This window comes from Hyla sarda, chromosome 10 (assembly GCF_029499605.1).
Source record: "Hyla sarda isolate aHylSar1 chromosome 10, aHylSar1.hap1, whole genome shotgun sequence".
Lineage (NCBI taxonomy): Eukaryota > Metazoa > Chordata > Amphibia > Anura > Hylidae > Hyla > Hyla sarda.
Genome location: NC_079198.1, coordinates 7,096,859 through 7,157,806, shown reverse-complemented (window position 1 = coordinate 7,157,806; position 60,948 = coordinate 7,096,859). Strand labels below are relative to the sequence as shown.

The window sequence follows — 60,948 nt, the reverse complement described above, 5'->3', positions numbered from 1 at the left end:
ATCAGTGCAGGCTACAATGTATCAGTGCCGGCTACAATGTATCAGTGCAGGCTACAATGTATCAGTGCAGGCTACAATGTATCAGTGCAGGCTACAATGTGTCAGTGCAGGCTACAATGTATCAGTGCAGGCTACAATGTATCAGTGCAGGCTACAATGTATCAGTGCAGGCTACAATGTATCAGTGCCGGCTACAATGTATCAGTGCCGGCTACAATGTATCAGTGCCGGCTACAATATATCAGTGCCGGCTACAATGTATCAGTGCAGGCTACAATGTATCAGGGCAGGCTACAATGTATCAGGGCAGGCTACAATGTATCAGGGCAGGCTACAATGTGTCAGTGCAGGCTACAATGTATCAGTGCAGGCTACAATGTATCAGGGCAGGCTACAATGTGTCAGTGCAGGCTACAATGTATCAGTGCAGGCTACAATGTGTCAGTGCAGGCTACAATGTATCAGTGCAGGCTACAATGTATCAGTGCAGGATACAATGTGTCAGTGCAGGCTACAATGTATCAGTGCAGGCTACAATGTATCAGTGCAGGCTACAATGTGTCAGGGCAGGCTACAATGTATCAGTGCAGGCTACAATGTATCAGTGCAGGCTACAATGTATCAGTGCAGGCTACAATGTGTCAGTGCAGGCTACAATGTATCAGTGCAGGCTACAATGTATCAGTGCAGGCTACAATGTATCAGTGCAGGCTACAATGTATCAGTGCCGGCTACAATGTATCAGTGCAGGCTACAATGTATCAGTGCAGGCTACAATGTGTCAGTGCAGGCTACAATGTATCAGTGCAGGCTACAATGTGTCAGTGCAGGCTACAATGTGTCAGTGCAGGCTACAATGTATCAGTGCAGGCTACAATGTATCAGTGTAGGCTACAATGTATCAGGGCAGGCTACAATGTATCAGTGCAGGCTACAATGTATCAGTGCAGGCTACAATGTGTCAGTGCAGGCTACAATGTATCAGTGCAGGCTACAATGTATCAGTGCAGGCTACAATGTGTCAGTGCAGGCTACAATGTATCAGTGCAGGCTACAATGTATCAGTGCAGGCTACAATGTATCAGTGCAGGCTACAATGTATCAGTGCAGGCTACAATGTATCAGTGCAGGCTACAATGTATCAGTGCAGGCTACAATGTATCAGTGCAGACTACAATGTATCAGTGCAGGCTACAATGTATCTGTGCAGGCTACAATGTATCAGTGCAGGCTACAATGTATCAGTGCAGGCTACAATGTATCAGTGCAGGCTACAATGTGTCAGTGCAGGCTACAATGTATCAGTGCAGGCTACAATGTATCAGGGCAGGCTACAATGTATCAGTGCAGGCTACAATGTGTCAGTGCAGGCTACAATGTATCAGTGCAGGCTACAATGTGTCAGTGCAGGCTACAATGTATCAGTGCAGGCTACAATGTGTCAGTGCAGGCTACAATGTATCAGTGCAGGCTACAATGTATCAGTGCAGGCTACAATGTGTCAGTGCAGGCTACAATGTATCAGTGCAGGCTACAATGTATCAGTGCAGGCTACAATGTATCAGTGCAGGCTACAATGTGTCAGTGCAGGCTACAATGTATCAGTGCAGGCTACAATGTGTCAGTGCAGGCTACAATGTATCAGTGCAGGCTACAATGTATCAGTGCAGGCTACAATGTATCAGTGCAGGCTACAATGTATCAGTGCAGGCTACAATGTATCAGTGCAGGCTACAATGTATCAGTGCAGGCTACAATGTATCAGTGCAGGCTACAATGTATCAGTGCAGGCTACAATGTATCAGTGCAGGCTACAATGTGTCAGTGCAGGCTACAATGTGTCAGTGCAGGCTACAATGTATCAGTGCAGGCTACAATGTATCAGTGCAGGCTACAATGTGTCAGTGCAGGCTACAATGTATCGGTGCAGGCTACAATGTATCAGTGCAGGCTACAATGTGTCAGTGCAGGCTACAATGTATCAGTGCAGGCTACAATGTATCAGTGCAGGCTACAATGTATCAGTGCAGGCTACAATGTGTCAATGCAGGCTACAATGTGTCAGTGCAGGCTACAATGTGTCAGTGCAGGCTACAATGTATCAGTGCAGGCTACAATGTATCAGTGCAGGCTACAATGTATCAGTGCAGGCTACAATGTATCAGTGCAGGCTACAATGTATCAGTGCAGGCTACAATGTATCAGTGCAGGCTACAATGTATCAGTGCAGGCTACAATGTATCAGTGCAGGCTACAATGTGTCAGTGCAGGCTACAATGTATCAGTGCAGGCTACAATGTGTCAGTGCAGGCTACAATGTATCAGTGCAGGCTACAATGTATCAGTGCAGGCTACAATGTGTCAGTGCAGGCTACAATGTGTCAGTGCAGGCTACAATGTATCAGTGCAGGCTACAATGTATCAGTGCAGGCGATCCTCTGACGGGTAATCACAGCAGCGGCACCGGTCTCTCTCCTGTCCTGAACTCCTTTACACCATTTCGTTTCAGAGAAGGTTTTCCTTAGATCCGTTTCCCAACTTCTCAATCCTGAATTCTTCCGCAACCATTTGTCTTCGTTATAATAAGTATAAAAGTTTTTTTTAGTCCTTTCTCTTTTTCTTTTACGGGTTCCTGGAGCCAAGCTTGTAGAACTTTGGGCATGGAACAATGTGAGACTGGATGTTTTGACAGATGTTTATATAATATTTCATATGATTTTGAAACTAAATGGTTGAACTCTTTTACAGCTAAAAAGTCAACAGTGTGTGCAAATTTGTGGGAACACCAGTGTAAAATGGTTAAAGGGGGGTTATCCAGGAATTTTTATATATATATATATATATATCAACTGGCTCCAGAAAGTTAAACAGATTTGTAAATTACTTCTATTAAAAAATCTTAATCCTTTCAGTACTATTGAACTTCTGAAGTTAAGGTTGTTCTTTTCTGTCTAAGTGCTCTCTGATGACACCTGTCTCGGGAACCGCCCAGTTTTGATGCAAATCCCCATAGCAAACCTCTTCTAAACTGGGCGTTTCCCGAGACACGTGTCATCAGAGAGCACTTAGACAGAAAAGAACAACCTTAACTTCAGAAGCTCATAAGTACTTAAAGGATTAAGATTTTTTAATAGAAGTAATTTACAAATCTGTTTAACTTTCTGGAGCCAGTTGATATATAAAAAAAAGTTTTTTCCTGGAATACCCCTTTAATAGGTGGTATTTCACACCAAAAAAATGTATCAGTAATATTTCCCCATTTATCCTCTATGTGTTGGGGAGATTGCGGTGGCCAGGGATCCTTAAAACACATCTTCCTCACATGCCCTATTATTTTCCAATTTATTACAGAAATTAAAAATATGATATCAAGATTAGCCCCCCAAGGCTTTCACATTAAAGACGAATTATTACTTCTATTGCTGGGGATAGAAGATCTTCCAAAAATAATTCAAACTCCGGTAACCCCCATATGCTTAACGTATAGAATCATATTAGCATCCAAATGGAAATCCAAAGATTCTCCTCATGTTAGAGAACTAATAATTACTTTATTAACCCCTTAACGACCAAGGACGTATATTTATGTCCTTGGCCGGCTCCCGCGATATAACGCGGGGTCACGCGGTGACCCCGCATCATATCGGGTCTGTCCCGGCATGTATCTGAAGCCGGGACCCGGGGCTAATAGCACGCAGCAGCGATTGTGGTGCCGCATGCTATTAACCCTTTAGACGCGGCGTTCAAAGTTGACTGCCGCTTCTAAAAGGAAAGTGAAAGCTGCCAGCTGCTCAGTGGGGCTGATCGGGACCACCACAGTGAAAATGCGGTGTCCCGATCAGCTGGGACACGAGCGGAGATCCCCTTACCTGCCTCCCCTTCTCCTCTTACTTCTTACCCCCCTTTTCCCATAAAAACAAAAACACCATGTAAATAAAAATAAATATAAACATATGTGGTATCACCGCGTGCGTAAATGTCCGAACTATAAAAATATATCATTAATTAAACCGCACGGTCAATGGCGTACGCACAAAAAATTCCAAAGTCCAAAATAACATATTTTTGGTCGCTTTTTATATCATGAAAAAATGAATAAAAAGCGATCAAAAAGTCCAATGAATACAAAAATGGTATCGGCTTAAAAAATGAGCCCTCATACCGCCCCATACGCAGAGGGAAAAAAAAGTTATAGGGGTCAGAAGATGACATTTTTAAACGTATACATTTCCGTGCATGTAGTTGTGATTTTTTTCCAGAAGTGCGACAAAATCAAACCTATATAAGTAGGGGATCATTTTAATCGTATGGACCTACAGAATAAAGAGAAGGTGTCATTTTTACCGAAATATGCACTGCATAGAAACGGAAGCCCCCAAAAGTTACAAAATGGCGTTTTTTCTTCAATTTCGTCACACAAAGATTTTTTTTCTGTTTCGCTGTATATTTTTGGGTAAAATGACTGATGTCACTGCAAAGTAGAATTGGTGGCGCAAAAAATAAGCCATAATATGGATTTTTAGGTGCAAAATTGAAAGGGTTATGATTTTTTAAAGGTGAGGAGAAAAAAAACGAAAGTGTGAAAACCAAAAAACCCTCAGTCCTTAAGGGGTTAATCCACTATACCCATGAACTGGTTTTAGCGGGTAAGAGAGGATAAAGGGAAGAATATGCCTCATCTTGGGAACCATGGTTAACTCTCTACAAACCTCCATGACACGGTGAAATGCTGTTCAACAGATAGGTACAATTAAACAACAAACAGTATAGATGACGAAAGCCACACATCCCTATAAGGAGAAGATGAAGTCCGAATACTCCGGCGTACCCACGAGAATGAGATCTACACAGTGATTAAACCTGAAGTAACAGTGCTAGTTGCACACAAATCCTTTATTTTATCTTTACTTGTTTTGATTACTATGTTTCCATCGTTACTCTAGTCCTACCTTGGTGGACTCAATAGTTCCTTGTTGTTCTACATAACTTACTATTGAAGGGTTAATTGTTGCATACGCGTAATCTTTCAATAATATCCTTGTAATATGCAGGTATATTGTATTATGTGACGGGGAACGCTATGTTATAAATGGCTGCTATGTTTATGTTTTGAAAATCCAATAAAAAAAGATTGTAAAACTGAACTCCCTTACACCAGAGCCAGAAGGACTGGGAGCTGTCCGCTCCTTGTGGTGCTGAACTACTTTGGTAATCAGAAAAAGCAGCAGAACAGGAACAAAGTTTAGCTGATCCTCATCAGGATCAGCTAAACTTTGTTCCTGTTCTGCTGCTTTTTCTGATTCCCAAAGTAGTTCAGCACCACAAGGAGCGGACAGCTCCCAGTCCTTCTGGCTCTGGTGTAAGGGAGTTCAGTTTTACAATCTTTTTTTATACATTTTTTTTTATACATTAAAAAAAAAAAGTCATAAAACCAATTTTTTCCAATCATTGTATTTTTATTTTGACAATTCTTCATGTGACATAAAGGTTCCTGTCTAAGGGAAGGTAATTTTGGGGCAGTCCTCTGTGAGGACACATCTGTCACCCAGGTGTAGGTATCCGGGTTTACAGAAGCAGCCAAGGTAAAGCTCCTTTGTGCAGACAATTCCGATCTTAAAGCGTGACGGGCAGACGCGGCCGCAGTCGTTACCCATTGTGTACGTGGTGTTCCCTGTGCAGCATTCTTTCATTTTTATGCATTCACCAGAACCATTATCTACAGTGCCTTTCGGGCAGTAACATCCTGGTGCACACATAGCGGCACAAACCATTCCCTTCACCATGTAATCGCAGCTCTGCGTGCAGTCGCTCCCACATTCGTTATATTCTTTGCCTGGTGGACACGGTTTAGCGCCATAACCAACTGCAAAAACTAAATAGAAAATAAATATAGAAATAAATAAAAATAAGAATTATAAGAATTTAAAATAAAATGGTGGGTTCATATAATGTGATGGCGGTCGGGGAGATGTTCCCTCCAGAGAAGTGCACAATACACACTACACAATACACACTACACAATACACACTATACACTACACAATACACACTATACACTACACAATACACACCACACAATACACACTACACAATACACACTATACACTACACAATACACACTATACACTACCCAATGCACACTACACAATACACACTATACACTACCTAATACCCAATACACACTATACACTACCTAATACACACTACACAATACACACTATACACTACCCAATACACACTACACAATACACACTATACACTACCTAATACCCAATACACACTATACACTACCTAATACACACTACACAATACACACTATCTAATACACACTATACACTACCTAATACACACTACACAATACACACTATACACTACCTAATACACACTACACAATACACACTATACACTACCTAATACCCAATACACACTATACACTACCTAATACACACTACACAATACACACTATCTAATACACACTATACACTACCTAATACACACTACACAATACACACTATGCACTACCCAATACACACTATACACTACCCAATACACACTACACAATACACACTATACACTATCTAATACACAATACACACTATGCACTACCCAATACACACTACACAATACACACTATCTAATACACACTATACACTACCTAATACACACTACACAATACACACTATGCACTACCCAATACACACTATACACTACCCAATACACACTACACAATACACACTATACACTATCTAATACACAATTCACACTATGCACTACCCAATACACACTATACACTACCTAATACACACTACACAATACACACTATACACTACACAATACACACTATACACTACCTAATACACAATACACACTATACACTACCCAATACACAATACACACTATACAATACACACTATACACTACACAATACACACTATACACTACCCAATACACACTACACAATACACACTATACACTACCCAATACACACTATACACTACCCAATACACACTACACAGTATACACTACCCAATACACAATACACACTATACACTACACAATACACACTATACACTACCTAATACACACTACACAATACACACTACAGTATACACTACCCAATACACACTATACACTACCCAATACACAATACACACTATACACTACCCAATACACGATACACACTACCCAATACACACTATACACTACCCAATACACAATACACACTACCCAATACCCAATACACAATACACACTATACACTACCCAATACACACTATACACTACCCAATACACACTACACACTATACACTACCCAATACACAATACACACTATACACTACCTAATACACACTACCCAATACACACTATACACTACCCAATACACAATACAACCTATACACTACCCAATACACACTATACACTACCCAATACACACTACACAATACACACTATACACTACCCAATACACACTAAACACTACCTAATACACACTATACACGCTACCCAATACACAATACACACTATACACTACCCAATACACACTATACACTACCCAATACACACAACACAATACACACTATGCACTATGCAATACACACTAAACACTACCTAATACACACTAAACACACTACCCAATACACACTATACACTACCCAATACACAATACACACTATACACTACCCAATACACACTATACACTACCCAATACATACTATACACTACCCAATACACACTATACACTACCCAATACACACTACACAATACACACTATACACTACCCAATACACACTACACAATACACACTATACACTACCCAATACACAATACAACCTATACACTACCCAATACACTCTATACACTACCCAATACACACTATACACTACCCAATACACACTATACACTACCCAATACACACTACACAATACACACTATACACTACCCAATACACACTAAACACTACCCAATACACACTACACAATACACACTATACACTACCCAATACACACTATACACTACCCAATACACACTACACAGTATACACTACCCAATACACAATACACACTATACACTACACAATACACACTATACACTACCTAATACACACTACACAATACACACTACAGTATACACTACCCAATACACACTATACACTACCCAATACACAATACACACTATACACTACCCAATACACGATACACACTACCCAATACACAATACACACTATACACTACCCAATACACAATACACACTACCCAATACCCAATACACAATACACACTATACACTACCCAATACACACTATACACTACCCAATACACACTACACACTATACACTACCCAATACACAATACACACTATACACTACCTAATACACACTACCCAATACACACTATACACTACCCAATACACAATACAACCTATACACTACCCAATACACACTATACACTACCCAATACACACTACACAATACACACTATACACTACCCAATACACACTAAACACTACCTAATACACACTATACACGCTACCCAATACACAATACACACTATACACTACCCAATACACACTATACACTACCCAATACACACAACACAATACACACTATGCACTATGCAATACACACTAAACACTACCTAATACACACTAAACACACTACCCAATACACACTATACACTACCCAATACACAATACACACTATACACTACCCAATACACACTATACACTACCCAATACATACTATACACTACCCAATACACACTATACACTACCCAATACACACTACACAATACACACTATACACTACCCAATACACACTACACAATACACACTATACACTACCCAATACACAATACAACCTATACACTACCCAATACACTCTATACACTACCCAATACACACTATACACTACCCAATACACACTATACACTACCCAATACACACTACACAATACACACTATACACTACCCAATACACACTAAACACTACCCAATACACACTACACAATACACACTATACACTACCCAATACACACTACACAATACACACTATACACTACCCAATACACACTATACACTACCCAATACACACTATACACTACCCAATACACACTACACAATACACACTATACACTACCCAATACACACTACACAATACACACTATACACTACCCAATACACAATACACACTATACACTACCCAATACACTCTATACACTACCCAATACACACTATACACTACCCAATACACACTACACAATACACACTATACACTACCCAATACACACTAAACACTACCTAATACACACTATACACACTACCCAATACACACTATACACTACCCAATACACAATACAACCTATACACTACCCAATACACACTATACACTACCCAATACACACTACACAATACACACTATACACTACCCAATACACACTAAACACTACCTAATACACACTATACATGCTACCCAATACACAATACACACTATACACTACACAATACACACTATACACTACCCAATACACACTATACACTACCCAATACACAATACACACTATACAATACACACTATACACTACACAATACACACTACACAATACACACTATACACTACCTAATACACACTATACACGCTACCCAATACACAATATACACTATACACTACCCAATACACACTATACACTATACACTACCCAATACACAATACACACTATACACTACCCAATACACAATACACACTATACACTACCTAATACACACTGTACACACTACCCAGTATACACTACACAATACACACTATACACACTACCCAGTATACACTACCCAATACACACTATACACGCTACCCAATACACAATATACAAATAACACTCTTTATGGACACTGTTGCTTACCAGGGTGTATTCGCTTACCATGCCCGACCATCAATAAGAGCCACCAGTGAATATAAAGGAGAATACACGATATAGAACATTCTAGACCATTTCTAAAAGTGTAAAGATAATAAACAGGAGCGTTATACTGTATAATACTCACCGGGATCTGCACGGAGCGGTATAAAGGCTGCACCTGAGGAACAAATCATCCAGTGTCTGGTTTAGTCCCCGGACATGTTATAAAATGGCATTATCTTCCAAAAACATCAGTGTAAGAAGTGTTGTGGCAGTATTATATACCATGTGGCAGTATTATATACCATGTGACAGTATTATATACCATGTGGCAGTATTATATACCAAGTGACAGTATTATATACCATGTGGCAGTATTATTGACCATGTGGCAATATTATATACCATGTGACAGTATTATATACCATGTGGCAGTATTATATACCATGTGGCAGTATTATTTACCATGTGGCAGTATTATACACCTTGTGGCAGTATTATATACCATGTGGCAGTATTATTTACCATGTGGCAGTATTATATACCATTTGGCAGTATTATATACCATTTGGCAGTATTATATACCATGTGGCAGTATTATATACCATGTGACAGTATTATATACCATGTGGCAGTATTATTGACCATGTGGCAATATTATATACCATGTGACAGTATTATATACCATGTGACAGTATTATATACCATGTGGCAGTATTATTGACCATGTGGCAATATTATATACCATGTGACAGTATTATATACCATGTGGCAGTATTATATACCATGTGGCAGTATTATATACCATGTGGCCGTATTATATACTATGTGGCAGTATTATATACCATGTGGCAGTATTATATACCATGTGGCAGTATTATATACCATGCGGCAGTATTATTTACCATGTGGCAGTATTATATACCATGTGGCAGTATTATATACCATGTGGCAGTATTATATACCATGTAGCAGTATTATATACCATGTTGCAGTATTATATACCTTTTGGCAGTATTATATACCATGTGGTAGTATTATAAACCATGTGGCAGTATTATAAACCATGTGGCAGTATTATAAACCTTGTGGCAGTATTATATACCATGTGGCAGTATTATAAACCATGTGGCAGTATTATATACCATGTGGCAGTATTATATACCATGTGGCAGTATTCTATACCATGTGGCAGTATTATATACTATGTAGCAGTATTATATACCATGTGGCAGTATTATATACCATATGGCAGTATTATATACCATGTGGCAGTATTATATACTATGTAGCAGTATTATATACCATGTGGCAGTATTATATACCATGTGGCAGTATTATATACCATGTGGCAGTATTATAAACCTTGTGGCAGTATTATATACCATGTGGCAGTATTATATACCATGTGGCAGTATTATATACCATTTGGCAGTATTATATACCATGTCGCAGTATTATATACCATTTGGCAGTATTATATACCATGTGGCAGTATTATAAACCATGGGGCAATGAAGAAAATAATTTAAAGTAGAATAAAACAGAAGTAGAAGATATATATATATATATATATATATATACACTAACCCAGCGATGCCAGCAGCAGAAGAACAGAGACCGACCTCATGTCTGGTTACGGAGTTTCTCCTTTTTCCTGTGAAAGATAAAATCAGAAGATCAGTTGTCAGTACTTGGAGATCTATGCAGGTTTGTTACAATGTATCAGAGATCTCATCTATAATTATAAGTGAGAGGGGCAAATGATGAGTAAGGGGCACATGTCAGGGGGGCATTATATGTGAGGGGCACATGTCAGGGGGGCATTATATGTGAGGGGCACCTGTCAGGGGGCATTATATGTGAGGGGCACATGTCAGGGGGGCATTATATGTGGGGGCACATGACAGGACCTCCCCCCCCTGTCATGTGCCCCTCATATATAATACCCCATGTCCTGTGCCCCTCACATATAATGCCCCCATGACATGTGCCCTTCACATATAATGTGCGCTCGAAACGCATCTGATGGTATGGTCGGTTTTACTTGTGTCCAGTGATCTTCAATAAAGCTGTTTCGTTATTTCAAGTCCTGAAGTAGTCGCCTACCTGTGTGATCCACTGTGATCTGTTGTTATCTGTTCTGATCCGCTGTGATGCGTTGTGATCTGCTGTGATCTGCTCTGATCTGCTGTGATTTGTTGTGATCTGCTGTGATCTGCTCTGATCTGCTGTGATTTGTTGTGATCTGCTGTGATCTGTTGTGATCTGTTGTGATCTGCTGTGATCCGTTGTGATCCGCTGTGATCTGCTCTGATCTGCTGTGATCTGTTGTGATCTGCTGTGATCCGCTGTGATCTGCTGTGATCTGCTGTGATCTTCTCTGATCTGCTGTGATCTGTTGTGATCTTCTGCGAATGCTGTGGATGTGCAGGTTTATAAGTGTTCAGATGCAGATGGATCAGGTGACCAATCTCCCTTGGATCTGGTTTCTGGCCGTATATCCCGTCATTACAATGTATCACACATTCTATGAGAACATTCTTTCCAAATCTCTGCCAGGTAAATAATGGCTCCTGGATATCCTTAAAGGAAGATGGCAGAGGTCTGTGCCAATACCAACATCGCCCACGGCAGATAATATAGAACAATCTATCCCAGCTGCTGCTGTACAATGCTATGGATGGTGGTATGTGGGCACTGCTGATATTATACATGCAGATACTATTATATACTGTATGCAACGTTATCACTGGATCAACAGTATGAAAACTTTTAATATTGTGAGATTAAGATACATTTATGACTTTTTTGTGAAAACTGGTTATCCATAACAATTTGATGGGCTAACCAAATACTGTGATCCCTCAACTTACAATGGCCTCAACATACAATAGTTTCAACATACAATGGTCTTTTCTGGACCATTGTAACTTGAAACCAGACTCAACATACAATGTACAGACAGTCCAGATCTGTGAAACGTATCGATGGCCGGAAGAACCGACCAATCAGAATGGGCATTCACTGGTAAAGCCCCTGTATTACTGAAGTGTATGCACTGACTGGTGTCTGGTAGCGCCCCCTACAGTACAGGGAGGTATTACATGTTCTGTACTCTTTACCTGTATTACTGAAGTGTATGCACTGACTGGTCTCTGGTAGCGCCCCCTACAGTACAGGGAGGTATTACATGTTCTGTACTCTATACCTGTATTACTGAAGTGTATGCACTGACTGGTGTCTAATAGTGCCCCCTACAGTACAGGGAGGTATTACATGTTCTATACTCTTTACCTGTATTACTGAAGTGTATGTACTTACTGGTGTCTGGTAGCGCCCCCTACAGTACAGGGAGGTATTACATGTTCTGTACTTTTTACCTGTATTACTGAAGTGTATGCACTGACTGGTGTCTGGTAGCGCCCCCTACAGTACAGGGAGGTATTACATGTTCTGTACTCTTTACCTGTATTACTGAAGTGTATGAACTGACTGGTGTCTGGTAGCGCCCCCTACAGTACAGGGAGGTATTACATGTTCTGTACTCTTTACCTGTATTACTGAAGTGTATGCACTGACTGGTGTCTGGTAGCACCCCCTACAATACAGGGAGGTATTACATGTTCTGTACTCTTTACCTGTATTACTGAAGAGTATGCATTGACTGGTCTCTGGTAGCGCCCCCTACAGTACAGGGAGGTATTACATGTTCTGTACTCTTTTCTGTATTACTGAAGTGTATGCACTGACTGGTGTCTGGTAGCGCCCCCTACAGTACAGGGAGGTATTACATGTTCTGTACTCTTTACCTGTATTACTGAAGTGTATGTACTGACTGGTGTCTGGTATCGCCCCCTACAGTACAGGGAGGTATTATATGTTCTGTACTCTTTACCTGTATTACTGAAGTGTATGCACTGACTCATGCCTGGTAGCGCCCCCTACAGTACAGAGAGGTATTACATGTTCTGTACTCTTTACCAGTATTACTGAAGTGCATGCACTGACTGGTGTCTGGTAGCGCTCCCTACAGTACAGGGAGGTATTACATGTTCTGTACTCTTTACCGGCATTACTGAAGTGTATGCATTGACTGGTGTCTGGTAGCGCTCCCTACAGTACAGGGAGGTATCACATGTTCTGTACTCTTTACCTGTATTACTGAAGTGTATGCACTGACTCATGCCTGGTAGCGCCCCCTACAGTACAGAGAGGTATTACATGTTCTGTACTCTTTACCTGTATTACTGAAGCGTATGCACTGACTGGTGTCTGGTAGCGCCCCTGCAGTAAAGGGAGGTATTACATGTTCTGTACTCTTTACCTGTATTACTGAAGTGTATGCACTGACTGGTGTCTGGTAGCGCCATCTACAGTACAGGGAGGTATTACATGTTCTGTAGTCTTTACCTGTATTACTGAAGTGTATGCACTGACTGGTGTCTGGTAGCACTCCCTACAGTACAGGGAGGTATTACATGTTCTGTACTCTTTACCTGTATTACTGAAGTGTATGCACTGACTGGTGTCTGGTAGCGCCCCCTACAGTACAGGGAGGTATTACATGTTCTGTATTCTTTACCTGTATTACTGAAGTGTATGCACTGACTGGTTTCTGGTAGCGCCCCCTACAGTACAGGGAGGTATTACATGTTCTGTACTCTTTACCTGTATTACTGAAGTGTATGCACTGACTGGTGTCTGGTAGCGCCCCCTACAGTACAGGGAGGTATTACATGTTCTGTACTCTTTACCTGTATTACTGAAGTGTATGCACTGACTGGTGTCTGGTAGCACCCCATACAGTACAGGGAGGTATTACATGTTCTGTACTCTTTACCTGTATTACTGAAGTGTATGCACTGACTGGTGTCTAGTAGCGCCCCCTACAGTACAGGGAGGTATTACATGTTCTGTACTCTTTACCTGTACCAGGGTTACCTGCTCCATTGGACACCAGGTGAGGGCGGCTCCATGTTACTCTTTTAGGACATTGCGTGTACTGTAAAGGACCTCGAAGAAGCTCCTGTCCTCTACATAGACAGCCTTTGGCTGTCCGGGCATGCTGGGAGTTGTAGTTTTGCAACAGCTGGAGGCACCCTGGATAGGAAACACTGATATAGACAGTGATTTACAGCTCCCAGCAGATCTTTCTTACTATTATATGTAAGGATTTGCTTTATCTCTATCAGTTATCTACTTATTTTTCTTTAATTCTCCCTTTTTCCTATTTTTCGGATGACATTTTGGTGACTTCAGAACCAATTACTAGGTTTCCACAGAGTTATGGTCTCAACATACAATGGTTTCAACATACAATGGTCGTCCCAGAACCAATTAATATTGTAACTTGAGGGACCACTGTATGGAAAACTTCATGTAAATCACAGGGATGACTCCACCAATCTGGGAAACACTGTCATAGAATATAAAGATGGAGCAAACTGCCAAAATATACAAAGTAACAATTACAGAAATGTACCTAAATGTCAGTGAAGTCCCATAATAAAAATTAATGACCCCGATGATTCCCGCCCCATATATCCTGTTATGTATCTCAGGTTCTTCCGTCCTGGCACAGAGGCCTCCCAGTAATGACACCTTCTCTCCCAGTAATGACACCTTCTCTCCCAGTAATGACACCTTCTCTCCCAGTAATGACACCTTTCCTTCCTTGTTGCTCAATCTGGGGCTCTGTTTGTATAAAAAAAAAAAATATATATATATATATATATATATATATATATATATATATATATAAAATCACAGCAAATAAATGACTATTGTCTCTAATGTTCCTTACTTACATGTAATACATAAGCACAGGAGACTTAAAGGGGTACTCCGGTGAAAAACTTTTTTTTTTTAATTAACTGGTGCCAGAAAGTTAAACAGATTTGTAAATTACTTCTATTAAAAAAATCTTAATCCTTCCAGTACTTATTAGCTGCTGAATACTACAGCGGAAATTCTTTTCTTTTTGGAACACAGAGCTCTCTGCTGACACCACGAGCACAGTGCTCTCTGCTGACATCTCTATTCATTTTAGGAACTGTCCAGAGCAGCATATGTTTGCTATGGGGATTTCCTTTTACTCTGGACAGTTCCTAAAATGGACAGAGATGTCAGCAGAGAGCACTGTGCTCGTGATGTCAGCAGAGAGCTCTGTGTTTCAAACGGAAAAGAATTTCCACTGTAGTATTCAGCAGCTAATAAGTACAGGAAGGATTAAGAGTTTTTTAATAGAAGTCATTTACAAATCTGTATAACTTTCTGGCACCAGTTGATTTAAAAAAATATATATTTTCACCAGAGTACCCCTTTAAGTCAACGAGGAAACAGCCGAAGACCAGAAAGGAGCTGAAAAAAACCATATCCACCTATCTCAGCAATCCCTCTCCAGTCACCCTTGACAGGCTCGGCCCATGATACATGTACAGTGGGGGGAAAAAGTATTTAGTCAGCCACCAATTGTGTAAGTTCTCCCACTTAAAAAGAAAGAATATAGGAAATCACATTGTAGGATTTCTAATGAATTAATTGGTAAATTCCTCAGTAAAATAAGTATTTGGTCACCTACAAACAAGTAAGATTTCTGTCTCTCACAGACCTGTAATTTCCTCTTTAAGAGTCTCCTCTGTCATCCACTCATTACCTGTATTAATGGCTCCTGTTTGAACTTGTTATCAGTATAAAAGACACCTGTCCACAACCTCAAACCGTCACACTCCAAACTCCACTATGGCCAAGACCAAAGAGCTGTCGAAGGACACCAGAAACAAAATTGTAGACCTGCACCAGGCTGGGAAGACTGAATCTGCAATAGGCAAGCAGCTTGGTGTGAAGAAATCAACTGTGGGAGCAATTATTAGAAAATGGAAGACATACAAGATCACTGATAATCTCCCTCGATCTAAGGGCTTCACACAAGATCTCACCCCATGGTGTCAAAATGATTACAAGAAGGGTGAGCAATAATCCTAGAACCACACAGGGGGACCTAGTGAATGACCTGCAGAGAGCTGGAACCAAAGTAATAAAGGCTACCATCAGTAACACACTACGCTGCCAGGGACTCAAATCATGCTGTGCCAGACATAGCCCCCTGCTTAAGCCAGTACATGTCCGGGCCTGTCTGCAGTTTGCTGGAGAGCATTTGGATGATCCAGGAGGATTGTTTGGAGGAGGAAGAATGCTGAGTTGCATCCAAAGAACACCATATCTACTGTGAAGTATGGGTATGGAAACATCATGCTTTGGGGCTGTTTTTCAGCAAAGGGACCAGGACGACTGATTCGTGTAAAGGAAAGAATGAATGGGGCCATGTATTGTGAGATTTTGTGCTTTCATCAGCAAGGGCATTGAAGATGAAACATGGCTGGGTCTTTCAGCATGACAATGATCCCAAACACACAGCCTGGGCAATGAAGGAGTGGCTTCATAAGAAGCATTTCAAGGTCCTGGAGTGGCTTAGCCAGTCTCCAGATCTCAACACCATAGAAAACCTTTGAAGTCTGTGTTGCCCAGCAACAGCCCCTAAATATCACTGATCTGGAGGAGATCTGCATGGAGGAATGGGCCAAAATACCGGCAACAGTGTGTGAAAACCTTGTGAAGACTTACAGAAAATGTTTGACCTCTGTCATTGCCAACAAAGGGGATATAACAAAGTATTGAGATGAACTTTTGTTATTGACCAAATACTTATTTTCCACCATAATTTGCTAATAAATTATTTAAAAATCAGACAATTTTATGGATTTTTATGGATTTTATGGATTTTTTCCTCATTCTGTCTCTCATAGTTAGGGTTATAACCTATTATGAGAATTACAGAAGTGCACAATTGGTGCCTGACTAAATACTTTTTTTCCCTACTGTAAATGATGATAAAGGTACAGCAAAAAAAAAAAAAAATAGTAAGTGAATTGACCAAATGGAGTAAACATCCACAGTGTAGGGAGAAAAGATCAATGAAGCGTTTTGAATTCTGTGGATTCACATATCGATCGTTAATAAAACGTGACCTGATGTCACAATTATAGACGCACACATTGTGACTAAAGTGATAACATACTGAAAGTTCTAATGTTTTGTGTCTTTTTTTGAGCATGTAAATATCCACAGTGCAAATATATATATATATATATATATATATATATATATATATATATATATATATATATAAATAAAGCCTTTTGAATTCCTTGAATTTCTGTATTGATCATTAATGAAACGTGACCCGATTAGACAAACACAGTGTGATTAAAGTAATAACATACATAAAGTTCTAGTGTTTTGTGCCTTTTATTGAGAATATTGAGTAAACTTCCACAGTGCAGGGAAAAAAAGTAAGGGAACCATTTTGAATTCCATGGATTTCTGTATCGATTGCTAATAAAATGTGTCCTGATGTCATTGCTATAGATACATTCAATGTGACTAAAGTAATAACATACAGAAAGTTCAAGTGTTTTGTGTCTTTTATCGTGCAAGCTGAGTAAACATCCACAGTGCAAAAATATATATAAATAAATAAAAAAATAAAGCCTTTTGTTTTCCCTGGATTTCTGTATTGATCACTAAGGAAACGTGACCAGAGAAGACAAACACAGTGGGGGAGATTTATCAACACCTGTGTAGAGGAAGAGTGGTGCAGTTGCCCATAGCAACCAATCAGATTGCATCTTTCATTTTTCACAGGCCTCTTTACAAATAAAATAAGCTATCTCATTGGTTTCTATGGGCAACTGCACTACTCTTCCTCAACACAGGTTTTGATAAATCTCCCCCAGTGTGACTAAAGTAATACCATACCGTACATAAAGTTCTAATGTTTCACATCTTTTATTCATCACATTGAGTAAACATCAACAGTTCATGAGGAAAAAGTCAATGAAGACGTTTGAATTCCATGGATTTCTGTATCAATCGCTAATAAAATGTGACCTGATGTCACAATTATAGATACACACAATGTGACTAAAGCAATACCACACAGAAAGTTCTAGTGTTTTGTGTCTTTTATCGCACATGCTGAGTAAACATCCACAGTGCAAAAAAAAAAAAATATATATATATATATATATATATATATATATATATATATATAAATAAATACGGTAAATAAAGTCTTTTGAATTCCCTGGATTTCTGTATTGATCACTAATGAAACGTGACCAGATTAGACAAACACATTGGGGGAGATTTATCAAAACCTGTCCAGAGGAAAAGTTTCTGAGTTGCCCATAGCAACCAATCAGATCACTTCTTTCATTTTTTCAGAGGCCTTTAAAAAAATGAAAGAAGCAATCTAATTGGTTGCTATGGGCAACTTTTCCTCTGGACAGGTTTTGATAAATCTCCCCCAGTCTTACTAAAGTAATAACATACACAAAGTTCTAGTGTTTTGTGTCTTTTATTGAGCATATAGAGTAAACATCCACAGTGCAGGGGAAAAAAGTAAGTGAACCCTTTTGAATTTCCTGGCTTTCTGTATCCCTATTATAGAAAAACACAGTGTGACTAAAGTAATAACATACACAAAGTTCTAGTGTTTTGTGTCTTTTATTGAGCACAATGAGTAAACATCCACAGAACAGGGAGAAAAAAATAAGTGAAGTCTTTTGAATGTCCAGGACAGGAGCGCAACTGAACTCATGGTGCTGTAGGCAACTAAATGAATGCCGGGTGCAGTAGGGAGATAGGGGATAAGATGTCTAGGGGCGGAGTACCCCTTTAATTTTCTACTCTTGGATCCTCTAGAGAAAAGCTCATCAGATCCTATGGATAGTTTTCCAATATGGCGGTGGGGAACACCACTGTCGGACAATAAAATGGGCACCATGTAATTTGGTATTTCCCCATGTACTGATATTAGCTTTTGCAAAACCATAGTTCCCAACATGGCTATGCCAGGGCATGTTGGGTACTGCCAGTTCTGCAATAGCTGAGGAGCTACATCTTGGGGACCAGCAGGCCTGGTGCAAGGATTTTGCCACCCTAGGTGAAAGCTAATTTTGCCGCCCCTTGACCCGCCCTTTTTCTGTCCTCCAGATGTATGGAGGCACGCACAATGTCAGGATGTTGGACGGACCTGACCTTAGTGATCACACCTGTCTGCCTCAGAGGTGTTGCTGTTCTCCTCCAGCAAGCTGGAAAAAGCAGATTATTTATAGTGCGGGTGGGGTGGGCGTAGCGTGGCGTTGTTTTGCTTGATGGGCGGGTGCTTCGTATGCTGGCTAACTTTATTGCAGGGGGCAGAGTGGCACTGCCATCAAGAGGGCACTCTAGGCAGCTGCCTATTTAGCCTATAGGCAGAGCCGGCCCAGGGGACCAGTGCCCTAGAGAAATAGTACATAGTAATATTGGGTAGCCATGTGATGCGGTGAAGACAGTAGCTAAGGAGGATTCAGTCAACGACATGTTTTGGCCGAGTGACAGTCATACCTGAGAAGTTTTGCCTCAGGTACAGGAAAGTCTTGTTTTGCTGATGACACATTTGGTCTCATTTGCAATGTTAAGGAAGTTCACAATGTCCCGCACTGTAATAGAGGAAGCCGAGGTTACACATCCAATGTGGTATACAGACCGCAGGGCCCATCATACTTCTCTGCTGGCAAGTGGAGCACGTGGGTAAATGTGTACAGGGAGACGCAGGCGGAAACAAGTGTTTATCAGAGCCAAAAATCACAAAAACAGTAAGTTTAGAAGAAATACTATTTATAGATAAATGCCAACAGCCAATGGCTGTCGGCTCATGTAGGGAATTTTGGTTTTTGCAACATTCGGAGGACCACAGTTAGGAGACCACTGCACTAGACCTTGGTAGATACTTTTACTCAAGTAGTCATTCCCCACCATGACCAGTCTCAAGAACGAGGGTCTCTCATTATAAAACATGGCGGACACTCATGTGATTGAAGGTCCTTCTTAGACCTAAAATATCATCTTGATGATTTTCTTAGTGCCCTCTTCACAGTTTACGCCTCTTTACCATGCTCTCCTTATTGGTGGGATGCAAGAGCCACACCTGGGACCCAACTCTATAAGAATCTGCTATAGCCGAACCTGGAACCCAACTCTATAAGAATCTGCTATAGCTGAACCTGGAACCCTACTCTATAAGAATCTGCTATAGCCGAACCTGGAACCCAACTCTATAAGAATCTGCTATAGCTGAACCTGGAACCCAACTCTATAAGAATCTGCTATAGCCGAACCTGGGACCCAACTCTATAAGAATCTGGTTAAACCAGGGGGCAGCATTTGAGGAGCTTTGATACAACCTATATAGGGTTTTGTAGTTTTGCAACATCCAGAGAACCACTGTTCGGAGACCATGGCACTACACCTTGGCCAAGCATTCCCAGTCACTCCCCACCCTGATCAATCTCAAGAACAAGGGGCTCATTCTAAAACATGGTAGACACTCATATCATTGAAGGTCCTTCTCAGACCTGAAATATGGTCTTGAGGATTTTGTAAGTGCCCCCTTCCCATTTTACACCTCTCTGCCATGTTCTCCCTATCGGTGGGCACAATAGCCACACTTGGGACCCAACTTAACTAGTTAAACCAAAGGGGGCAGCATATGAGCAGCTTTGACACAACCCATGCAGGGAGTTGTAGATTTGCAACATCCAGAGAACCACAGTTTGTAGACCACGGAACTAGACCTTGGTAGATACTTTTACTCAAGAGTGATCAAGTTTCTCCAGTCACTCCCCACCCTGATCAATCTTAAGAATGATCGGCTCTCATTCTCGAACATGGTGGACACCAGGGACGTGCACACATAAACTATAAAGGGGGCTTGAGGTCCTGTCCTTGTGATACCTCCTCTTTAGGGCCCCTTTTGTCCTGCACAACGCTGCTGCTGATAGCAATAATTTCAAGGTAAGTGAACTGCCCATTCCTGGCGGACACTCACATCATTGAAGGTCTTTCTCAGACCTGAAATATTGTCTTGTCCTCTCTCCACCATGTTATCCTTATCGGTGGGATGCAAGAGCCACACCTGGGACCCAACTTTATAACAATCTAGTTAAAACAAGGGGGCAGCTTTGAGGAGCTTTGATACAACTTGTGCTGAGTGTTGTGTCTATACAACCTTACCTGATATAGCGACTCTATACAGTACGTAGCACGGGATTCATTGTTTCATTAGACCTACTCCTCTATGGAGATAACATTTTGTTAAGTTTGACACCGAATATTCTAGTTTTCTTTGACCTCTTTGACTCCAACAATTCCCTTATTTCCTACAGTACATGTAACACCTCAAGGTCTTTTACTGATTTCCTTTGGTGATGTCTACGAGATCATGAAGACCCTAAAACATAAATGTTATCATTGCTATATCCATTGACACGGCTTGTTACCGGTCCCATACTAGACGCCCCCATATGTTCTACCATAAACAAGTAACACACAAGCTAAGATTCAGATGTTTATTGGATACAGTTCTCACAGACATTTCCAAACATATGAAGAATTCATTTTTCTTATACAGAATAAAGAAGAGGTGCAGCAGAGGGGGATGTCCATGTTCTACTCTTGGGTTCACCAGCAAAAAGCTCATTAGATATTATGAACACAACTGTAGGACACTACAAATTCCGATGAGCACCAACCATGTAATTTAGTGTGGATAGTAGGGATAGGCATAAGGCTATCCTTCATATAAGATAGTGATAGGCATAAGGCTATCCTTCAAATAAGATAGAGATGGGATAGGCATTAGACTATTCTTCATATAAGATAGGGATAGGGATAGGGCTATCCTTCATATAAGATAGGTATAGGGCTATCCTTCATATAAGATAGGTGTAAGGCTATCCTTCATATAAGATAGGGATAGGTATAAGGCTATCCTTCATATAAGATAGGGATAGGTATAAGGCTATCCTTCATATAAGATAGGGATAGGTATAAGGCTATCCTTCATATAAGACAGAGATAGGTATAAGGCTATTCTTCATATAAGATAGAGATAAGCATAAGGCTATCCTTCATATAAGATAGAGATAGGTATAAGACTATCCTTCATATAAGATAGGGATAAGGGTATTCTTCATATAAGAGAGGGATAGACATAAGGTTATCCTTCATGTAAGATAGATATAAGCATAAGGCTATCCTTCATATAAGATAGAGATAGGTATAAGGCTATCCTTCATATAAGATAGAGATAGGCATAAGGCTCTCCTTCATATAAGATTAGAGATAGGCATAAGGCTCTCCTTCATATAAGATTAGAGATAGGCATAAGGCTATCCTTCATATAAGATAGAGATAGGCATAAGGCTAACCTTCATATAAGATAGAGATAGGCATAAGGCGATCCTTCATATAAGATTAGAGATAGGCATAAGGCTATCCTTCATATAAGATAGGGCAGGGACAATTGATAGTATGCAAAATATTTGGCAGACTAGATGGGGTGAATGGTTCTTATCTGCCGACACATTCTATGTTTCTATGTATTTCTCCTGAACTACAACTCCCACCATGTATATGTCAAACAAGCAGGACATGTTGGGAGTTGAAGTTCTGTTATAGCTGGAAAGCCACATGTTGGACAGAAGTGTCCTAGAGCAAAAGTCCAGGAGAAGGACCAAAGGACATGGTGCCCATCAAAAACCGTTACCAGAGCAGAAGGCCTCCTGTCCTGGATAGTAGGAGGAGGTTCTGATCTGTTCTACCTTAGGAGGACCTGTAAGTCGAGGGGTTCATACTGGGTAGCCCCATAAATAGCAGTGATACCATAAAGAGGAGGAACCAGTCAACTTCCGGTCATGTGACAGGACGATCAGGTACCGGAAAGCCTTGTTTTGGTGATGACGCAGTCTTATGTGCAATCTTGGGGAAGAACACAATGTCCCGCACTGTTATAGACATAGCCGGGGTTACACACGCATCGGGGTTTACAGACATGAATACACGCCGCACTTCTCCTCACACGAGGGAAACACGAGGGATAATTCGCACAGGCAGATGTACACGGGTTGTCAGTGCAGTTTCCATAGGCCCCAACTGGATGCGAAGAAAACAAAAGTGAAAGAAAGTTTAGAACAAATACTATGGGGGAGATTTATCAATGCCGGTTGCCCTTAGCAACCAATCAGATCTCTGCTTTCACTTTGCAGAGGCCTTGTTAAAAATGAAAGAAGCGATCTGATTGGTTGCTATGGGCAACTGGGCAACTTTTCCTCTACACAAGATTTGATAAATCTTCCCCCTATGTATATACATTACATTGGGTGGAATTTATTACTGATTTTACTCTTTTTTTTTTTCTGCAATGTTGATTTGTCGCACGATTTGCTGCAGTTGATATTCAGAGACTTTTCATAAAATGTTTTGCTTTTTCTGTTTAACTTTTTAGCCGTGGTCACGAACTTACCACTTGCGACCTGTCACACAATTTGTCGCAGATCTACACCAGCCCACCAAAAAAAAAAAAAAAAACAATGAGGGAGATTTATCAAAAAAAGTTGCTCAGTTGCCCATAGCAACCAATCAGATGGCTTCTTTCACTTTGCAGAGGCCTTGTTTAAAATGAAAGAAGCGATCTGATTGGTTGCTATGGGCAACTGGGCAACTTTTCCTCCGCGCAGGTTTTGATAAATCTCCCCCCCCCCCCCCCCACTGTCTCCTGGCACCATACATATCACATGCCATGTGACCATTTAATAAAATGGCGCACGTACACATTAGCACCACCCAAATTAAAGGTGTAGTATAATCTCTAATTTTATCAAGGAAAGTTCCCTCACAACATTTTAGTATTTTAAAGGACAGTGTTCTCCAAACAGTTTGCCTCCAGCTGTTGTAAAACTACAACTTCCAGCATGCCCGGACAGCCTTCGGCTGTCCGGGCATCCTGGGAGTTGTGGTTTTGCAACAGCTGGAGGGCCACTGTTTTGGAAAACACGAGCAGACCCACAGCATACTTTATGCAGCGGATCCGCCGCTGAAGGACCCCATGCATGGTGGCTTTACATGTGCCTGCTCGGAGCGGCAATACGCTGCTACGAGAAGACACACTGAAGCGATGTACGAGTCGCTGCGCATGCGCGGTGTACTCGCACGCATCTTGGCCGCTCCATGAGCTGGGCAGAGAGCAGCTGCGATGTGCGAGTATAATGTGCATGCGCACTGCGACTCGCACATGGCAGTGTGTCTGCTCGTAGCGGCGTATTGCCGCACTGAGCAGGCACATGTAAAGCCACCATGCAGGGGTCCTTCAGTGGCGGATCCGCTGCGTAAAATACGCCGTGGGTCCGCTCGTGTGAACGTACCCTTATAGAAGTTGTCTACAGTAGTCAGCATTGGACCCCCATAGTTCAATCTTCCCGCCGGTTGTCCATACTACACAACTCTTTTAGACTTTAGGTGGCAGAGAGATTGTAAGACAAGGAAAAAAATGGTTTCTTTACGCCCCTACCGTCCATGCTGTATGAACAGTGCCCAATGGGCACCACAATGGGCAATAACTGGTCAATACTTAATCCCAATCCGGCCAAAGAGATCAGTTCTTGACCATCTTTGGTGGTGAAACAAAGATGGCCCCTGACAATGAAAGTATAGGACAAACCCTAAGACTTTTAGGGGAGATTTATCAAGATCTTTGCTGAGGAAAAGATGCCCAGTTGCCCATAGCGACCAATCAGATTGTTTCTTTCCTTTTTCAGAGGCCTTTTTGAAAATGAAAGAAGCGATCTGATTGGTTGCTATGGGCAATTGGTTGACTTTTCCTCTGTACAGGTTTTGAGTGTAAAGTTTTACTTTGTCTTTGGGAGTGAGGCTATTGTGGGGTGCACTGTTAGCCATTGCAGGGGGTCCAAGTGTAGATTTTGCATTGGGACCCAGAAGCTTCAGCTTACGGCTCTGCTCCCAAGTGATGGATGGGACAACAATAGTGACAACCCCTCTAGATGCTATATTGTAGTGACTAGATTGGTAGTTTTTACCCCTCAACCCCACCAACACTGCAACCACCACACTACCACCATCCCCCCCCCACCACTACCACCTCTATCACCACAACACCACCACCATCCCCACACCTATACCACCTCCATCACCACAACACCACCATCCTTCCCACCACTACCACCTCCATCACCACAACACCACCACCATCCCCCCCACCACTACCACCTCCATCACCACAACACCACCACCATCCCCCCACCACTACCAACTCTATCACCACCACCATCCTCCCCACCACTACCACCTCCATCACCACAACACCACCACCTTCCCCCCCACCACTACCACCTCCATCACCACAACACCACCACCATCCCCCCCACCACTACCACCTCCATCACTACAACACCACCACCATCCCCCCCACCACTAACACCTCCATCACCACAACACCACCACCATCCCCCCCACCACTACCACCTCCATCACCACAACACCACCACCTTCCCCCCCACCACTACCACCTCCATCACCACAACACCACCACCATCCCCCCCACCACTACCACCTCCATCACCACAACACCACCACCATCCCCCCCACCACTAACACCTCCATCACCACAACACCACCACCACCACCCCCACCACTACCACCACTACCACCACAATTACCCCTCCACCATCCCCTATATAAAACACATCTTGTAATATGATGTGTAGTTAGAACAATGAGTTACCTGTGGTGACACCGAAGTCAACGAAACATAAAAGACAGAAGACTGGGGAAGAAAGAGCAAAAATTACTGAAAGTAAAGATACAATATAATTATTAACCCCATAGAAATATTGTACGTGTAATTCTGACAGGATGTCTTATTTTTATGGATGAATAAGATGTAAGTTAACCAAAGCTCCACCTGGGGCACAGTTCTAAGGCCGCTATACCCCATAGATAACCGTCAGGGCCATCGGTGGATAGTCAGATCCCCTCCCCCTGTACACATTCATAGTCCTACTGAAATCAGGGTTTGGCCAACATTAAAATGATGATTTAATGATGTATTTTTTATTCTAAAAGCGGCCAGACTAGGTAAAGAAAATTTTTGTAAAACATGAAATCCCCTGAAATCCCCCATGGCTCCTATGAGGCCTGGTCCCCACTGGTCACCAGTCCCTGGACTCTTCTTGACATAGAGAAGTGCCCACTCAACCAATCACATGGCCGCAATGGTGACCGGCCCCAGCAGTTGCTTTTGAGTCATTTATACAATAAGTCAAAATTATATCTTACCCAAAGCCCCGGTGAATCGAAGACACATGGTTCCTCTTTCTTGTTCTTCTCCTCTGTCCTTACTGATCTTCTCCTCTGTCCTTACTGATCTTCTCCTCTGTCCTTACTGATCTTCTCCTCTGTCCTTACTGATCTTCTCCTCTGTCCTCACTGCTGATCTAAGTGTCTGTTGTGATTGAGGATGAATATATATGTCTTCTCCCAGTTGACCCAACCCCATAACTCCTTCCCATTGTTACTTCTACCATTACACAATAAAGACATTACACAATTTTTTGTTCTTTTTTCTCTCTCGTGATTACGCAATGAATGAGATTGCATCATTTAGGATGGAGACATATAAACTTTAGGATATTTTGTTCTTCTCTTAAATTCAGGTTGTTTGGGGAGTAAGGGGCGGGGGGAGGGAGGCTTGATAAGGTATAGAATAGTAAACTATGTTAAAATACATTGTTAACCCACGAAGGATGCGGCTTATTTCCTTTTATTTTATTATTATTATTTTTTTCCTTTTCGCCTTTTAAAAGCCATAACTCTTTATTTTTCCATCCACAGACCCACAGAGGCCGGTATTTTACGCAACCTATTGTACATTGTAATGACACCTTCCATTTTTCCAAGAAATGCACAGCAAAACAGGAAAAAATATTATTTGTGGGGGGAAATTAAAAAGAAAACTGCAATTTTGCAACTTTAGACTTTAGACTTACACTTTATGGTAAAACTAACAGGGTCTCTTTATTTTGTGGGTCAATGCCATTACACAGATCCCCATATTTACACCGTTTTCTATTATTGTACTACTGTTTAAAAAAAAATTTACTTTTTTTTTAACAAAATCAAAATGTTTAAAATTGCCCTAATCTGACTCCTATAACTTTCAAATTTTTCCGTATATACGCGGCTGTATGAGATTCATTTCTTTTAATGTGATCTGTAGTTTTTATTGTTACTTTTTGCCTATATGTGACTTTTTTATTACCCTTTAAAGGGGTACTCCGGCACTAAGACATCTTATCCACTATCCAAAGGATAGGGGATAAGATGCCTGATCGCGGGGGTCCCACCGCTGGGGACCCCCGTGATCTTGCACGCAGCACCCAGTCATAATCAGTCTCTGGAGCATATTCGCTCCGGGTCTGATTACTGGTGACCATGGGGGCCGGAGCATTGTGACGTCACGGCCCCACCCCCGTGGGACATCACGCTCCGCCCCCTCAATGCAAGCCTATGGGAGGGGGCGTGACAGCTGTCACGCCCCCTCCCGTAGGCTTGCACTGAGGGGGTGGAGCGTGACGTCACACGGGGCGGAGCCGTGACGTCACAATACTCCGGCCACGTTATCGGCAGTCATCAGACCCGGAACCGGAGTATTGTGAGGTCACGGCTCCGCCCTCGTGTGATGTCACGCTCCGCCCACTCAATGCAAGCCTATGAGAGGGGGCGTGACAGCTGCCACACCCCCTCCCATAGTCATGCATTGAGGGGGTGGAGCGTGACGTCACACTGGGGGCGGGGCCGTGACATCACAATGCTCCGGCCCCCGTGATCGCCAGAAATCAGACCCGGAGCGAACATGCTCCGGGGACTGATTATAACGGGGTGCAAGATCACGGGGGTCCACTGCGGCGGGACCCCCGCGATCAGGCATCTTTGGATAGAGGATAAGATGTCTTAGCGCCGGAGTACCCCTTTAATTATATTTATTTCTCGGATGTGATGTGACCATAAATAACTAATTTTGGACTGTGTTTTTTTTTATTTATTTTTATGTTATTTAAGTTTACAACGATCACCGTACAAGATCATTCATATTATATTTTAATAGTTCAGTACAAGTCTCCATAGTGGTTGTCCGGGCATGCTGGGAGTTGTAGTTTTCGAACAACTGGAGGTCCGCAGAGACCTGGACTATAGAAAATATTGGGAGCTGCGTAAACATTACACTGTTTGTACTTTGCATAGAAAATGATTGTTGCGCAACCAAAGGTGATTTTACCTTTCCTGGTTTCCATGTTGGTTTTTGCATAATATTTGCATAATAAAATACATAATAAATTAAATCCTACAATAAGAAGTTATTGTTAGAGCGATACAACCGGTTAGGCGAGCTCTTTCCATATGTTCTTCTACGGCTTATGAAGATAACAGAGGAGATTTGAAGTGTACTGTGTAAATAAAAAGTGATCATCCCCCCCCCCCCCTGCTTCCAGCTTGGGGACCAAAGTAGGCGAATATGCAAATATGCGAAAATTCGTGAATATCGGCACTTCCAGAGGACTCTGATCCCTCCCTTCTCTTAGCTTGTGGGCCAATGAGAAGGATGCGTATATACCGTATTTTTCGTCCTATAGGACGCACCGGCGTATAAGACGCACCCAATTTTTACTCACCCAAATCTAAAAAAATAAAGATTTTGAACCCAATAGTGGTCTTCAACCTGCGGACCTCCAGATGTTGCAAAACTACAACTCCCAGCATGCCCGGACAGCCGTTGGCTGTCCGGGCATGCTGGGAGTTGTAGTTTTGCATCATCTGAAGGTCCGCAGATTGAAGACCACTGTATAGGAGGTAATACTCACGTGTCCCCGCCGCTCCGGACCCGTCACCGCTGCCCTGGATGTCGCTCCATCGCTGTCGCCATGTCCCTGTCGCTCCGGAACGTCTCTGCTGCCGGCCGGGTATCCTCACTCTCCGTCGCCGCCATCACGTCGTTAAGCACACCGACGCACGTATGCAATGACGAGGAAGGAGAGCGCCGGCCATACAGGGGATCCCTGAACGGAGAAGACACCGAGGAGGCAGGTAAGGTCCCCCCCGGTGTCCTGTAAGCACTAACCAGGCTATTCAGTCGGGCTGTTCGGGACCGCCGCGGTGAAATCGCGGCGGTCCCGAACAGCCCGACTGAACAGCCGGGTTAGTGTCACTTTCCCTTCAGACGCGGCGGCCAGCTTTGATCGCCGCGTCTGAAGGGTTAATACAGGGCGTCACCGCGATCGGTGATGTCCTGTATTAGCCGCGGGTCCCTGCCGTTGATGGCCGCAGGGACCGCCGCCATAGGGGTGTATTCGCCGTATAAGACGCACCGACTTTTCCCCCCCAGTTTTGGGGAAGAAAAAGTGCGTCTTATATGGAGAAAAATACGGTAGTTGTCAGAGGTTAGCAACATCCCTAGCAACCAATTGGAAAGTAGTTAGTTGAAAGATATAATTGTGCATTTAGCGAATTTCATTGCGAATTTCGCCTGAAAAAAAGTGAATGAATATGCTAAATTTGAGAATATAGGACGAATATTCATCCATATATTTGCGAAATATCACAAATTTGAATATGGCCTATGCCGCTCATCACTAGTGATAAAGGGGGAATGAAATGGCACTATACTATATTAGGATATAGAGGTAGTCACGGGCAGTCATAGGTCGGCCGTGCATTTACTGTGAGGCCATTTTCTTTTGGGTGGTGATAGCAAAGGTCTATACAAATAAAACATGTCCACCTAGCAATCTCCTGGGTGAGGTGAATATATATATATATATATATATATATATATATATATATATATATCTCCGATCCCTATGTCTGCACTACAGCCTGTTCTACAATACAGTGGTCCCTCAACATACGATGGTAATCCGTTCCAAATGGACCATCGTTTGTTGAAACCATCGTATGTTGAGGGATCCGTGCTATGTAAAGTATAGGACAGTGGTCTACAACCTGCGGACCTCCAGATGTTACAAAACTACAACACCCAGCATGCCCGGACAGCCAACGGCTGTCCGGGCATGCTGGGAGTTGTAGTTTTGCAACATCTCTAGGCCCGCAGGTTGAAGACCACTGGTAGAGGAAGTTGTACTCACCGTCCCCGCTGCTCCGGACCGTCACCGCTGCCCGGGATGTCGCCCTCCATCGCTGTCGCCGCGTCCCCGGGGTGTCCCCGACGCTCCCACAAGGCCTCTGCTTCCCGGGCATCCTCGCTCTCCGTCACCGCCATCACGTCACTACGCACGCCGCTCCTATTGGACGACGAAGAGGACGTGCTGGAGCCCTGAAGACAGGTAAGTGATTGTCAGCGGACCACACGGGGCACCGTAAACGGCTATCCGGTGGCAGCTGAAGCAGTCTGCGCTGCCGGATAGCCGTTTATGCGATGGCCCCAACATAAAAAAGCATCGTATGTTGATGCTGCCTCTGAGAGACCATCGTATGTTGAAATGATCGTATGTCGGGGCCATCGTAGGTCGGGGGGTCACTGTATGCTGCATTTCTTGTCTTTAGCAGGATCCTCATGCACAGATTTCTATCTGCCTTGTTTTCCTTACAGTGGGGGTCCCAGTGTCTTGATTTCGGTGCGGACCCCCATCATCAGTTTCACGGTCGCCATGATAAGATATTCTGTTACTTGAGGAGATCATATCTACACATTGTGGGAGATTAAAGGGGTACTCTGGTGAAAACCTTTTTTCTTTTAAATTAACTGGTGGCAGAAAGTTAAACATATTTGTAAATTACTTCTATTAAAAAATCTTAATCCTTCCTGTACTTATTAGCTGCTGAATACTACAGAGGAAATTATTTTCTTTTTGGAATGCTCACTGATGACATCACAAAGCACAGTTCTCTCTGCTGACGTTATTATAATAATAATAACGCTTTATTTATTGTTGTCCTTAGTGAGATTTGAACCCAAGTCCCCAGCTCTGCAAGGCAGCAGTGCTAACCACTGAGCAACCATGCTGCCCTTAGCATGCATCTGCTATGCACGGTTGCTAAAATGGACAGAGATGTCAGCAGAGAGCACTGTGCTCGTGATGTCATCAGTGTTCCAAAAAGAAAGGAATTTCTTCTGTAGCATTCAGCAGCTAATAAGTACAGGAAGGATTAAGATGTTTTAATAGAAGTAATTTACCAATATGTTTAACTTTCTGCCACCAGTTGATTTAAAAGAAAAAAGGTTTTCACCGGAGTACCCCTTTAACTCTGTAGAGCTAATTACGGCAAATAGTACTCAGAGACAGGAGCATGAAAGTAAAGTTCAAAAAAGATTTCTCCTCTCTTTCAATAACTAAATTATACCCTCAGGCATAAAAGGACAAAATAAATCCTGCTTGTCCAGAGCTGACTATGCAGAAAACTTCCCTGGTGGCTTACTACCAGCCACCGAACACAACAGCCGACAAATGTGTTACACAGGTTACATTTTCCCCTTTTTAAGTTGCAAACCTTGGGATTCAAACTCTCATCAGTGGTGTCGGTTCCCCACAGCCTCACTTGTATACTGAGGCTGTGGGGAACCGACACCCCTGATGAGAGTTTTAAAGCCCAGTAATGATCTGTGTTCAGCACCTGTGCTGATCTGGACTAGTCTGAAAAGCCTAATATTACAAAATATGGGTCCAATAACAGGACTTACCATTATCCCTAGCAAGCTAAGTCTCACTAGGGATTTTAACTATTTCCCGGATCCACATATGACAGGTACCTTGGGTAAATATAGTGAACTTCAATTGATTGCCTTAGAACTCATCCCGATCTAACATTACTCACACCCAGGGGTTTGCTACAATGTATCAGTGTAGGTAATCTGTCAGTAGTTAAACACATGAGCAGCACAAACCTCTGACCTTTCCTGGATGCCTATATGCTAGAGCCGTTTTTCCAACCAGTGGGCCTCAAGCTGCCCAGGCATGCTGGTACTTGTGGTTTTTCAACAGCTGGAGGTTCCCTGGTTGGGAAACACTGAACTAGAGTATAGCCGGCAGGACTCGGTGCTGTTCCCCCCTTAGGTGCTGAATTATTTCACAGTGTAGGCTTTGAACCAGGAAATAGCAAAATCAGCTCTGCTACATATGTGCAAGACTGAGGGTCCAAGGAGCTCAACATGTATGTGGTGACCCAGTACAGGAGTTGTACCCCTGTACCCTTGCTGTCCTGTGTGGCGGACTCTATTGCAGTGTCACCTGAGGGGTACTCCGGTGGAAAACTTTTTTTCTTTTTTAAATCAACTGGTGCCAGAAAGTTAAACAGATTTGTAAATTTACCTCTAGTAAAAAAAATCTTAATCCTTCCAGTACTTATTAGCTGCTGAATACTACAGAGGAAATTCTTTTCTTTTTGGAACACAGAGCTCTCTGCTGACATCATGACCACAGTGCTCTCTGCTGACATCTCTGTCCATTTTAAGAACTGACCAGAGTTGGAGAAAATCCCCATAGAAAACATATGCTGCTCTGGACAGTTCCTAAAATGGACAGAGATGTCAGCAGAGAGCACTGTGCTCGTGATGTCAGCAGAGAGCCCTGTGTTCCAAAAAGAAAAAAATGTCCTCTGTAGTGTTCAGCAGCTAATAAGTACTGGAAGGATTAAGATTTTTTAATAGATGTAATTTACAAATCTGTTTAACTTTCTGACACCAGTTGATTAAAAAAAATAATAAAGTTTTCCACCGGAGTACCCCTTTAACCCCTTCCCGACCTATGACATACCTGTACGTCATGGGTGGCAAGGCGTTCCCGACCCATGACATACAGGTACGTCATGAACATTACTGCCGCTACTCGCGGCATCCCGCAGCGCCCGGTAAGATGGTGGCTATCACTGATAGCCAGCCATCTTACCGTGCGACCACGGGGGTTTTTATCCCCCCCCCCCCCCCAGCGATCGCTGCTATCAGCTAGTCAAATCTGACTAGCTGATAGCAGCGTTTCGCTATGAAAATACTTAGCAGCGCGGTGTGTGAGTCCCGATCACGGGGATCGGGACACACACCGCTCTGCTAAGTGTCCCTGACCCGTCCCCCGGCGTCACTTACCCGTCTGAGCGGTGTCCCGAGCGGTCCCGGCGTCCTCCATGCGGTCCGGCGGCGCTGCATCCCGGAGGTGAGTTTGCAGCACCAGTGCGGCATCTTCATTGGCAGCAGTGAGATCGCCGTAAAGCGATCTCACTGCTGCCTCTGAGAGTTTCAAAACTGCAACTCCCAGCATGCCCAGACAGCCTTTGGCTTTCTGGGCATGCTGGGAGTTGTAGTTTTGCAACATCTGGAGGCCCACAGTTTGGAGACCACTGTATAATGGTCTCCAATCTGTGCTCTTCCAGATGTTGCAAAACTACAAATCTCAGCATGCTCAGTCTGTCCAGGCATGCTGGGAGTTGTAGTTCTCTAGCATCTGGAAGAGCACAGATTGGAGACCATTATACAGTGGTCTCCAAACTGTGGACCTCCAGATGTTGCAAAACTACAACTCCCAGCATGCCCAGACTGCCCAAGCATGCTGGAAGTTGTAGTTCGGCAACATCTGATCCTTCAGATATTGCCGAACTACAACTTCCAGCATGCCTGGGCAGTCTGGGCATGCTGGGAGTTGTAGTTTTGCAACAACTGGAGGCACACTAGTTGGGAAACATTGTCCGTTTCCTACCTCAGTGCCTCCAGCTGTTGCAATTGTTGCAAAACTATAACTCCCAGCATGCACTGACAGACCATGCATGCTGGGAGTTGTAGTTTTGCAACAGCTGGAGGCACACTGGTTTGGAAACACTAAGTTTGGTTGCAAAACACTTGAAAGTTTATTACTTAACTTAGTGTTTCCAAACCAGTGTTCCTCCAGCTGTTGCAAAACTACAACTCCCAGCATGCACGGACAGCCAAAGGGCATGGTCGGAGTTTGCAACAGCTGGATGTTTGCCCCCTCCCCCCAATGTGAATGTACAGGGTACACTCACATGGGCGGAGGTTTACAGTGAGTGCTGCAAGTTTGAGATGGCGCAAATTTTGCGCTGCAGCTCAAACTTCCAGCGGCAAACTTGCTGTGAACCTCTGCCCATGTGACTGTACCCTAAAAACACTACACTACACTAACACTAACCTAAAATAAAAAGTAAAAAACACTACATATACACATACCCCTACACAGCCCCCCCTCCCCCCAAAAAATGAAAAACGTCTGGTACGCTACTGTTTCCAAAACGGAGCCTCCAGCTGTTGCAAAATAATAACTCCCAGTATTGCCGGACAGCCATTGACTGTCCAGGCATGCTGGGAGTTTTGAAACAGCTGGAGGCACCCTGTTTGGGAATCATTGGCATAGAATACCCCTATGTCCACCCCTATGCAAATCTCTCATTCAGGCCTCAAATGCGCATGGCGCTCTCTCACTTTGGAGCCCTGTCGTATTTCAGGGCAACAGTTTTGGGACACATATGGGGTATCGCCGTACTCGGGAGAAATTGCCTTACAAATTATGGGGGGCTTTTTCTTCTTTAACCCCTTATGAAAAGGTGAAGTTGGGGTCTACACCAGCATGTTAGTGTAAAAAAATAAATTTTTTACACTGACATGCTGGTGTTGCCCTATACTTTTCATTTTCACAAGAGGTAAAAGGGAAAAAAGACCCCCAAAATTTGTAATGCAATTTCTCCCGAGTACGGAGATACCCCATATGTGGGCGCAAAGTGCTCTGGGGCCGCACAACAAGGCCCAGAAGGGAGAGTGCGCCATGTACATTTGAGGCGATTTGCACAGGGGTGGCTGATTGTTACAGAAGTTCTGACAAATGCAAAACAATAAATATCCATATTTGACCCCATTTTGGAAACTACACCCCTCACGGAATTTAATAAGGGGTGCAGTGAGAAGTTTCACCCCACTGGTGTATGACATATTTTTGAAACAGTGGTCTGTGAAAATTAAAAATAAAATTTTTGATTTGCACAGTCCACTGTTTCAAATATCTGTCAAACGCCAGTGGGGTGTAAATGCTCACTGCACCCCTTATTAAATTCCATGAGGGGTATAGTTTCCAAAATGGGGTCACATGTGGGGGGGGGTCCACTGTTCTGGCACCATAGGGGCTTCCTAAATGGGACATGCCCCCCAAAAACCCTTTCAGAAAAACTCACTCTCCAAAATCCCATTGTCGCTCCTTCCCTTCTGAGCCCTCTACTGCGCCCGCCGAACACTTTACATACGCATATGAGGTATTTCCTTACTCGAGAGAAATTAGGTTACAAATTTTAGGGTGAATTTTCTCCTTTTACCCCTTGTAAAAATTCAAAAATTGGGTCTACAAGAAAATGCGAGTGTAAAAAATGAAGATTTAGAATTTTCTCCTTCACTTTGCCGCTATTCCTGTGAAACACCTAAAGGGTTAAAACACTTACTGAATGTCATTTTTAATACTTTGGGGGGTGCAGTTTTTATAATGGGGTAATTTATGGGGTATTTCTAATATGAAGACCCTTAAAATCCACTTCCAACCTGAACTGGGCCCTGAAAAATTACGATTTTGAAAATCTTGAGAAAAATTGGAAAATTGCTGCGGAACTTTGAAGCCCTCTGGTGCCCTCCAAAAGTAAAAACTTGTCAATTTTTTTATGCAAACACAAAGTAGACATATTGAATATGTGAATCAATATGTAATTTATTTGGAATATCCATTTTCCTTTCAAGCAGAGACTTTCAAAGTTAGAAAAATGCTAAATTTTCAAAATTTTCATGAAATTTTTAGATTTTTTACCAAGAAAGGATACAAATATCAGTGAAATTTTACCAATAACATAAAGTAGAATATGTCACGAAAAAACTATCTTGGAATCAGAATGATAAGTAAAAGCATTCCAAAGTTATTAATGTTTAAAGTGACAGTGGTCAGATTTTCAAAAAATGCCCAGGTCATGAAGGTGAAAATGGGCTGGGTCATGAAGGGGTTAAACTGTGTTTTATAAATGGTTAATTATACCTTGTGTTCTTTATAGCAATGTTGTTGCTAAATCTTGCTAAGACCCGAGAGAGTGTCTGGTGTCCTGAGGAGACCCGAGGCCGACCACGCAGCCACCCTTCTACCAATCCAGTGCCCCACAGGTGAACGTCAAAACCTGGTAAGCTACATACGGGGTGAAGTCTGTCTAGTCAGTCAAGATCAGTCTGTATAAAGTCAGCGTGAGCCTGCAGCAAATTGTCCAAATCCACTACAAGTCCCAGCGTGACTGGGGACGTGACATCACACCACGCCCTCTCCATTCATGTCTATGGGAGGGGGTGTAACCGCTGTGAGAAGAGACGACCAATATGACTATGTCCTAAGGGGGCAGTAGTGTTGGGCGTGAATATTCGCATTTTGAATTTTTATCGCGAATATCGCAAATTCACGAATATATATTCGAAATTACGAATATTCACTTTTTTCTACATATACGCATATTCCTTCTTTTCACTTGTGAGCCAATTAGAATGATGCAAATACACTTGTCAGAGGTCATCAACAACATCCCTAGCAACCAATAGTAAAGTTGCCCAACCCCCTCACTATTTTCTTCCTCGAATAGGCGAATATGCAAATACGCAAAATTTGCGAATATAAGATGAATATTCATCTATATATTCACGAAATATTGCGAATTCGAATATGGGCAAAAGCCAGTCATACAACTGACCCCCCTGCCTGCTTGGACACACATACTAGTCCTGCTGTGTCCATGCGTCATCACCTATGTCATGGACACACTTCCTTGATTGACAGCTGTGAGCGCAGGGCTCAGAGCTGGAGGAAAAATCCTCCCACTGTCATCTTGTGTCCCGCTACTGTCAGTGAGGACAAGCTGGGAGTTGTAGTTTTGCTAATGCTAGGGGAGATGTGAGCAGACAGCATACTGAGGGAGGGGGCGGAGACCTGCACAGTGAGGCCACGCCCCCTCCCTTTGAGAGGAATTCAGACTAGTGAGCAAAATTAAAAGTGTAATAAAAAAAATAAATAAAGGTGCTAGAGACATAAAAAATAAAATGTACATGGTCAGGATTAGGTACTGAGTGATATAGTAAAAAAAATTGGCATTTCCCAGAACCATCCTCTGCAGTGCCATTGGGGCAGAAACATCCTGATTTACACATGTCAATGCAAGAAGTTGGCTTCCCGATAGTATCGCAGCTCTGCTTGCAGCGGCTTCACTACTGTCCTATTCTTTGCCTGGTGGACACGGTTTAGCGCTATAACCGATTGCAAAAAATAAATATAGAAATAAATAAAAATAATAAATAGAAGAATTGAAAATAAGTTATGATTGTTTCACATAACGTGATGGCGATCTGGGAGAGTTTTTGTTTTTTTTTGGCAAATCTGGCACATGCCCCATCTGATCCTATAGAGTGCGGGAAGAGGACACCAACCAAATTGGCTACAGATCCCTGGACAAATGTGAAGAAGCCCCAAAGGGACTCACAGCAACTTCAGTATCAGGGTCTTTAATTATAGCAAGATTGATATCGTACTATTGGCTGTGGGGGATATCTGGGGACAACCAGTATGGCAATATTAGTGGACCCATGGGGGTTGTCACCAAGCCGAATCCTGCTCTCTGTGCTTTTCAATAGGGATTCCATCAGCTTTGGGAGTCAAAAGGAAGACATAGCAGAGCTGGGGACGGCTGTGGTTTTGCCTATAAAGTGGAATTCTGGCTTTATTCATCTTATCCTCTATCCAAAGGATAGGATATAAGATGTATGATCGCATGGGTCCCGCTGCTAGGGACCCCGGCGATCTCGGTGCAGCCCCCGGGTATTCTGTGCCAAGCGCTGCGTCCGAGACGGGGATGTGATGTCACGGCCACGCCCCTAGTGACCTCATGCCCCTCCATTCATGTCTATGGGAGGGGGCGTTATGGCTGTACAGAGGTCGTGGGGGTACCCAGCGGCTGGACCCCTGCCATCATACATCCATTGGATAGGGGATAAGATGTATAAAACACAAATAACCTAAACCATATCATGCCCACTGGCGCTTTGTCAGGCCGTTAGGCCTGATGAAGCACCAGTGGGCGTGATACGGTTCCGTGGCCGGCGTCTGAGACTCCCCCCGTACCATCTACCACCTCTCCGCTATGGAAAACGACGGCTGAAGTCGGCTCTTCCTGCCTTTGGATACAGGTCAATAATGTGAGTGTTCCGTTTATTCTCTTCTCTTTTTCTTGCTACAACACCTCAGAGGAATCTGCAGTCATATGAAAGCTCCCAGCATTGTTTCTATTTAGAGGCTACTGAAGTGATTTGTATTTTGCGAAGTACTAAATTATAGTAGGTCTACTAAGCTGTTAGGTGGTTGTCTACTTATGTATGTACACAGTGACCTCACCAGCAGAATAGTGAGTACAGCTCTGCAGTATAATACAGGATATAACTCAGGATCAGTACAGGATAAGTAATGTAATGTATGTACACAGTGACCTCACCAGCAGAATAGTGAGTACAGCTCTGGGGTATAATACAGGATATAACTCAGGATCAGTACAGAATAAATAATGTAATGTATGTACACAGTGACCTCACCAGCAGAATAGTGAGTACAGCTCTGGAGTATAATACAGGATATAACTCAGGATCAGTACAGGATAAGTAATGTAATGTATGTACACAGTGACCTCCCCAGCAGAATAGTGAGTACAGCTCTGGAGTATAATACAGGATATAACTCAGGATAAGTACAGGATAAGTAATGTAATGTATGTACACAGTGACCCCACCAGCAGAATAGTGAGTACAGCTCTGGAGTATAATACAGGATATAACTCAGGATAAGTACAGGATAAGTAATGTAATGTATGTTCACATTGACTTAAAGGGCCAGCACGGCACCTAAAAGTGTTCCCCAGTCTATAATCACAGGTCATCTCATATTTAGGGCAGTCACCCTTGACCAAAGTTGCCTGAGCAATCAGGTTCCTAGCCTACTAGTGTTTCCTGCAAATGTGTGTTCAGATTCCGTTACAGTGTTTGTTTGTTTTTTCCTTTTTTCTTTTGTTTGCAGTGGAAGGGCAAGGTGGTATCTGGTAACTATAAAAGCAAGTACACTAAGCGATTGTCTGAGCTATTGATTGTGTGTCTGTATACAATAATGTGAAGTATACAAGTGAGTGTAAGTGTAAAAGTGAGAAGGACTTTAAATTCAGGGATTCAGGGTTTAATTGAAATATTTGATTCTTTTTTTATTTTATGTTAATTTTTGCAATCCCCAAATCTTGCACAATGTATGCAATCCGTGAACCGCAGTTTGTGGGTGCATATTGTTGTGGGAGTTGTGTGCGAGTTGTTAATTTGGAAACCCAGATGCTGGATCTAGCGGAGCAACTGGCAACACTGAGATGCATTGACAACTTGGAGAGGAGTCTCCTGCTCACTGAGCAAGTACTCTCTGGGGTAGAGGTGGGGGAGGATAGTGGGACGGAGGTGCAGGACAGTCAGGCAGTTAGCTGGGTTACAGTTAGAAAACGGGGTAGAGGGAAAAGTGTCAGGGAGGCTAGTCCTGATCTGGACACTCCAACAAGTTTGCCCGGTTGTCAGATGAGGGGGATACCATTTCAGAGCTAGCAGGACAGACAGGGTGATCTGTCACAAAGACTGGGATCGCCGAACAGTGTGTTATCTTCCGGGCGCTGTGAGTTCGGCGGATCGGGTTGACAGGTTGCTGGGCGGGGATGGAGAGGACCCAGCAGTCATGGTACATATTGGCACCAATGACAAAGTAAGAGGTAGGGGGAGTGTCCTTAAAAATGATTTCAGGGACTTAGGCCACAAGCTTAAGGCAAGGACCTCCAAGGTAATATTTTCTGAAATATTACCTGTACCACGAGCCGCACCAGAGAGGCAGCGGGAGATTAGGGAGGTAAACAAGTGGCTCAGAAGCTGGTGTAGGAAGGAGGGTTTGGGTTCATGGAGAACTGGGCTGACTTCGCTGTAGGATACCGGCTCTACCGTAGGGACGGGCTGCACCTCAATGGGGAGGGTGCAGCTGTGCTTGGGGAGAAGATGGCTAGAAGGGTGGAGGAGTGTTTAAACTAGGGACTGGGGGGGAGGGAACCTACGACATAGAGGGGAAGATAGTGTAGATAGAGAGGGGAGACTTATTAATGTACCTGGGGGTGGAGCGGAGGGAGGGGTTAGAATAGTTAATAGGGATAGGATCGGAGGGAGGGGTTAGAATAGTTAATAGGGATAGGATCGGAGGGAGGGGTTAGAATAGTTAATAGGGATAGGATCGGAGGGAGGGGTTAGAATAGTTAATAGGGATAGGAGCGGAGGGAGGGGTTAGAATAGTTAATAGGGATAGGAGCGGAGGAAGGGGTTAGAATAGTTAATAGGGATAGGATCGGAGGGAGGGGTTAGAATAGTTAATAGGGATAGGAGCGGAGGGAGGGGTTACAATAGTTAATAAGGATAGGATTGGAGGGAGGGGTTAGAATAGTTAATAGGGATAGGAGCGGAGGGAGGGGTTAGAATAGTTAATAAGGATAGGATTGGAGGGAGGGGTTAGAATAGTTAATAGGGATAGGAGCGGAGGGAGGGGTTAGAATAGTTAATAGGGATAGGAGCGGAGGGAGGGGTTAGAATAGTTAATAAGGATAGGATTGGAGGGAGGGGTTAGAATAGTTAATAGGGATAGGAGCGGAGGGAAGGCTTAGAATAGTTAATAGGGATAGGCTTCATAGTAAGATAAGACATACAGCATTGAATTGCATGATGACTAATGCCAGACGTCTGACCAATAAAATAGATGAACTGGAGCGGTTATGTCTGAGGAGGATTACGACATCGCGGGTATATCAGAGACTTGGTTGGACGATAGCTGTGACTGGGCGGTAACATACAGGGTTATAGTCTATTCAGGAAGGATCGGACACAACGGAAAGGGGGAGGAGTCTGTCTTTATGTGAAATCGAGTCTGAAGGCCGCACTGCGGGAGGATATACGGGAGGGAGACGATAATGTGGAGTCATTATGGGTAGAAATATATGGAGATAAAAATAAAAAAATTCTGATGGGGGTTATAAGCTATAAACCTCCAAATATAATGGAAGAGGCAGAAGATCAATTACTGAGGCAAATAAACAGCAAATCAAAACGAGGTGATAATAATAGAGACTTTAACTATCCTGATATAAACTGGAGACTGAGACCTGTGAATCTCATAAAGGAAACAGGTTTCTGGCTATAACTAAAGACAATTATCTGTCCCAAATGGTTCAGGGCCCGACCAAAGGGGGCGCCGTACTAGACTTAATATTAACCAACAGACCTGACCAGAGGGGGCGCCCTACTCGACTTAATATTAACCAACAGACCTGACCAGAGGGGGCGCCCTACTAGACTTAATATTAACAGACCTGACCAGAGGGGGCGTCGTACTAGACTTAATATTAATCAACAGACCTGACCAGAGGGGGCGCCCTACTAGACTTCATATTAACCAACAGACCTGACCAGAGGGGGCGCCCTACTAGACTTCATATTAACCAACAGACCTGACCAGAGGGGGCGCCCTACTAGACTTCATATTAACCAACAGACCTGACCAGAGGGGACGCCCTACTAGACTTCATATCAACCAACAGACCTGACCAGAGGAGGTGCCCTACTAGACTTCATATTAACCAACAGACCTGACCAGAGGGGGCGCCCTACTAGACTTCATATTAACCAACAGACCTGACCAGAGGGGGCGCCCTACTAGACTTCATATTAACCAACAGACCTGACCAGAGGGGGCGCCCTACTAGACTTCATATTAACCAACAGACCTGACCAGAGGGGGCGCCCTACTGGACTTAATATTAACCAACGAACCTGTCCAGAGGGGGCGCCCTACTAGACTTCATATTAACCAACAGACCTGACCAGAGGGGGCGCCCTACTAGACTTCATATTAACCAACAGACCTGACCAGAGGGGGCGCCCTACTAGACTTCATATTAACCAACAGACCTGACCAGAGGGGGCGCCCTACTAGACTTCATATTAACCAACAGACCTGACCAGAGGGGGCGCCCTACTAGACTTCATATTAACCAACAGACCTGACCAGAGGGGGCGCCCTACTGGACTTAATATTAACCAACAAACCTGACCAGAGGGGGCGCCCTACTAGACTTCATATTAACTAACAGACCTGACCAGAGGGGGCGCCCTACTAGACTTAATATTAACTAACAGACCTGACCAGAGGGGGCACCGTACTAGACTTAATATTAACCAACAGACCTGACCAGAGGGGGCACCCTACTAGACTTAAATATTAACCAATGTAAAAAACATTGATGTGTTGAGAAAAGTTGAGGGTATCTGTCTCGAGGATGGAATGTTATTAGTCACATGCGACGTAGAGGCCTTGTATACGTCTATTAAACATGACGACGGGATGGCTGCGGCCAAATTCTTCCTAGAGTTAAGCGACTTAAATCCTGAGACTTGCGTATTTCTGTGTGACTTACTTAACTTTGTTTTATGTCACAACTTCTTCATCTTTAAGGGGGTCTTCTATCGCCAATGCCAAGGCACGGCTATGGGGGCGGCCTGTGCGCCCTCGTATGCCAACCTATTTATGGGTAAATGGGAAAGGACAGTTTTCTCAAATGACAACACCCCATACCGGTGGGGCCGGTATATCGATGATATACTGATTATATGGCAGGGGACCACCACAGAGCTTGATGAATTTATGTGTCATTTAAATAATAACAATGTGAATATACATCTTACTTACAAGGTTAGTAATACAATGGTTGATTTTTTGGACATACAGTTATACAAGGATGAAAATGGTTACATCCAGACCGATCTGTATCGTAAAAGCACTGCAGCAAACACAGTACTCCATGCTGCCTCATCCCATCCGGTACATCTAAAAAGGAACATTCCTACAGGCCAGTTTCTGCGGGCAAGGAGACTTTGTTCCCAAGAAGACGACTTTGAGTCGCAAGCCCAGGAATTAAAGAACAGATTCTGCGAACGGGGCTATAGCAACCGCTGTGTCAATAGAGCCTATCGGAGGGCAAGGAATAGTGAAAGGGCCACTCTTCTTCACCCCCGAAGGGTAAGTGAACCTGTACCAAATGATAGCGACACAAAAGTAAGATGTATACTGGATTACAATTCTAGGAGTAGTGAGGTTATGGAAGTCCTAAAACGACACTGGCCAATCCTTCTGACGGATGGTGTGTTGGCCAACAGTTTGCCTCCTTACCCCTCTGTGACATACAGACGATCTAGGAACATCAAGGACATATTAGTCCAAAGTCTGCATTCCCCTCAGGATACATCATATATTTTTGGGAGCAGGGGTCCCAAACCGGGGTGCAAACCCTGTGGTCATTGCGTGGCCTGTTCTAATATGGACAAAGCAACGGAGTTCACTGATTCTTCCAGCCACAGATCGTATTTAATTCGCCATGCTATTGATTGCTCCACGAAAGGAGTGATCTATATGGCCAGTTGCCCCTGCAATTTACTATACATAGGGATGACTACACGCAAACTAAAAAAGCGAATGCGTGAACATGTACGTGAAATACAACAGGCAGCTCATCAGGTGGACGTATTGGGATTAAAAACTTTGCCTAGACATTTTAAGGTCAGGCACAACAGTGATGGTTCCCTTTTGAGGTTTAAGGGCATTGATTGTGTAACCCCGGGCCCACGTGGGGGTAATTGGCAGAAGATGCTGGCACAAAAAGAGACTCGCTGGATCTTCAAGCTAGATACCATGGTACCGAAAGGGCTGAATGAGACTAACAGCTATAGTCCCTTTCTATGAACTCTGGTGTTTTTCCTGCGGTTGATTCCTTCTATCCTGTTCTCAACTCGGATACTTTATGTGTATATACCTTTTATTTTAATTGTTTTTAACACTTACCTTTTTTTCTCCTTTCCGTCTCCAGATCATTGACAGATTCTTCCATTACTCCCATATGTACTACAAGTTCCATTATTGATATATACCTAGGATCTTTGGGAATTGTGTTCTTATATTTGGAAACTGGATTATCAGGGTTGGATCATGGTGATTTTCCACTGGATCTATTGTTTGGACATTCTATTAATGTAGTACCTTTTATCTCGTGGGCGCTCACTCATCAGTTGGTATATTTGGCGGTATATTATTGCTACTAGGGTTTGTTGCAATTTGGCACTCTATGCACTTTATCCGTGCATTCAAATTTTAACTATCTAACCCCCCCCCCCCCCTTTTTTCCTGTATGTTGGCATGTATTTTTTCGTTCAACATAATTCCCAATGTCACCATCACTTAATGTTGTGTACATATATGTAGTTTTTAACATTTTCTCCCACAAAAAAAGTTTACTTTAGGCACTATGTCTGCACATTTTGGTAACGTATTAAATTTCCTTTTTCTCACTTGTGTTCACTTTTCATTCACATGTGTTCACTCCTCACGCATGTTCACTTGCGATTTAGCACGTTCCACCTCATAACTTCCTCACCATTTTATTTTTTATTTCATTTTCATTTTTATTTTTATCACTATTTAATGTATGCCTTTAGTGGCTGCACCATGCAGGCTGAGAACTGGCCATTCTCACCCTGTGTCTTGCATGATTGCATTATAGCTTACTTTTATTATGTATTCATTCTTTCACATGGTTTTACATGTATACATGTAGGTGTACATATATATGTATATATGTGTATATTTTAATACATACTTGCACAGGTCATTTCACATTTCCCCGTTGTTTGGCAACCCCCCTTTTTTTACACTTCATTCACATTCATTCACACATTATTCAATTATTATCTATAATTTATTATTTTTTTATTTTTTATTTTTTTTTTTTTTCCTTCCGCCCCATACACACAATGCGTTTTGTTGTATTCCATGGTGCGACTGTCGTGGTGGGTTTTTTTTCCTACCGCTGATTGCCCGCACCGTGGATATGGCTTCTATATACATTTAACTACGCCCTGCAATATCATACTATATTGGGATGTCCGTGATGCAGGTATTATCTCTCATGACAACACTTTCGAGTACACTTACCTTTCAAACACGGGGTGACTCTGATAGGAGGCTCAGTCTACGACCACGCCCCCGGGGTGGTTACTATCTCCCCTCCCCTCCCGTAATCTGGCCGCTGAGTTACAGAGGCCTACGTGGTGCGGGGTTTCCTGTCCCTGCACCACGTGGGTTTTGTTTACATCAGCCTCCATACACGTGGAACGCCGATACCACGTGGTTATACTCATGACCATTGATTGGGGGGTTTTCTGATTGGCCTCACCATCTTAGAATTGAGTCCGCTCTTTTGTTAATTTGCAGGCTCAAACGTTGCGCCTATTAATGGATATGCGATGTGTGAGTCTGACATGAGGGTGTATCCTTAATACGCCCATCATTGGTCAGCCCTGCTGTGTTCCTCCTACTGGGCGTACCCCGGGCCCCCGCAGGTGCACGTTTCCATTAGTCTCTATAAGACTTCCGGTATACTCATATCATCTATCAGTGACGCTGTAGTCACAAGGTAAATGGCTTGGGTTATGATTGGATCGCAATGTATATTTAAGATGGGACGGACTATCACTGACCACACCCCGGAAGAAGCCTCCGTGGCGAAACGTCGGGTTTTGGCGGTGTGGTTTTGCTCCTCTGTACCACTTGGTAATTATGAAATGCACTTTGTTCTGATTTCATGTTGTTTATTTGTTGTACTGTTTGCAACATAGCAGCACCTTAATTATTCATACTTCTGTAATGCACTTTATTATCATTTATGTATTGTTATACTAATACAATACAGCCGAGTGAGCGCCCACCTCCATATTTTCAGTGTCCTGTCTGTGTCTCCTTTTATGTCTTCCATTCTTGGTGAACCATGGTGTTCATTTGCAATATGTATATTTTATGAATTTTTTTCTCAATAAAACTTTATTAATTGCTTATCTTTACACGCTGCTACTCTGTGGTTTTTTACATTTGTCTTATGCGTGGGATTCTTCACCTTATTTGGGGACCCCTGTGGTTTATTAAATATTAACCAACAGACCTGACCAGAGGGGGCGCCCTACTAGACTTAATATTAACAGACCTGACCAGAGGGGGCGCCGTACTAGACTTAATATTAATCAACAGACCTGACCTGAGGGGGCGTCCTACTAGACTTCATATTAACCAATAGACCTAACCAGAGGGGGCGCCCTACTAGACTTAATATTAACCAACAGACCTGACCAGAGAGGGCGCCCTACTAGACTTAATATTAACAGACCTGACCAGAGGGGGCGCCCTACTAGACTTCATATTAACCAACAGACCTGACCAGAGAGGGCGCCCTACTAGACTTAATATTAACAGACCTGACCAGAGGGGGTGCCCTACTAGACTTCATATTAACCAACAGACCTGACCAGAGGGGGCGCCCTACTAGACTTCATATTAACCAACACACCTGACCAGAGGGGGCGCCCTACTAGACTTAATATTAACCAACAGACCTGACCAGAGGGGGCACCCTACTAGACTTAATATTAACCAACAGACCTGACCAGAGGGGGCGCCATACTAGACTTAATATTAACTAACAGACCTGACCAGAGGGGGCACCCTACTAGACTTAATATTAACCAACAGACCTGACCAGAGGGGGCGCCCTACTAGACTTAATATTAACCAACAGACCTGACCAGAGGGGGCGCCCTACTAGACTTAATATTAACAGACCTGACCAGAGGGGGCGCCCTACTAGACTTAATATTATCCAACAGACCTGACCAGAGGGGGCGCCCTACTAGACTTCATATTAACCAACAGACCTGACCAGAGGGGGCGTCCTACTAGACTTCATATTAACCAACAGACCTCACCAGAAAGGGCGCCCTACTAGACTTCATATTAACCAACAGACCTGACCAGAGAGGGCGCCCTACTAGACTTCATATTAACCAACAGACCTGACCAGAGGGGGCGCCCTACTAGACTTCATATTAACCAACAGACCTGACCAGAGGGGGCGCCCTACTAGACTTCATATTAACCAACAGACCTGACCAGAGGGGGCGCCCTACTAGACTTCATATCAACCAACAGACCTGACCAGAGGGGGCGCCCTACTAGACTTCATATTAACCAACAGACCTGACCAGAGGGGGCGCCCTACTAGACTTCATATTAACCAACAGACCTGACCAGAGGGGGCGCCCTACTAGACTTCATATTAACCAACAGACCTGACCAGAGGGGGCGCCCTACTAGACTTCATATTAACCAACAGACCTGACAGAGTAACTAATGTGCAGGTAAAAGGACACCTAGGAAATAGTGATCATAATATAAAACATTATAACTTGTTCTTCAATAAGAGAATCTCTCAAGGGGCGAAAAAAACAATGAACTTTAGGAAGGAAAAGTCCGATCAACTCAGAGATAATAACAATATAAAATGGGATAATGTCCTCAAAATCAAGAATACTGACACTAAATGGGAGACTAAAAAATATCTTAAAGGGGTATTCCAGGCAAAAACTTTTTTTTATATATCAACTGGCTCCGGAAAGTTAAACAGATTTGTAAATTACTTCTATTAAAAAATCTTAATCCTTCCAATAGTTATTAGCTTCTGAAGTTTTCTGTCTAACTGCTCAATGATGATGTCACGTCCCGGAACTGAGCATGATGGGAAAATATCCCCATAGGAACTGCACAGCTCCCGGGACGTGAGTCATCAGAAAGCAGTTAGACAGAAAACCGCAACTCAACTTCAGAAGCTAATAACTATTGGAAGGATTAAGAATTTTTAATAGAAGTAATTTACAAATCTGTTTAACTTTCCGGAGCCAGTTGATATGTATAAAAAAAAAGTTTTGGCCTAGAATACCCCTTTAAATTCTCACTGTAAGATGTATGTACCTTATTGGAATAAAAGGGTCAGAAAAAAAAGAAAATCAATATGGATGAAGAAAAATGTTAAGGGGGCAATAAATGACAAAAATAAAGCATTTAACCCCTTAAGGACCAGGCCCATTTTGGCCTTAAGGACCAGAGCAATTTTATTTTGGCATTTTCGTTTTTTCCTCCTCGCCTTCTAAAAACCATAACTCTCTTATATTTCCATCCACAGACCCATATAAGGGCTTGTTTTTTGTGTCACCAATTGTACTTTGTAATGACATCACTTATTTTACCATTAAATGTACGGCGCAACCAAACAAATATTATTTATGTGGGAAAATTGAAAAGAAAACCGCAATTTAGAAAATTTTGGAAGGTTTTGTTTTCACGCTGTACACATTCCGGTAAAAATGAAATGTTTTCTTTATTCTGTGGGTCAATACAATTAAAATGATCCCCATGATTATATTCTTTTCTATAATTGTATCGCTTAAAAAAAATCTCAAACCATTTTAACAAAATTAGTATGGCGATACCAAATATGTGTATTAATTATTTTTTTATGCTTTTTTGGGGGTAAAATGGGGATTACTTTTCATTGGGGGAGGGGATTTTTCAAATTTTTTTACTTTTTTATTTTACATTTTTTTTCCTTTTTTTTTTTTTTTACACTTTTTATGTCTCCATAGGGGACTATTCATTGCAATCAGTTGATTGCTAATACTGTGCAGTGCTATGTATAGGACAACGCACTGATCAGTATTATCGGTGATCTTCTGCTCTGGTCTGCTCGATCTTAGACCAGAGCAGAAGACCCCGGGAGACGGCCGGAGCCAGGTGAGGGGACCTCCGGCTGTCATGCTGGATGATTGGATCCCCGCGGCTGCGCTGCGGGCGATCCGATCGTCCATTCAAACTACCGCAATGCCGCAGATGCCGTGATCTGTATTGATCACGGCATCTGAGGGGTTAATGGCGGACATCCGTGCAATCGTGGATGTCCGCCATTACCGGCGGGTCCCTGGCTGCTGACATCAGCCGGGACCTGCCGGGCATGATGAGAGCACCGCTCCGGTGCTCGCGATCATGTCGGCGCGTAAATGTACGTCATGGTGCGCTAAGTACCACGTCACCGTGACGTACATTTACGTCCATTGTCGTTAAGGGGTTAAACTACTAAAAGAGGACGGCAGTGAGGAAGCATTAAAAAGCTATAGAGAAAAATGTAAAATATGTAAAAAGCAGATAAAAGACTCATTGCCAAAGAGAGTAAAACTAACCCCAAAATGTTCTTTAACTATATAAATAGCAAAATAAGGTTAAAAATGAAAGTGTGGGCCCTTTAAAAAAATGATGAGGAAGAAATTATAAACGGGGATCAGGAAAAAACAAATATATTAAACAAATTCTTCTCCACTGTATTCATAGAGGAAAATGAAATGCCAGCTGAAATACAGCGAGATAAGGTAAACTCCCCAGTACAGGTCACCTGTCTAACCCAGGAAGAAGTACAGGTCACCTGTCTAACCCAGGAAAAAGTACAGGTCACCTGTCTAACCCAGTACAGTGCCACCTACAAAAAAATCAAAATAGACAAATCGCAAGATGGCCTTCACCCCGGTATTCTAAAGGAATTAAGTAATGTAATAGACAGACCCCTATTTTTAATATTCAGGAACTCTATAGTAACAGGGACTGTTCCCCAAGACTGGCGCATGGCAAATGCGGTGCCAATATTTAAAAAGGGGTCAAAGGTGACCCTGGGAATTATAGGCCTGTTAGTTTAACCTCCGTTGTATGTAAATTGTTTGAGGGTTTTCTAATTGATGCTATTTTGGAGTATCTTTATCTTGATAAAAATAAATCTATGACCCCATATCACATGGCTTTATGAGAGATCGGACCTGTCACCTGATCAGCTTTTATGAGGAGGTGAGCTCCAGACTGGACCAAGGGGAATCGCTGGATGTTGTATATCTGGATTTTTCCAAAGCATTTCATACGGTGCCTTATAAAAGGTTGGTGCATAAAATGAGAAGGATTGGGCTGGGGGAGAATGTGTGTAAGTGGGTAAGTAACTGGCCCAGTGATAGGAAACAGAGGGTGGTTATTAATGGAACTTATTCTGATTGGGTGACTGTTACTAGTGGGGACCACATGGGTTCGTATTGGGTCCTGTTCTATTTAATATATTTATTAATGACTTTGTAGAGGGGTTGAATAGTAAAGTAGCAATCTTTGCAGATGACACTAAACTCTGTAAAGCAGTAAACACTATAGAGTTAAATGTAATTAAATGTAAAGTATGTATTAAATGTAAGGTAATGCACATGGGGAGGAATAATCTGAGCTGGGATTACGTATTAAATGGGAGAACACTTGGGACGACTGACGGGGAAAAGGACTTAGGAGTCTTAGTTAATAGTAAATTTAGCTGAGTGTCAGGCAGCTGCTGCCAAGGCAAATAAAATCATGGGGGCATCAATAGGGGCATAGATGCCCACGACAAGGAAATAATTCTACCGCTGTACAGTACTGGGCACCAGTATACAAGAAGATACAGTGGAGCTGGAGAGGGTTCAAAGACGGGCAACCAGAGTAATACGGGGAATGGGAGGACTACAGTACCCAGAAAGATTATCAGAATTAGGGTTATTTAGTTTAGAAAAAAGACCTAATAACTATGTATAAATATATCAGGGGACAGTACAGAGATCTCTCCATGATCTATTTATACCCAGGACTGTATATATAACAAGGGGGCATCCTCTACGTCTAGAGGAAAGAAGGTTTCTACACCAGCACAGACGGGGGTTCTTTACTGTAAGAGCAGTGAGACTGTGGAATTCTCTCCCGGAGGAGGTGTCATGGTGAACTCTGTAAAAGAATATAAAAGGGGTCTGGATACATTTTTGGAGAATAATAACATTACAGGTTATTTATACTAGATTTATAGGGACAGAAGGTTGATCCAGGGATTTTTTCTGATATTTGGAGTCGGGAAGGAATTTTTACCTCTAGAATGAGGGTTTTTGCCTCCTCTGGATCAACTCAGTAGGGACTCATTAGGGTTATAGGTTGTACTTGATGTGGACTTTTTTCAACCTTATGAACTATGTTACCTGTCCTTATCTCTGCATATTATTCTTTATTCTCCTATGTCTTACCCTGGCTTGTTTTTTTTTTACCTATGAACCTCTGAGGCCTAGTACCTGTGATTGCCTGGAAATAGGTAAAGTCCACCTATGGTGTCTTATTGCGACTGGCTGATTCTTTAAGGTGGTCCTCGGGGTTGGTTCTTGGGGATGTTGCAAATAGGTCCAGTGAGGGGAAAACCTAGATGCCTCTCTAAGAGTAGAACAACTTTACTGCAGATCAGACAGATCCCAATCAGATCAATAGATCATTTACACATCAATGTCGATTGACAGAGATCAGATTGGTCAGAGATCTGTGTGTAGAGCTGCAGCCGGAGATCCTGATATTTTGTACATTAATAAAAAGTCATAAAACCAATTTTTTCCAATCATTGTATTTTTATTTTGACAATTCCTTATTTGACATAAAGGTTCCTGTCTAATGGAAGGGAGTAATTTTGGGGCAGTCCTTAGTGAGGACACATCTGTCACCCAGGTGTAGGTATCCGGGTTTACAGAAGCAGCCAAGGTAAAGCTCCTTTGTGCAGACAATTCCGATCTTAAAGCGTGACGGGCAGACGCGGCCGCAGTCGTTACCCATTGTGTACGTGGTGTTCCCTTTGCAGCATTCTTCAATTTTTACGCATTTACCAGAACCATTATCTACAGTGCCTTTCGGGCAGAAACATCCTGGTTCACACATAGCGGCACAAACCATTTTCTTTAAAATGTAATCGCAGCTCTGCGTGCAGCCGCTCCCACATTCGTTATATTCTTTGCCTGGTGGACACGGTTTAGCGCCATAACCAACTGCAAAAAAATAAATAGAAAATAAATATAGAAATAATGAAAAATAAGAATTATAAGAATTAAAAAACAGTTATGGTGGGTTCATATAATGTGATGGCGGTCGGGGAGATGTTCCCTCCAGAGAAGTTGTGCCGGCCCAAAATATATAATATACTGCCTAATATCTTTTGGGATTTTGCTTTTTGGTAAATCTGGCAAACTGTTCCGGACGCTGGAGCCGGTGCCGGAAGCTTGTGACATCATAGCCCCGCTCCCTCATGACATCACGCCCGCCCCCTCAATGCAAGTCTATGGGAGGGGGCGTGACAGCTGTCACGCCCCCTCCCATAGACTTGCATTGAGGGGGCGGGGTGTGATGTCATGAGGGGGCGGGGCTATGGCGTAACGAGCTCCTCCCAGCGCCGGCTCTAGCGTTCGGTCCGCTGAGCAGCGGAGTACCCCTTTAAAGACTGTTTGAGTAGAACAATGGGAAGAATCCCACCAGAGTAATGCACGACACTAGTTTCTCCATACAGGAGGCTGAAGCTTCCTCACCAACAAAGACTTCTGCACAAAGTAAAACCAAACACGTATATAATAAAGGTCATCAGACAATGTAAAATACGACTCTGCGACTGCAATAGCTACACCAGTGATTCTGATCACCAGTTGTCACTTTGGCGCCTGCTCTGCTATCTGAGGGACTGTGGACTCCAGGCTATGGATTAGGTAAAACCAAACACTTCTATAATAAAGGTCATCACACAATGTAAAATACAAGTAAAATACAATGAACATTTCTGTATGGGGTCCAATACTTACTGTTTGCTGCTTGGACACTTATCAGCACAAGGAGCGCACCTGCAAAATACGAGATATTCTAGTTATAAATAGAGAAACTCTGTAGAACATATACAATGAGAGGAGAGGTGAACAGGGATCTGACAAGTTAACACTATAGAATAGAGGATAGGAGGCATGTGGTGCGCCCCCTACGGACCCCTGTGTGCAGGTGCACAGCTCCACCATATATCCCATCATTCATCATCACATCTCTATTCACTTGTGTTACTTCAATCAGGAGATGAATGTGATACCCCTGAAGAAGCCATTGTGAAATGTGTGTTGGGGTGCTTCACCATGTTGGTTTCATAGCTTTATATTTACATTTGCGCAGCTTTGGGATTAACCCTGTACTGTCTTGACTATTCTGTAGGATACTCTGTAGATTAATAGTAGGGCTTAGATTGTGTTACTTAGTTCTTTTTATGGAATTTTAGATAGATTGATAAATAGATAGATATGAGATATATAGATAGGAGATAGAAAGATATGAGAGAGATAGATAGATATGAGATAGATAGATATGAGATAGATATGAGATAGATAGATATGAGATAGATAGATAGATAGATAGATAGATAGATAGATAGATAGGAGATAGAAAGATATGAGATAGATATGAGATAGATAGATATGAGATAGATAGATATGAGATAGTAGAAAGGAGAAGACTGTAGCACTCCAATAAGATGAAAAGTGAATGTGGCTTTATTCCAATTCAGACATCAAGGCAACGTTTCAGCTGCACGCAGGCAGCCTTTGTCAAGCAGTTACATAGTGCACATGGTGCGGTATATATATGGTGGAAGGACATGACGTCACAATTACATCACATCATTAGCATATCAAAACAAACAGTCAATATACGGCATATTACATCATAAACATTATATATCAAACAGTGGTAAACCACAAGTGCATATTCATGTGCACCCCTTACTTACCTCCATTACAGGTGGGCCAGAGACGTGTGCGAGTACTTGATGGACACTTCTGGCGTGGGCATCAAATAAAGGCCACCCTCAGTGACTAGGTTTTGGTGGGCAGGACTCCCCTATCCACATAGGGGTAGTCCCTTTCCTCCATTTGCATGTTGGGGATCCTTTCGGTAGGTCCACCAACTCCCTAGAGAGGGTCCAGAGTGCAGTGTCCAGTATGCATGGTTCTGCTTGTGTGGCCCTGTTTACTTATTGCTGCCTGTGCAAGGCGATATATAAAAGATTTTTTTCGCCCTTACACAGTATAACTATCTTAATGTGCACCTTCATATATGACCCCGCTGCTCTGCCATTTTCTTATTTTGCCCTTTGAGTTGCCCTCACCAACAATGGCCAGACATGTCTTCTTTGCCCTTCCTAGTTCTCTGACAGACAGCAGGTTCTCTGCGCATGCGCGTGTGATATCTACCGCGCGTGCGCGGCGTCCCCCTATGTCCGAACTGGAGTTTCTTCTGTTTTCCCTCACTCATGTGACTTGGTGCGACCGCACCATTTCCGGTTGCGTTCCAACCTCATCTTCCGGTTGCGGTCCAAGTACTTCCTTGCTGTATTGAACATCGCGTGCCACACCGCCATGTGACGGTGTGCTCGATGTACTCTTGTTACATCACGCAGGTCCCGCCCAGTGATTCCGCCTCTGTAGGTTGACTTTGTGAGTTTTTTTACCTTTCTTCACGTATATTACCACTGTACACTTGAATATGCACTTGTGGTTTACCACTGTTTGATATATAATGTTTATGATGTAATATGCCGTATATTGACTGTTTGTTTTGATATGCTAATGATGTGATGTAATCGTGACGTCATGTCCTTCCACCATATATATACCGCACCATGTGCACTATGTAACTGCTTGACAAAGGCTGCCTGCGTGCAGCTGAAACGTTGCCTTGATGTCTGAATTGGAATAAAGCCACATTCACTTTTCATCTTATTGGAGTGCTACAGTCTTCTCCTTTCTACATTGTGAAGTGTCTCCCGTGACCTGGGATTCCGGCCGTGTGCACCCACCTTCGACCTATATCTTACAGAGTGCTGCTCCTTATCCTTTGTTTAGATATGAGATAGATAGATAGATATGAGATAGATAGATAGATAGATAGATATGAGATAGATAGATAGATAGATATGAAATAGATAGATAGATAGATAGATAGATATATAGATAGGAGATATAAAGTTATGAGATAGATAGATATGAGATAGATAGATATGAGATAGATAGATATGAGATAGATAGATAGATAGATAGATAGATATGAGATAGATATGAGATAGATAGATAGATAGATAGATATGAGATAGATAGATAGATAGATATGAGATAGATAGATAGATAGATAGATAGATATGAGATAGATAGATAGATAGATAGATATGAGATAGATAGATAGATAGATATGAGATAGATAGATAGATAGATAGATAGATAGATAGATAGATAGATATGAGATAGATAGATATGATATAGATATTTAGGAGATAGATAGGAGATAGAAAGATATAAAATAGATATGAGATAGATAGATAGATAGATAGATAGATAGTAGATAGATAGATAGATAGATATATAGATAGGAGATATAAAGTTATGAGATAGATAGATATGAGATAGATAGATATGAGATAGATAGATATGAGATAGATAGATAGATAGATAGATATGAGATAGATATGAGATAGATAGATAGATAGATAGATAGATAGATAGATAGATATGAGATAGATAGATAGATAGATAGATAGATAGATAGATATGAGATAGATAGATAGATAGATAGATAGATAGATATGAGATAGATAGATAGATAGATAGATAGATAGATAGATATGAGATAGATAGATAGATAGATAGATAGATAGATAGATAGATATGAGATAGATAGATAGATAGATAGATATGAGATAGATAGATATGATATAGATATTTAGGAGATAGATAGGAGATAGAAAGATATAAAATAGATATGAGATAGATAGATAGATAGTAGATAGATAGATAGATAGATAGATAGATATATAGATAGGAGATATAAAGTTATGAGATAGATAGATATGAGATAGATAGATATGAGATAGATAGATAGATAGATAGATATGAGATAGATAGATAGACAGATAGATAGATATGAGATAGATAGATAGATAGATAGATAGATAGATAGATAGATAGATAGATATGAGATATATATGAGATAGATAGATAGATAGATATGAGATAGATAGATAGATAGACACAGTATACAGACGTATAATATTTGTTACTCACTCAGGGATGACAGCAGGATCACAGATGTTCCTCCCATGTTCAGCTTTGAGGCTGAAACTTTTTCCTGTAAATTAAAGCAAAGGAACTTCTTCAGAGATCAGTAAATCCCCCCATTTGATTTTATATTAGGTGATTAGGTGACCTCTACAGGAGAAACATGGTATTACATTCTGGCCATTCAAATAAACAGGAAACCATGTGGGGCCTCATTCACATCAGGGTTAGGAGCTCTGTTTGTCATTCTGTTAAGATTCTGCATAATAACAAACAAAACACCCAGCAGATCCCATTCACAGTCAACGGACGTGTCGGGATCTATTGGGGATCATTGTGATGCACTCTATCCAGCCCCATGTTCAGTGTCTGTAATGGAGCGCAGTAGTGCCAATGTGAACGAGGCCTTACAGAGTAGGAGATGATGTTTGTATCTTCCTGTAGCTCATGTTCCATAACATCCCAAGTGATGGAGAAAAATATTTCAATAAAGCGATTATAGAAGAGACAGGCGGCCATAGGGGCTCCAGCTTAGGACGGACTCATCCTTGTTCCCTATGGGAGATGTAATGTCAGCCGATGATGGGGAGAACCAGTCAATAGGACATGATGATCTTTTCTACTAGATGAGATCGACCAAACAAGCACTGGGCCCCTCATATGTATGTGCATGGGGGGTGACTGGACACAAAGGGAGGCCCCACTGAGATAGCAGGTTTATGGTCGTCCCTGTTATATTGGGGGGGATAATAATCTTAATAACAATAATAATAAGTAGAGGTTTTGGTACATACCTGGATGCTGCACTTCTATGGTCTTCTGGTGGTGAAGGGATCCTACACACCATCTTATATACATTGAGGTGTAGGTGTACTCAGGGTGTGACCGGTCATCTATATTTGGTTTCTATTGTTTCATCACTGTTACCACATCACATTCATTAGATAAGACGCTAATAAGAACAAAACAAATGGCAAAACACTAAATTATGTTTATAAATATTCTGGACCCGGAAGATGGAGAAACTTTATGCAAATAAGTAATAACCTGATTCCTCAGAACCACAGTGATCAGCGTAATACCGGCCGCCTCCAGCATCTTAAATCAGGATCAGACAACCCCTAGGAAATCAAGAGTCTGTATCCTGTACTGAACAATATTTACAATCAATAATAGGATAAGTAATGTAATGTATGTACACAGTGACCCCACCAGCAGAATAGTGAGTGCAGCTCTGGAGTATAATACAGCATATAAATCTAGATTTTCCTAGCTTGTGACGGAAAATATTAGTTATATGAAGACAGGAGGCGAGTATCTTATGCATTAATCTTCCTTTATTAATGCCCATAGCAGAAATTCAAAACTCTTTTAATGAATTTTTACTAAAACTTTAAAGAACCACTTAAAACTACAACTCCCAGCAGTCCATAGGGTGTATTGACCAATCCCTGGTCAGGATGCTTGGTATATAAAGGACTGCTTCCATCGTCTCCTCCTCTTTCTTGATGCGAAAGTTGTAGCCGTAACTCGAACCTGGAATCACGGTAGAACCCAAACCGATTCCATAAGACCTTGAATCACCGGCCGAAACCATGTCCCAACGGGGACACCGTAACGAGTAGGAAAATTTCCGGAACACCTCAGCCTCCGACATGTAGGGCGCCGTCTTCAGTATCCTGGGAAGAAAAGGAATACCATGACAGGGTTGGGTCGGGTGGGAAGATACTCGCCTCCTGTCTTCATATAACTAATATTTTCCGTCACAAGCTAGGAAAATCTAGATTTATATATCAGACAGGAGGCTCATATCTTATGCAAGTTCAAAGCTAGACATAAGAATGATACAAGAATGATATAAATACATGACAGACAAATTACAAAATTGACATAGATATGTGTTCCTCCGGTCTAAAATAAAAGTGACGGAAGGTGTCCTCTGAAGACCAATCCGCTGCCATCAATAGGTCTGCCAGGGAACCTCCCGCGGTGACCACTTTAGTAGCCATCGCACCTCTGGTCGAGTGGGCCCCGAACAGGGAAACGTCAATCCCTGCCATATCCATGGCAGAGCGTACCCACCGTGCTAGAGTGGCTGAAGCCACCGGTTGGTGAGGACGCACGTAAGAGATGAGGAGTTGGGAGGATTCCGAGGAACGTAGCAAAGCAGTCTGAGACTCATATGATTGAAGACAGCGGACCACGCACAAGTGTGGATGTGCGGGAAAAGAAGGATAGAAAACAGAATGAAGTCCGGTTTTTGTCCTACGTACGACAGAGAATTTAACTCCTAATGGCGAGAATTGTCGCCTGGAGATGTCTAAAGCCCGAACGTCCGATACGCGTTTGATGGAGATCAAGCATAGAAGCACCGTAAGCTTGAAGGACAGCAATTTCAGAGAAAGTGCGTCATTGTCCTCCCATGCCGAAAACATGGATAGGACTTTAGATACATCCCAGGTGGCTTGATACTTGGGGCGAGGAGGACGTTTAAATTTAACGCCTCTCAGGAGGCGACATACTAAGGGGTGTTTGCCTACTGGTAGGGAATCCACTGGGGTGTGATAAGCAGAGATTGCAGATCGGTACACATTGATAGAACTATAAGATTTCCCGGATTCAAAAGAATCCGCCAAATAGTTGGCCACTACAGACACAGGTGCCTGAACGGGATTAACTTGCCGTTGATCACACCAACGTACCCAGAGTCTCCAGGCTGATCGATATGCCGATCTAGTCCCGGGGGCCCAGGCCAAGGCAAGGAGGTCCCTAGCTGATCTTGAAAGGTCTTTATCCGTGTCTGGCACCCCGAAACCAACCATGCGAGGAGATGCAGGGTGTGGTCTGTGATCAGAGGATGAAGATCCCCTGTCGGATTGGACAGGAGATGAGGGAGCTGAGGGAGCAATCTGTGAAAATCCACAGTCATCCCCAGAAGAAGGGGAAACCATGGCTGTGTCGGCCACCAGGGAGTGATCACCACCACCAACGCCTTCAGGTTCGTTATCTGTAAAAACACCCTGAGGATCATTGAGAACGGTGGGAATGCATAGTGCGTCCCCCGGGGCCATATGTGGCGGAAGGCGTCTACCGCGTAGGCTTCTGGATCCGGCCTCCAGCTGTAAAAGCGGGGCAGTTGATGATTGAGTCGGGAGGCGAACAGGTCCATAGAGAGAGGACCCCACAGGCGGCAAATGGACTGAAAGACTAATCGGTCCAGCCGCCAATCGCTGGAATCTGTCAGGTAGCGTGAGTTCCAGTCCGCCACTATGTTGGAAATCCCCGGAATGTATTCCGCTATCGGGACAATGTTGCGGGCAAGGCAAAAATGCCAAAGCTCTCTCGCGAGGTCTGCAAGTACTCTGGACCTGGGACCTCCCAATCGATTGACATATTGGACCGCAGACATATTGTCCATGCGCAACAATACACAGCAATTGGATACTCGAGGTAGAAGGCTCCTGATGGCACAAAATGCTGCCAGAAGCTCCAGCGCATTGATGTGCAGCAGAGACTCCTCTGCGGACCATGTCCCTCCTGTTGAAGAGAGACCGCATCGAGCACCCCAACCGTGACGGCTCGCATCCGACTCCAAAATGAAGTCTGGAGTGGGATTGAAGATGGTCTTGCCGTTCCATTCGACGGCATGACGTAACCACCACCGAAGTTCCACTACGGTTTCCGGACATAGGGGAACTTCGTCCGCGTAACGGAGCCCTTGTCGCAAATGTAGTGACTTGAGCCTCTGAAGGGCCCGATAATGGAGAGGGGCGGGAAATATGGCCTGTATGGAGGCTGATAAAAGTCCGACCAGGCGTGCTAGCACACGTAACGACACTCGTCGTTTGTGTAACACGGCCCTGATTTCCTTGCGGATGGTGGTCAGCTTGGCTTTGGGTAATTTGAGGACAGCATGATCGGTGTCCACCAAGAATCCCAAAAATTCCATCTCCCGAGCTGGGACGAGAACTGACTTCTCGTGATTGATGATGAACCCTAAGTGTTGTAACAATTGAACCGTCCAGCCAGCATGTTCCTCCGCTTGAGGTTTGGAACGAGCCATGATGAGCAGGTCGTCTAGATATATAATCAATCTCACTCCCCTGCTCCTTAGGGCTGCCACCAC

General features: G+C 42.8%; 2 protein-coding genes across 10 annotated transcripts in view; both read right to left on the bottom strand.

Annotated features, from left to right (window-relative positions):
- Positions 1-5,445: 5,445 nt before the first annotated feature.
- LOC130294058 (venom serine protease inhibitor-like) lies at positions 5,446-24,321 on the bottom strand. 3 transcript variants are annotated; one of them, XM_056543445.1, is made up of 4 exons: positions 24,297-24,321; positions 11,477-11,543; positions 10,032-10,064; positions 5,446-5,872 (listed from the first exon to the last, which is right to left on the bottom strand). In XM_056543445.1, exons 2-4 carry the CDS (start codon positions 11,514-11,516, stop codon positions 5,496-5,498), a joined length of 450 nt encoding a protein of 149 aa, XP_056399420.1. In that variant the 5' UTR covers positions 11,517-11,543; positions 24,297-24,321; the 3' UTR covers positions 5,446-5,495. The 3 variants fall into 3 exon arrangements, with proteins under 3 accessions (XP_056399420.1, XP_056399421.1, XP_056399419.1); XM_056543446.1 differs by lacking the exon at positions 24,297-24,321 and adding an exon at positions 15,512-15,569; XM_056543444.1 differs by lacking the exon at positions 24,297-24,321 and adding an exon at positions 11,996-12,152.
- A 27,992-nt stretch (positions 24,322-52,313) lies between these two features.
- LOC130294059 (chymotrypsin inhibitor Ani s 6-like) overlaps positions 52,314-60,948 on the bottom strand; it is an 18,629-nt gene continuing 9,994 nt past the window's right edge. For 3 of the 7 annotated variants that reach the window (XM_056543450.1, XM_056543449.1, XM_056543447.1), the window contains 5 exons: positions 57,870-57,966; positions 57,617-57,774; positions 56,829-56,892; positions 53,538-53,576; positions 52,314-52,736 (listed from right to left, as the gene is read on the bottom strand). In XM_056543450.1, coding sequence (XP_056399425.1) covers positions 52,366-52,736; positions 53,538-53,576; positions 56,829-56,865 — 447 coding nt within the window. In that variant the 5' untranslated portion in view covers positions 56,866-56,892; positions 57,617-57,774; positions 57,870-57,966 and the 3' untranslated portion in view covers positions 52,314-52,365. Of the gene's footprint in view, positions 52,737-53,537; positions 53,577-56,828; positions 56,914-57,616; positions 57,775-57,869; positions 57,967-60,948 lie in introns of all 7 variants that reach the window. The other 4 variants (XM_056543452.1, XM_056543451.1, XM_056543453.1 and 1 more) reach the window with 3 other exon arrangements.

Bases quoted from the DNA above. Each gene is read 5' to 3' on its own strand.
- LOC130294058 (XM_056543445.1), bottom strand. From the start codon at position 11,516: ATGAGGTCGGTCTCTGTTCTTCTGCTGCTGGCATCGCTGG. The intron at 10,065-11,476 runs GTTAGTGTATAT...TTTGTTCCTCAG, and splicing joins TCTGCTGCTGGCATCGCTGG to GTGCAGCCTTTATACCGCTC. The intron at 5,873-10,031 runs GTGAGTATTATA...TTTTCTATTTAG, and splicing joins ACCGCTCCGTGCAGATCCCG to TTTTTGCAGTTGGTTATGGC.